This window comes from Elaeis guineensis, chromosome 2, assembly GCF_000442705.2.
Source record: "Elaeis guineensis isolate ETL-2024a chromosome 2, EG11, whole genome shotgun sequence".
NCBI classification, from domain to species: domain Eukaryota; kingdom Viridiplantae; phylum Streptophyta; class Magnoliopsida; order Arecales; family Arecaceae; genus Elaeis; species Elaeis guineensis.
In genome coordinates this window covers 1,733,736-1,805,824 of record NC_025994.2, presented here as the reverse complement: position 1 = coordinate 1,805,824, position 72,089 = coordinate 1,733,736, and the positions used below count along the sequence as shown (strand labels likewise).

General features: G+C 37.0%; 3 protein-coding genes across 6 annotated transcripts in view; 1 reads left to right on the top strand and 2 right to left on the bottom strand.

Annotated features, from left to right (window-relative positions):
• The window catches only part of LOC105033209 (DEK domain-containing chromatin-associated protein 1), an 11,238-nt gene extending 1,989 nt beyond the window's left edge, over window positions 1-9,249 (bottom strand). Inside the window, 10 exon segments of the mRNA XM_010907906.3 lie at window positions 625-855; window positions 858-1,077; window positions 1,338-1,424; window positions 1,648-1,728; window positions 1,844-1,954; window positions 2,084-2,143; window positions 4,367-4,443; window positions 7,373-7,406; window positions 7,512-8,232; window positions 9,087-9,249. Coding sequence (XP_010906208.2) covers window positions 625-855; window positions 858-1,077; window positions 1,338-1,424; window positions 1,648-1,728; window positions 1,844-1,954; window positions 2,084-2,143; window positions 4,367-4,443; window positions 7,373-7,406; window positions 7,512-8,231 — 1,621 coding nt within the window. The 5' untranslated portion in view covers window position 8,232; window positions 9,087-9,249.
• A 12,894-nt stretch (window positions 9,250-22,143) lies between these two features.
• LOC105033210 (acyl carrier protein 3, mitochondrial) lies at window positions 22,144-32,822 on the bottom strand. 4 transcript variants are annotated; one of them, XM_029261258.2, is made up of 3 exons: window positions 32,684-32,822; window positions 31,161-31,393; window positions 22,144-22,786 (listed from the first exon to the last, which is right to left on the bottom strand). In XM_029261258.2, exons 2-3 carry the CDS (start codon window positions 31,380-31,382, stop codon window positions 22,595-22,597), a joined length of 414 nt encoding a protein of 137 aa, XP_029117091.2. In that variant the 5' UTR covers window positions 31,383-31,393; window positions 32,684-32,822; the 3' UTR covers window positions 22,144-22,594. The 4 variants fall into 4 exon arrangements, with proteins under 4 accessions (XP_029117091.2, XP_010906214.2, XP_029117092.2 ...); XM_010907912.4 differs by having other exon boundaries at window positions 31,182-31,393; XM_029261259.2 differs by lacking the exon at window positions 32,684-32,822 and adding an exon at window positions 31,732-32,668.
• A 13,039-nt stretch (window positions 32,823-45,861) lies between these two features.
• On the top strand, window positions 45,862-50,088 carry LOC105033211 (two pore potassium channel a). Its single transcript, XM_010907913.4, has 3 exons — window positions 45,862-46,000; window positions 48,655-49,595; window positions 49,750-50,088. Exons 2-3 carry the CDS (start codon window positions 48,694-48,696, stop codon window positions 49,901-49,903), a joined length of 1,056 nt encoding a protein of 351 aa, XP_010906215.1. The 5' UTR covers window positions 45,862-46,000; window positions 48,655-48,693; the 3' UTR covers window positions 49,904-50,088.
• Window positions 50,089-72,089: the final 22,001 nt, after the last annotated feature.

The window sequence follows — 72,089 nt, the reverse complement described above, 5'->3', positions numbered from 1 at the left end:
GCTCGTCTCTCTAATTTCTACATACCAACTAATACAAAGAGAACTTCATGCATGCACACATGGACATGCATGCATGTTCACACACATACACATACAGATGGGCTGGGTTACACTCCTCTCCAAAGGAGAGGCATCTATTCCTAAGTCCAAAATTAATAATCTGCACCGAAATCGAAGATCCACAGCATTGATCATGACCTATATCACTAAAAATACCTAGGTACTGGTGGTTTCTAACCTATGCATCAACTTGATGCAAAAATGGATGGTGTCCATTGTACTTGTGTGCCCAAATACATTATAAAATGCCTAAAGTAAAATCCACCTTATTGATCATTATCTACATACGTCAAAACATGCAAGGATTGGAAATCAGTAAATCTTAATGCTTAGATAATAGCAAAACATGGTTTTATATCATTTTAGCTGTACATTTTTTCTATCCACTTAATACATAGATTAGAAACCATAAAAACATATGATCTTTGGTCTCTAGGCATTCTTATATATGTATGAATGGGTGCATGCGTACATGTATCCATAACAATATCAACACTAAGAGATACTCTAGATTCTACCCTCCTATATCTACACATCAGCAAAGTTCACAGATCAAAGGCATACCAGTAGCTTTCTCCTTCTTATCTGATTTAAGAGTTGATTTTTTCCTAGCCGCATCAACATTTCTCTTTTTCCTGGTAAAAACTTTTGCACCTACATCCTTATCATCTTCCACCTTGGGACGTTTGGGAGATGATATTTTAGTAGGGCTCTTGGTGGTTGTTGGGAAAGAGGACTTTCTAGAGCTGGTCTCCACCTTTGACTTTGCTTTACCAACAGAACCTTGTTGTTTCAAGATCTCTTCTTATCCTCTTTGGTTTTTCCTGAGTCTTCATTATCATCTTCATCTTCATCAGCAGCTTCTTCAGATTCACTTTCTTTTGCCTCACACTCAGACTGTTTAAGTGCTTCATCCTCATCAGAAATACCATTCTCATTATCCTCTTCATCTTCTTCTTCATTTTCTTGTACACTCTTCTCTTTGCTATTTAAGCTGTCTTCTCTTTTGGTCTGCTTCTGCAAAAATGCAGTTGTCTCAAACAAACATCAGGATTCAGCACTATTTTGACAAAGACAACTCTTAAATCTAATTGAACAACGCAAATGCACATAGCACAGATAATTAATGGAAATGACTAACACAAATAAGATGAAAGAGGTGGCTTTGTCACAAATAAAAGTTAAAATTGTATAAATCAAGTATGATTCAAGAACAAAATATCATTAAGAAATAATAACATAAAATAACTTATATTTGCCCTGTTCCATCAACAAACCTTCCTAGACCGCTTAGTGGGTGCTCCAGCCACACTTTTAGAAGCACTTCCTTTAGTCACCCTCTTACGTTTTCGAGATTTCAATGACTGCTGAAAAAGGGGAACAAAAGCAACAGTTAGATTTAACCCATAAAATACACATTGTACCTGTAAAATTTACCACAGGTAAAGATTCACAGTATCTAATATTGCTATGTCCCACGTGCATAAATTCTAGCCAGAAAATCCTATCCCATCTAAATGAACATCTAATACCAGTACCAAGCACCACAAGAGAAGAACATAGCATTTTTTAGCATCAAAGGCATACCTGCTGCTTGTCAGCAAGTATCACATCAGTAAGAGCATGAGGTGCAACCATAAAATCCAATAACTTTGCTACAAGGTCTTCCTGTGGGAACATTGAAAGCATGAATGTTAATCAGTCTGATCAGCAACAAGTGTCACAAACTCAGTTTTGACCTGAACAATCATACGTGAAGACTTTCGAACAACAGACCACCAACCTTTCTCATGGTTGCTTTCGAAACAGGTATATCAAACAAATCACATATATCCAATAATGTATCCTTTACATATTTGTCAAGTTTCTCCTTCATTTTAGCTCTCTGTTTTTCCTATAAGAAAGGTTATTCAAAAAGGAAATCAAAATGTTTGGAATAATATCTTAAAGGTATAGAAAACAAGCAAATATGATTATACAGGAGTCAAACGGAGTATATCTCAAGTATGAAATGACTGCTTACATCGCTCTCGTGCCAGACAAATCCAGAAAATTGGAGAATATGATTTTTAAAATTTACAGCCTGCAATCAGAAATGCAACAATGATCCTTCATGAAAGAGAAGCCCCAGAAAAAAATAAATTATTAAAACCAAAAGAATATCAAATAAAACTTCTGTCATAGTAATTATTATTTAGATAACCTCATCAATGGGAGTTATTTACAGTATGCACAAAGTGATGAGACCCTTACCTTACTAGTTACTCGGAAAAACAAGAGTTCAATTAATAAAGGAAACAAGGTAAAAAAAAAAAAAGGAGGAAAATATGAGGGAAAGAACAAAGAGCAAAAATTCAGTGGAAACAACACCTTTATCTCAGCACAAAAATTAGGGGTGCATCTTAACAAGTGCAATGATCAAATCAAACAAAAAGAGATGCTGTCATGATAACAAAGTCAAATATCATTTACAACTCAACCCAACTAAGCCTTGATCCCAAACTAGTCTAAATGTTCCAGAAAACCTAGCCAGGTGTGTATACTAAACCTTAAAACTTTCACGCTCATATGGTCAAATTAGTTCATAGAGCTTATCTCAACTCTTGCTTTGAGATGGTTCATTTCACAACCTTCAGTCTAATGAGTCTAGTGATATTTTGACACTTTGATGATTTGATCTTCCTCGAGTTAGTAACTCAAATCTCTACAAATACCCTATATTATTGCAACTGCTCCCATTACTTAATTATAAACAATATCTGCTTTAGTTTGCTCTCAGGGAGATGTAAGCTAATATGCATACATCAACTGAAATAAATGTGGATATTCATCTGAGGATGGGGACATAATGGTCCAAAATGCCAAGTGCATATGCAGGAAAACAACATGACCTTTCTCTATATATGGAAACATTGTGTATTTATTCCGCAAATCCCCTAATATATAATGCAGCATACATTTCGGTAAAGCTTGGATGCTTCAAGTAAGTTGAGGCCCAAGCTAGGTCAACGGGCTGGAATGCATGTCCAGGGCACCCAATCAACTGGGCTAGATCCAGCAAACCAAGTTATTTTGGCAGCCCATGCCTAAGTGTACAGGAAGGTGCAATATCTGAGATAAAACATTCCAACTACTAAGGATTACCAAGAATATTTAAACAAATGCAGAGATTAGGGGAAAATTATATTCATAAAAACACAGAGATGTGGAATGTATCACCCAAACAAGAGAATCTTGATTTTCACCTGCAAATAATCAATATAGTTTCCACAACCCATAATGGACCATTTTTCAAGGCAAACCTAAAACAGTGACTCAATACAATGTGCATTTTTCTAAATGTAACTTAATCCATTAAAAAACAGACTTATCGCTCACAGAATCTCATCACACATAGAAATAAAGAAATGGGTATGGATATAATATACATGGGGTGTAAGAAAGGGCCTTACACTAACCACCAAATTCAACACCAATGGTCAAAAAATGAAAATGTCAGCCATTAGATGTGATTTAGAAGGCCTAAAATATCCATATACAAAAAATCATATGATTTGGAGACCTCAAGTCTATACATCAAGTCACCAAAATATATAATTGTAATGGAATGTTATAGCGCACTGATTGCAGGGTGACTTGATGCACAATCTAGGATTCTAGAAAACATAGGGTGTTTAGTATATAAATATTTTACGCCTCCTAGATCACATTCAATGGCTCACTGTATCATTTGCCCACCAACACCGAATTTGGTAGTGGGCATAAAATTCTTTCTTTACAATTATATCTGCAGTTAAAAATATAACCTGAGACTTCTAACAGGAAAATAAATTGCAATTGGCCAGTTATTGGACTTTCTGGCATTTACACTAAAAAAATGGTAAAAAGAACATAATGTAGATAAAACTCTAGCCAACAAGAAACCTTCTCTGGTTGTATGACACTATTGGTACTACAACACATACAAATGTGATCAACTTTCAAGAAGTACATGAAAGAAATTAAAACCTACTACGTAAAATACACATCAATTTAAACACCAATATCAACAAACCGAAGTCGCATCTGAAGACATTACTTCAGATAGATAGTAGATTCTTCTCTCAATGTCAAGATTACCATGAATCTACACTTAAGCAATTGCTAGCTCCAGAGCAACTACACAAACACCAATACATATGCACGCCAGAACCAGCAGCGGCAGCAGCATAAAATATAAAAGCAAATGTATGATAACCAACAAGGATCTTAAAGACCCAAATGTAATAACATTAAAAAAGCAATTAAATATAACATCTTTAACTACCTTTCCTTTCCTTCCAAAAAGAGTCTGATGAAGCAATTTAAGATCCGTAGGCTTCTTTCTCGCTAATTTGTAAGCCACTGAGAGCAAGATTTAGGACATAAGTCATTAAAGGAATTTATTACCAAACATAGACTTAAACGTAGAACATAAACAAACAAAAAATGGGAAGTATAAAAAGCACATCAAAAATTAGTAAACTGCAATAAATCAAGAAGGCATGCTAATATTAGAAATCCATATAGCAGATCTCGACTTTACATTAAAGTCAGCATTCAACATGTAAAGAGAAGATTACTCCTTTACTCCATGATTTAAAAGGTGATTCAGACAGCACGCAGAGTTCAGATAAGGACTACCATCTTATAAGTATCGATATCAGTTATTTGTTATCCTATGGCCAAGATTCAAAATACCAAGGCTTGATATTGTATCAACAGAGGGTGGATAAGGCATGCGCCATATCATAGATCGTATCAGCAAAGTATACTTATTGGTATTCATAAATACACTGCAAACACCCCTTATACAGCCTTTATTGGCTGCAAACTTTTGGTTACAGAACTCTTTTTCAGTCATGTTTTCTTATCCAAAAGCTCGATATTTGGAAGAAATAAGATAGCACGATCAAGTCAAATTCCCTGTTCAAGGTTTTCTGCATGCTAAATCATAAACATGCATAAACATTACATAGTATCACATAGTTTGAATTATAAAATACATTTAAATGATATATACTAAATCAGCAATTGAAATGCAAGTAAACAAAGAAAATAATATATTTATAATATTATTTAACAATAACAGCTCCATTACTATTGTCAGTGATCACATACTAAGCACTAGTATACTTATCCACATATTCTTATCAATTATTTAATTTTTCAAAACTTTTATAGCATGACCATGCCGAACCAGTAAGGTACCAAAAAGATACCCGCACCTAGATTGCAGACCTTGATCTGAAATAAATTCTTGGCAGAACTCCTAAGGATATGGCCCTTCCATAAACCCACACATGCCTAAAAGACATGCATCAACATATACAACATCTAATTCCTCAATAAAACAGAGGCATGCTATCATTTATCTATCCAATTATTTGCGTGATTTAAATAATTCATGTGCAGCAATGCACTAACGCAGTGTTTGGTTGCAGAATAAGTGGGTGAAAGAATATCATTTGCACCATTGAAAGAATCAGCCTATTCTATGGAATAAGCATGTTTTGGTGTTTGGCTGAGGAATAAGTGCAATGAATAGGCAGGGGGAATAAGCTACATTATATTCACATTGAACTTTGACCTTTTTTGGATTTTACAGCAAAGACCAAATTTCCCTCTCACTTTTTTTAGTGTTTATAGAGTAAATAAGGGTAAAAATGATAATTGAAGGAAACAGGGACAAGCCTATTCCACAATATAAGTCAATTCCAGCATGTTGGTGGAATAGACTTATACCGCATCCACAGTATAAGCCCCAATGCTTTGGTGTTTGGCAAGAATATGACAGGATCCCCCCACTTATTCTACAACCAAACAACACCTAGATAAACAATTATGGCAAGCCTGTTTCATGCATGAAGGAATACCAATTATGCATTCCTGGGGGGATATTTCCCCGCTTATTGTGCAACAAAACAACACCTAAATAATAAACATTTATGGCAAGCACACGTTATGCATGAAGGAATTTCGACTATGTATTCCACCCACGAAACGTAAAGACATACATAATCATTTAATCAATATATAGATCCAAAAGTCCATACACACATGTATACAAATACATACATAAACACATTATACCCTCTCAAACACCATTCTTTAATTTGTGAAAACACTTATGAACCAATCTAGTTCACAGCAACTCATGAACATCAAAAATGGTCTCTGATTCAATAAAAAAATAACAATTATCACCTTGAGAACAAAAAAGATAGATATGATCTAATTTTGTTAACAAACATTCCAAATACTGCCCTGCAATATAATCATGCACTCCATAATAAATTACGGTTACCATGATCAAAATGAAGCAGATCATTGTAAACAAAGATAGATGTGAAAAGAAGATAATGGCCAATGTGCTTTAATTGTATCCACTACAATATTGCCATACATATAAATGATTCTATTACTTGTGCAAGCATGGGAACACCAAGCGGCTCTATACCAAAAATTGATCATTTAAATGGTCTATGGGTTTGCTTGGTTTCATTTTACTCCACCATAACCCAGCACTTTTTTGGAGAAAGCAAGAACTCAAAGCAGAGATGGCCTTGGCATAACCAAAGTTGAATAAAGATGACCAAGCATACACAAAAATCATCACAATGTGCAAGAAAGTAGGGACTAAAACAGAATGACTGACTTAAGTGTCAAAAGGGTAAAGAATTATCATACTATAAGTATTTATGGAGCCTGCTGATGCATAGGGAACAAGAAGTGTATCTGTGTTAGAATGTGACAAGGATGAGAATACACAATATAAACTTGAAGCAAGTTATTAACACCATATTTGAAATATATCGGTTTGAAAGAGAAGGTAGACCCCAATAGGAAGGAATGATAAATAAGGATTCACGAGGCAACTCCCAATTACTTTGTACCAAGATAGTTTAGCAACAATTCAACAACTAATGTAAATAAGGGTTTATCAACTCATCCTCATCTAATTTGTATGAGGCTTGATGGCTATGACTAAACAGTTCAAAACTAGGAAAAAAAAAGTATCATATTGTGATTGGAAGGATTTAAACCCAAACCACAATCTCAAAACATAAGAAAGTAAAATCAATCAAGAACAAGGACAGCATGAGTAACTCCACGAGCTTTGAAAATTATATAGAGAGGAAAACAAGAAGTGCTACTGGCTAAGAGATCTATGTCCATAGCTTGGAATTCACGAAAAAGGAATTTCCACTGAAGACAACAAAATTCATGGTAATGCAGCATAAAATGCAAGTAGCGAGCTATCATCAAAATTTGCAACAGTTCAAAACCTTACCATTTGGTATGTCTTTCAGCGGAGTGCCACGGCCCTGCAAAACAAATGTTGAACAGAAAAAGGAATATTTCAGTAACAACAATGGAGATGCTGGAACCCACTAAAGATATAAGGAAAAATTGAGCATGAAAGTCTGCACCTTTTCAACTAGGAATTCCTTATTTGGCTCTTTCGCAATAACTTCAACGAGTCTTTCCACAGTTTTTCTCTCACGCACAGGGCGATCAATAGAAGATGGTGTAGGAGTAGTCAACAAATCCTTTGACTTTATACCTCTTTCTTTCTTCTCCTTTGCTTCCCCTTTATTGCTGACCTTCTGACGGCTTGCCCTTTTCTTCTTTAACCCTTGCACCTTATTGTCATCAACCTTCTTCTCCACATTTTCATTATCTTTTTTCACATCATCCACTTCCTTCAGCTTTGAATCTGCTCCTCCCTCTTCTTCTCCAACTTCTTTGACCCCGTCTTCCTCATCTCTTGTGTCCTCTGCATCCACCATTTTCACATCCTCAGTTTCCACTGTTTTCAAATCCTCAGCATCTACCATTTTCACCTCTTCAGCTTCTCCTGTATTCACATCCTCAGTTTTCTTTTCCTCTTTTCCTTCTTCTTTATCTTCTATTTTTTTCATGCCATTTTCTTCACTTTCCTTATTTTCTACCGTATCTTTCTTATCTTCACCATCCTTATTCCAGTCTCCACCCTTATTCTCAGCTCCATCCTTTTTTTCATCTCCATTATTCTTTTCCTCACTGTCCTTGTCAAAAATAGCTCTCGCACTCATATCCTCAGGCAGGGGTCCAGACCCATTGGCCATCTTAGCAGCTTCCACTTCAGATGCTGGCTCTGGTCCAGACATCCTGATTGTTGCCAAAGTTATAATGTCAACAGAGTAACTATCAGATCTGAAATTCTAACTTATCAAGATTCTGATAACATAATGGCTGAAATCATGCACAAGGGAAACTCATTAATAAACACAAACTGAAAAAAAAGAAAAAAAAATACATGATATCAACGAATATACCTTTTATAATACAAAATATGAAATCACCAATTGCAGAAGCTCATTAGCTATCAAACCGAAGCAAAGTCCGAATAGAAAAATAACCATTCAAATATATTGCACATCGTATTGGAGAAAGAAGGTATGTACAAGCAAATTGAATAACAAATCAATATGCTGAAGGAATAACAAGTAGAATCACAAAGACCACACAGGCAAAAAGATAGGCTGACAAATCCTAATCAAAATAAATTACATATTTTTTCAAGAAACCAACTTTTATTAATCTAAAGACCAGGGAAACAACATAGAAACCTTAAAACATGAAACAACGATAAAAGACATGTCCAAGGTTAGTGCAGGAACAAACGCTCAAGTAAAGAGCATAAAGTTGAGCCTTTGAGAGCCCGGAGACCAGAAAAACGGAGGAAAGCTGCAGACCCGGCAATCTGGCCCCAGCACAAACGGCAAGAAATGCTTCAGATTAGAAAACCTACTCTAATCTAATAGAATCAGAAAAAAACCGTTAAAAGAATCCTTAAAACACAAAGGAACGCGATATAAAAGCAAGAAAATATCACCTTCGTGCCGAATTTCGAAACCCTAGCTCGATAGAACGAGCTTTTCCCATGCAATCACCTCAAAAAAACTAGAAAATTCCAAGAAAATGCTCCCTATCTCACTACAAATGAGTAAGTAGACACTTACAGAAGAACTCAGAGAAGTCGAATCGACGAAAATTAACAGCGGATCTTCCACTCCTCTCCCTCGAGAGAGCAAGAGATCGAACGAAAAAAGAACTTAATTTTTCCCTCCTCAAAGCGCTCTCATATTTCTTCTCCTCATTATTTATACTCCGGACTCCAAGCTGAAGTCCATTAGGGATTTATTGACGTGTCCGGTCCAAGTGTTGCCGACGGGCTGAGAGGCGCACCACGTCGAATCCCTCGCCGCAAAATCTGAGCGAGTTTCTTGGGGGTCTCCTATTGGGTGTGTTTGGTCTTGCTTTCTCTTTTTTTATTTTTGATAAAGAAATGCTTGTCGATCGTACAGTCGAGATCTGTTTGTTACTTGTAGCTAAGAGATCTGTTGGTTCCGGGTGCCCGGGCCACGTGCAATTACTTTAGGACAGCCACGAGGCAGATCGGACGGTCCTGTCCCTTGCAACCGTTTGATTGAAAAGTTGCTCTGGTGTTATATGGGTATTTTTATCTTTTGTCATTCATCAAAGTTACAAGCTGTTTTTTTTTTTTTTTTTTTTGGTAAGAAAAGTTACAAGCTGTTTTAGAAGCTGAAGCGCCCATATTAACACTTGATTTACCCAAAATAGCTCAATGCCATCTCGTCGCACGGTGCAAGATGATAAAGATTTTCTGAACACAGAGATAAGTTAATATTGACTCAAGAACACAAATAAAATTGGTATGTTTGATTACAATCAAAAAAATAGAGAAAAAGTTATCCGTTCTAATAAATAAAAAGAATTTGACGAAAACAATGGTGCATGGGAGGTTGCCGGTTGTTCATGCACGAACAAGTTAGAACTTGCTTACAACTTTACTGAAATGCTATAAACAACTCCATTACATACCACCATGAACTCCATTATTATAACGCGCATACTATCAGAAATTTATCTTGCAATGTCACACGAATGCTGCAAATATATATATATATATATTTATTATTTATTATTTATTTTTTTTATTTTATTTTATTATCTTCCTTATTTGAAAGCAGAACTTGTGAGTGCAAGTCATGTTGGAAAAGTTGATAGAGATTCGGGAACATATAGAAATGCAGCTTAAAAAATCAGCTTAGTAATGAATATAAAGTTGAAGGGTCCATTTAATCCTTCGACATCTCTCTCTATTCTTTTTATATTCCATCACTTGGTCCACTGCTGACTCCATTCTTGACCCTTACAACTTCCATCCTAACCATCTTTATTCCTTTGAAGCTTCTAAAAGGATATTAATTCATCTTTCAACTATTTCTCTATACATTCAAAAACATTGATTGAAACAACCCAGAACCATCCAATTAGTCGGAGGATATTTAGATTATTTAGCTCTATATATAAGTATCCAAGATTTTTCTAGTGAATAACCATTCTGCAACTAAATATATGTATGCACAAGTCTTCGGATACTCTCCCAATCTTAGTATCCTGATCAAACTAAGGATCTAAATCCATACATCTATTCATAAACACCACGATCAATTCATGATTAGTTCAATAAACCCATGTTGTAGTATTCTCTAGTCCACATAAACTATGGACTAGATTGGCTCTAATATCATTTGTATAACAACCTAGGATCCCATCCAAAAAAGCTATCCAGAAAATGATATTTGGATTCCTTTGTTCTATACAAATATTCAAGATCTTTCTAGCGAATAACTGATATGGGGCTAAATACATACCCACACGGATCCTCACATTACTATAAATGAGAAAAGCGATAGAAGCGAAGATATCAACAAGGTGGAGGAAGAAAAGATGGGCAAAAAAGATTGAAATGCCATAGCTCAAAAGACTCAATTTAGATGGAATCATAGGCATTGATTCTGAATTTGGGATCAGATAGTAGTAGTTAGCTATTGATTGGGATAAGAGACATGATTGAAGATAGAAAGAGCCATGACAGGAGCTCATGAAGGTTGGTTGTGATGGAAGCAAGAAGGGTTAGGAACAAAGGTAGAACTTGAAATAAAGCCATTGACAGTTGAGGCAATGGAATCACTACTTTGGTCGGAGTGCAAAAAAAGGAAACAAGAAGGGCCTTCACTAGCTATTATAGTTTTCTTTGATCATTTGGACATGTGGATAGCTTAAATGGACCTTTCAAATTTATATTGTTAGCGAGCCAAAACTTGACCATTTTCCTTCTACACATAGTTTTCTATCTTTTTTCCTTGCAGAGCATGAGGCCTATAGATGAAGAACTTTAAAAATTTATTTATGTTAACTTTATAAAGTGCCCATGGGATGTCATTCTTTGTCAACATCTCTCAATATTTATTTGTTTATTTACTTCTATCTTTTTTATATAAAAATGAGACCCACAACTAAAATTTGCTAAAAATATTAATTTAGATTTGAAAATATATATACCACATCAAATATAATCTATTCTTACATGTATTATTGTGATATTTACAAAAACCATCATCGTAAATATTTATTACTACATTCATCCATAAATATTATTTTGGATAAATTTTTGTAATTTCTAGCATGAATTTTTTTTAACTAAATATTTTATAAATATAGCAATATACCTACTATAGTAAATATCATAATAGATTTATTAAAAATGATAAAAAGAAAAAAAATACCGCTTATGTTACCCCCACATGCATCTAACTTTTTAAGAAATATGACTTTTCATTTATTGATGGAAGAAATAATCTAGACTTTCTAAATATAGTTATTTTTCTTTTTGTCATGATTTTTTCATAAGCACTACATCCCCATCGTGCCATCGCAAATTTGGACTCCTGTTCTTCTCTTCCCTCCATTTTGGCATTGCTTGTTTATCACTACTAATCATAATAGAATCAACTAACCAAGATTCAACTACAGTAGATAATCTCCATTCTAAATAATCTGATTGTCCTTTTTTTTTTTATGATAGTGATTGATTAAAAATCCTAGATTCTATTGAACCGTAATTCTCAAAAATAAAGAGTCCCAAATAATATTAAGAGTAGACAACTACTGAAATCATATTAAGCATAGATTACCGCATAAGAGAAGCTGAGCAATGAAGGATGGAGGCATAGGAGGCCAAGGGATCGATAATGTGGCCATATAGGATGAAGGTAGATTTTTCTGATGAAGTGAGAGGCCCATTATGTTTGAAGAGGATGAACTTAAGAGGACAGAGAGTAGGAGGTGGCAAAAAATCAAGTATCTCAAGCCAAGGAGGCTAAGACAAGGAGCATGATAGGTAAGGTGGCAATAGTTTAAGATAGCGATTGATAAGAGAGATGAAAGTATAGTCTCTAATAATAGCCATTGGAGTAGAGAAAAAATAGCACCGGGCCTTCAAAAATTTTTGGAGGAGATAAAAGATCGCATCAATTGTAATATAGATTAGTGGGATATCCCATATAAAGATTATGGATATCCAATATATAGACCATACTAACGACAATAAAAGTTAGATAGGAATAATTCACTCTTTAATGGATTTTTTTCAGAAGAAAACTTATTAAAATCAAGATTTACAAGAAATCTAGAATAAATTTGGTAATTTAGATCATGATAATGATAATGCATGATACTTGAAAGAAAAATTGATAATATTCAACTAAGATAAATTAAATATACTAATTGATTTAAGTTAGAATTTGATATATTATGACTAGACAAATCTGCTTATTATTTTAGTATATTGAATATCTTAGAATTTAGAAGACATCAACCATCTAGATGAGATAATAATATGTAAAAATTGCCTCCTAAGATAGGCACATTTGAGTCATTTTAGAACATTCTTCATTAATAATAACTACTTTGCTTTTGCTTGTTATTATTAATTATTATTTTTATATGTAGGGAGCATATTTATTATTTTTTCAAAAGACATATCATTAGCTATTTAGGTATAATGTCTTGCCAAATTATTTTAAATTTTTATTGAAACTTATCAAAAATTGTTTAGAATATTCAAGTGACTATTGGTAAAAAAAAGTCTAGATATAATTTTACTGTATTAAATGATCATTGTTGGGGTAGTTTTCTTTTTGGTCATCTATTTATATTCTAAGTTGCTTCTATTTTCGATGTATATAAAGGAGGGTTAAAGAAATATAATTGATGAATAAAAGTTAGATATATGAGCCGAATAGAGCTAGTGCAAGATAGTTTTGGAAGGTCTTGTTAATCTCTTAAAATTTGTATCATCTTCTAAAGATGGACATATTACTGTCATTGAATAAAGTATGCCAATAGGCTTCATTATACTCAAAATATGGTCATAGAATAAGTCAATAGATAGCTATAAGAATGATTGTGCTTAAGGCATCCAATCGATGCTCATGCATCGAAAAAATTTGATGCATAATACACATATTTCTCAAATGATTTGTAGAATATCTATCTTAGATATAGCATATGGCTTGTTGTTTTGATTTCATATAACTTACTGCAATGGATGTGCATGAAGCAATCATCTTTCATTTTGTCGTTGCTCATTCTAAACCAAAGTCATCATAAAATAATATTAATATCTATTTACAGCCTTTAATTGAAGAGTTGAAGGAGATATGGGATAGTGAAATAAAAATATATGATATCACTAAAAAATAAAATTTTTAGATCATAATGATTGATGTGGACTATTAATGATTTTCTGACTTACGGCAACTTATCAGGCTAGAGTACTAAAAGTAAACTTTCGTGCCTCATATATTATGTGATCCTTGCTTAATGTGGTTATAACATGTTAGAGAGTATTATTACATGGGCCATCACCGATTATTGCCTATCACTTTTTTGAAGTGATAGCTATATATTTATTGGAAACACAAAATGGTACATGGCACTAATTTTCCCCTTAGATCTTGTTTTGGAAGCCCTAGAATAACTAACAAGATAAGGGCTAGTTGAGTTGGCATAAGTAGAAAAGAGGCATAGAAGAAGAAAAGATAATTTTGACATTGCCCTATTGGGAGTATAATTTGCTTTAACGTAATCTTGATGTCATGCATATCATATAGAATGTACGTAACAATTTATTAGGAATATTGCTAAACATGGATGAAAAAATAAAGGATAATTTTAAGTCGTCTTAATCTTAGAGAAATAGTACAAAGAGCTTCCAAATGAAAAAATATTTTTCTCATAGTTTGCTACACTCTATCTTCAATGAAGATAGTACTCATGCTTGGAGTGTTGAAAAGATTGAAAGTGTTACATAGCTATTCATCAAATATCTAAAAATAAAATAATATAAAAATTATGGGACTTAAAAGTTAAGATTGTCAAATCTAGATGCAAGACTTCCTTCCAATAGTTATAAAATAATTTTACAAGCCAAGTAGATAAAGTAATAATTTTATTCTAAAGTAAAAATAAGCCCTCTTAAAGAATTAGAGGCACAAATAAGAAAAATACTTTCTTACATGGAAATAATTTTTCCTTCAACTTTTTTCACCATAATGGTGCACTTGATCACTTTTAGCTTCTAACATGAAGCTTGCTGGACCAGTGCATTATCAATAGACATTCACAATTGAGAGGCATATTTTAAAAACTTATCTCTTTTTGATTTCAGATACTTATTATCTCTTGCATTGTGATATAGTTTAATTAACTTTAGGTTCTTGTTAATTCTTAAATCCTATATTTGAAACTAAGTCCTTCATGAAGGTTCAATTTCAAAGAGATATTTAGTAGATGAGTCGATATAACTTTGTTCAAGATACTTTGAAGATAGTGAGATAAGATTCAATCAACCTATAAGGAATAAGAATGATCTTGATCTTGAAGTGGTGCAAGATGCATCTTTGCTTATTATACCTGACCGTCCCATTAAAAAAATGGTAAATATTATTTTTGATGAAAAAACAGCATATCTATATATGCTATGCAACTATGACTCAATCATCACATTCCTTAAATGTACTTTGGATTCTTAGTTAAATTAATTTTATTGCTCTTATCTAGTAACCATACCAACCGGATCAACCACTTATTATTAAGCATTGGAGAGAGGTGAGATTTAATATCACAACCATCAATCATTACAAATAGAGATAGAAAATAATATGCATGGCTAGCTTAAGGTCCAAACGATGTGGCAAGAAGATCCAAAGAATATTTATCTCATTAGAGGTCAAGATTTAACATCACAAGCATCATCCATCACAAATAAAGATAGAAAATGAATATGCATGGCTAGCTTGAGGTCCAAACAATGTGGCAAGAAGATCCAAAGAATATTTATCTCATTAGAGGTAGAAGATTTTGCACAAAGAAATATCAAAAAATTAGAAAAACAAAATAATCGAGTAGTCATCACAACAAAAAATTGGACTCACTAGATATTGTTATTTTTTTCTTTGATAGAAAGTTAATGGATATAATCGAATTAAATTTTTGTAAGATTTTAAGGTTGTCTTATTTAAGTGGGATTGGACTGATGTAGAGCAAGGAAAAGGATTGAAGAAAGATATATTTGGATTCACATTTGTGAATTTCTCAAAGTTGGCACATATAAGTGCAAATTTGGTTGATGAGCCTTTTGGTCTAGCATCACAATCTAGCAAATCTTTTATGTTGAATATCCATTTGATCCTGAATTATGTGTTGTTGAGATAAACTCCATGATTTATATGATATGGGTGATAAGTCATCCATCACGATAAGCAATGAGCATTTGTATGACAATGATAGGTTGAAAAAGAAATCTACACAAGCTTCACAAGGAAAAGAAAAATAGATTGGGAATGATATCAATGGCATAACCATTGATTTAGGAAATGGAGTCAAGATGAACCTATATTGGATGAAGATATTTAGTGCTTTTTATTTTAGTTTATAAGCTATAAAAAAAATATAATAGTTGAATGATTTTCATGAACTTATACTATATTGATACTAATTTGATAAACCACATTTGGTTAATTTGATATGGTTCTATTTCAATTTTTTCCACTTATTTAATTTTGGTCTATCAATCATTGTTATAAATATGATACATTTATCATCTTACCAAAGTTCTATCGGTACTTTAGTTTTGCTACTCACTAATTACTTATAGTATAAACCATCAGATGAAGAAAATACTAAAGAAGATACAAAAATAGAAAGCAAATGTTGCTTTTCTATCATAGCCAAGACAAAAATAAATTTGGCCAAGTCCTCCAAACTCACAAAATAATTTTTACCTCAACCCAAGAAGTGTTCCACCATATGAAACTCTATCATCCATTCAGCTTCTTATCTAAGCACTTGATGCATGAGCTAATATTAATGATGTTAGTGCTATAGAAGATGATTGATTTAAATATTTAATAATTAATTTTTTCATATCTCTTTTATTTTTTATTCATTGCATTCTAGTTTTAGACATGCATTTTATTATGTAATGTATCTAATTTCTTATATATTAAAATTTTTAGAAATATGATTTATTTCATACTAGGCTCTTCTCATTGAAAGACTCATGGTGATATGATGCTCATAAACATTTGGAGCATAAAAGCAGGAGAAAACTTTCTGAACAATTCAACAAACTTGGTAAGTATGTAGATAATGATCAACTTGAATATTTTAAGCATAGTAGCAAGGAAAAAGATTTGGTGCCACTTGAGTGTGATTGATGAACACTTAAATTAGATCACTAAAGATATTAAATTTTATAATAATTGATATTATTTATTAAGAATTTGATGCTCTGTAGTCTATTTTGTAGGTAATTAGATGTTTGGATTCATATACTTCAAATTTCATCCAAATCAGATTAGATTTGAGTGAACCAGACAATCAGCTCTTATTACAGTATGAACACGACTTAAATCTTAAGGATCTAGATTAAAAGATCACTCTTCATAAAAATTTAATGGGAACGTGACTTATTGATCAACGGAGGAGAAGCAATATGAAGATCTAAGGATCCTTATTCATCCTCCACCTTTCATAAAACCCAAAAATCTCTCTTAAATCAGTCGCCCCCTATTCACGTTAAACCTCTTCCTCTCATGCCTTAAATCCCACAACACACGCCCCTCCCTTCTTTCCCTCTTTCCACCATGTGGTCCCATCCTTCTTGATTCTTTCCTTATTTTAAATCTCATATCTTATAGCATCTTTATCTCTTAAAAACTTCCTCAAATTAATTTTCAATACCATCTAAAAAGTTATCCCATGCCCCAACGTGGTTTCATGCTAAAACTCTCTCGTCCTAACCCTTAACTTTCTCACGTATGCCCTAAACCTTTCTCTCCATGCCATTTAAGAATTCCACACCCTTCTCCTTAGCCCTTTTAAATCCCATGGTCCACATATTTCACATCTCACAAATTCCAATGCCCACTTATTTCAACACCCCAACTCAAATACAAAAACCCTAGGATGCCTCATATTCCCTCATGCACACATTCATCTAATGCCCACAATTTCTCTCCCTTCTCTTTCCTTTCTTACCATAGAAATCCTAGCCCTAGCTCTATTTAAAGGACCAGGCCTTCTCCTAAAAATCATTAGAAAGGGTGCGGCACAAAGAAAGAGAGGGTGGGTGGTAAGCTTAGGGTGAAGGCTGCTTCGAGGCAAGAGGTGCTGAGAAGAAGAGTTCTATCTCCTACGCCATCTCCACGCCAACACCAATCTGAGATCAAGATCCAAAAAGGAAGAAGAAAGAGGAAACCAGCATGCTCCAAGGAGTTTGAAGGAAGAAGGAGGACATCGACCATCTTTCCGATGAGGCTACGGAATCTACTTCAAGAATCCTTGTTTACAAGCTTCCTGTTTATTTTTTGTTCTTTGCTTTTATGTTCTTTTAATTTTTTTTGTAATTAAATTCTGATTTTAATTCATGAAAAGTTAATTTTATATTCTTTAATTTTTTTCTTTTAATTGCATACTTTATTTTTATTACACGTAGATGCCAAGATATAGTTAGTAGATCTTAGTAACAAACTTTTTTTTATACACTTTTAATTTTTGCTTTTGATTGCTGTATTTTTTTTTTAATTCTTGCAATAGGATTTAGATTTTAATTAATGTAAGATTTAAATTTTTAAAATTTATTTTTATTGCAAATAGATGCTAAGATCTAAATAGTAGATCTTAGTATTAAGTTTATTATCTGCATGTTTAATTCTTGTCTTCTATTTATAATTTTATTTTTATTTTTTTTAAAATCAAATTATAAAATCAAAGTACTATCTTTTTCATGGACTGACCCGACTTGCTACTCTCCACATATTTTTATTTTTTTTGTGAGAAGTCAGATATTTAAACTAATAAACATGATGTCTTAATGACAACAACGTGATCTATCAATAATAATTGGAGGAAGGTACAAAAAGAAGTAAACAATGATATATGGGAAGTTGTAATGGTAAAGAATTTAAGTTAACTTCTACTATATAAATTAATATTCACTTTGTGTAGATCTACTTACTACACTATTATAGTTTCCACTATACAAGTATGTTAATTTTTTGGTTTTGATTAAAATACTTTATTTGGTTTTAATCTAAATTTTGGTTTAGGACTAAAGAGAAAATATTATGTTCTACCAAGAGTTAGAGATGCATTGGAGAAATTCAAACATAATATATATTAGACTCACTTCTCTATAGAGACATCAAAAGCTAAAATAAGGGCAAATTGAGATCTTAGGTGCATTAATGACTAGTGGTAGAAGTTTATAAATAAATTTTTTGATCTAGTGGTAGATATAACTTGACTCAATTACATAAATCCCTTTAAAATGATTGCCTTTATATTTTTTGTAACATGTGACTTTAGAAAAAATCTCCAAAAAAATAAGGAGAGTCACAAAAATATGAAGATGCCACACACTTCTAGCACGATATCTCTTTATTGAGAGTAGGAATGTAGGTCAGTTTTATTTGTATTTTCTATAATACTAATTTGTTGCAATTCTAGTATAAAGTATAATATTTCTAATATATTTGTAATAGGATAATAGTTTAGAAGACTAGAAAACATCCAAGTATGGCAAAAATGTTCCTAGACTAGTATAAGCACAAAAATGGGGAACTGGTGTTCTGAACCATTAGGACTCTTTATCACAGTTGCCTCATGAGACATGATATATTTATTAAAGAAACACCAGTATATTTCTCCAAAATTGAATAGAAACACCATGGCAAAGAGTCCTGATTGACATATAGAGTAAAGAGGACTCTATATGTCACTCCCTGTATATATTTCCTTAAACTTGAATAGAAATGTCAGTATCTTTATCAAAAAAATTATCATTTTAAGTTCATGTTAGATTTTATCAATTAATTTTGTGCAGGCAAAACTAAGGTGCCATGAGCCACATAGGAGACTGAATAATATCATAAAATTTTCATTCAAAAGCCCTGCAAACTCCTCGTATATTTTCAACTATATATTGTTTCTTAACTTATTAAAGAGTAAGGACACAGTCTAACATGAGGGCACCAACTCATTGAGTGGTTGAGTTGATAAATTTATTTGTTGGATACTTGCCAACAATATTTGAACCCTACCATTAAGAGTAATTCTCTGTGCACCATGTGCGGTACAGTAAAATTGATGTGGAGCACACCATCCAATCATATTGGACCACGTAGCATAATTAATAATAGGATAGACATTTAATGCGGCTCACCTTTTTTCGTAAGATTTTTTTTTGATGAAAATATATTTTTTCTTCGTAGAAAAAGAAAGAACAATATTATTATTTCCTAATGCCTTATATGACTTCTTGTGAGTATATATGATATCTTGAATAATATATATAACTTCTCTATCTTAATATGATATCCTATTGATTATTATGATTTCTATATCATTATATGACATCCTGAAAATATATATGATTTTCTGATATCTTATATAATTTTTTGTAAATATATATAACATTCTGAATAATATATATATTTTTTTGAATATATAATGACATCTTGAACCATATATATGACTTTTTATGTCTTTATATGATATCCTGAATAATATGTATGACTTTCTGATGCTTTATATGACTTCTTGTGAATATATATATGATATCTTAAATAATATATATGACTTCTTATATTTTTATATGATATCCTGAATAAGATATATGGCTTCGTGATACCTTACATGATATTCTGAACTATATATATGACTTTCTGTAAATATATATGACATACGGAATAATATATATAATTTTTAATATCTTATATGAATTTCTGGCAATATATATGACATCTTGAATAATATATATGACATTATGAATAATACATATGATTTTTGTATCTTTATATGATACCATGTTAGTTATTATATCTTTCTGATGCTTTATATGACTTTCTGTTAGTTATTATAACTAACAGAATATCATATAAAAATTTATATATATTGTTCAGCATGTCATATATATTCACAAGAGGTCATATATATTATTCAAGATCTCATATATATTAATAAGAAGTCATACAATATTAAATATTTATCCCATTATTAATTGCACTATATGGTCTAATATGATTAAATGGTGTGCTCCAAATCAATTTTATTGCACCGCACATGGTGCACAAAAAATTTCTCTTATCATTAATACCGATTGGGCCAAGCTTCGTTAAAACAAAGATAAGTCAGGCAAACATGTGACAAAGATGCTAAAAGAATGGTGAATGCTACACATAATAAAAATACAAAATTTAGATGGTGCAAATGCATCGTGTTAATCACATTAACCTTATTGTCGTGAAATCAACATATTCACATGACTGTCTTAAAATGCAACTATCAACTCTACATTAGATTACAGAGGCAAAGTCATGGAAACTTAATTAATCAAATAATATAAACTATAGATGTTATGCATGCAAAATTGGGCATAAATTAGATTGGATACTAGGATATCCATATTTATTTTATTTAAAAAATATAGATATGGATACAAATATTAATCAGATACAAAAATTCATATTCATATTTATTTTAAATAAATACAAATATAAATTAGATGTAAAAAATATATAGATATAGATATGGATACAAGTCAAATAATTAAATTTTATGACCATCAATTCAAAAATAGTGTTAAGTGGATGATAAATCACATTAATAATATGTTAATGTGGCCATTTATTTTTTTTAAAAATTCAAGAGTGTTATATAAAATTAAATAGGATCGGATAATTATCTACCTATATTTATATCCAATTTTCTTTTAAAGATATAGATCCAAATATAAATATTAATCGGATGCTCATATTTCTTTCCATAAACAGATAGATTCAAATATGAAAATACATTCAAACAGGTATTTCCGTGTCCATTTCCACCCCTAGTGTGAAAACTCTATTTATAGTATTTGAAATCTCCATGGCATTTATTGTATTCTTCTCCTATGTCATCCAGGACGAAAAAGGTTCAGTGTTAAAACTTCATACAGGATATTTATGTAATTGACTAAATAATATGGCGTCCATATCATGTCTAGACAGTCTCAAAATTTATAAAGTCTTCAGCCTCGAGATTGCACATCAACAGACAAGATTCTATATTCAAAGTTCTAAGCTTGTGTTCCATGCAAAGAGTCCCGGACCATCTGAAAAAAAGTCATATCAGTGTGCTCAATACTTTTGAGATCACTCTTCAGATTACAATTGCATAACTACACATTACTGCTTCCACACAAAGGATAAAATGAATTTTCACATTAAGTTTGTGTGCATAGGTCACATACCACACATCAACTGATCCCCAGACTAGGACTCTTGACTGCTGTCTCTTAATTAGAGTAACATTCTGTGTCAAAATCTCTGAAGTTAGCGACGTAAATATCTCAATCCACACATTCACAACTTGATACCACCTTTGAACATGAGCTGGAAAACATAAAGTCCTTTTCATCACGTCTGCCAAATTCAACCCAACTTGACCTGATCATCAACTTGAACATGCTTCATCCACAAAAAGAGTGGGACACATTTGGCTCCATAATGCGGTTAGAGATCTGCATAAGCATATGCGGCCTCATGCACCATTTCTATATCATTTCCATTGATCTAATAAGATAGCATGATCAACTAGAAAACAGGAAAGGAAATGGGCAAAAATTAATATTGTTCAGGATAAGCAGCTATTACAGGCTTCCAAATATTTTACATACCAAATTAAAACAAAACATAGAACAATCACGTCCTTCGTGCAATACTAGTCACACGATTACGTATTACAAATGTGCCCAACAAATGTTGTTTCCCAATAACAACACAATGATGCGATAGTTTCAACAATCTGTCATTTCTATATTGCAACCGAATCCATCTTACTCAATGTAAACAAGAAGCCTTCTCGCAACAAGAAATACTAATTGAAGAATACAAATGATTATAGTAATTCATATCATGATGCCCATGACAAATGATTTCAAATCTTTAAGAAATCAGACAGAAACAACACAAAAAGGAAGGGTTAAAACAAAAATGATGTGCCACAAGGAAACCCTAATGATTCTTTCTGCCATATCAAAGGACTAGCTATCCAATCAGGAGCTCCCCACATTACTGGGCTGAGCTTCAGATAATATGTATTTCACCACATCAGCACAACAAGAAAGTTTATCTGCCTTCTCATCAGGAATTTCAACAGAAAACTCCTGCTCAAAAGCCATAACCAGCTCCACTCGATCCAAGCTATCCAAACATAGGTCCTTTTGGAAATCAGCTGTCTCTGTGACCTGTAACAAGTTCCAATTTGACAGTAGTCAGATATTTTTCATAGAAAAAACATCCATAATAACATCTGGATTGAGAGAAAAATGAAGGAAGCAAACAAAGGAGTTAAGAAAGATTTAAGTTAAATGCGATAATAGGTCACCTACTTGTTACTACACTCTTGCAAACAAAATAAAAAAAAGTCTAAGGGTGCGTATGGCAGCACCCATAAATTCAGGAGATACAAGAGCATCATGATATGTTTGGTTTCTTTAATAAGGATAGATACTGGAATTCCATATTATTATCATACAAATGATGAGGATATTCCAAACAAATTACATTATTCCACAAGTATCCAGAATCCTCTCACCATCTTCTTCTCCATCCTTCAAACTAAAAAAAGTAGGGAGCAAATGCAGATAAAGCACCCAGGGAATGGTATCCATCTGAATGTTCCAGGAAGTTTGATAGGGGTCTCACACGAAGCCTGCTTGGACCAACTGACGTGAAGGTAGCCATATAGAGAGAACTATTACAGAACTGCCATTCAGGTTACTGCTAATCTCTTGAGAAAGGAGAGGGATCACTGTGTGATTATGTAAGTTAATTACGTGAGTAAAGAGGTTTCAATGAAGGTGAGCAAATGATGGAACCATCTCTTCAACAAGATAAAGAGGTCTGGGAAACGACAAGAGGAATTAAAAAATTTTTAAAATCACAAAATAAACTTTACTCACCGAACTCTTACTAGAAGCAGAAAGAAATTGTAGAAAAAGTAAACATCTCATAAAAGCAGGAGGTGCTTGGATTTTGTAGGAGGGAAATTTGGGAAGTGACAGAAGGTAGAATAGGTAAATGACGTGGTGTTTCCCTTGTGATGGAGTTTTGCTTCACAACTGACCGATGAAGTGGGATGCAACGATAAAAATCCTGGAAAAAGAACAAGAATGAAATAAAGAGAGTAGGGAGATTGGAAAGTTGTGGGGCACAGAAAGTGCGTAGATAATAATAATATTTCTGATATAAAACAGTGGCAAGAAATTGCGCTTTACAATCAAGAAATCCAAACCCTGTATGAAAATAAAGCTTGTGTTGAACCCATGAACTAAACTATTGCAGATACCTCAAGAAGGCAATATGTTAGGTGAAATGTACCCGATATCCATTTAACCATTTCACAATTTCATTTACAAAAATTCCATTTTATATGAACTTCAACAAAAGGTAAGACAGGTTCTAATGTTTTTTTGGTTTAAACAAACATCAAAACTGCAAGAGCATTTTATCAAGAAGTAATCACTTGCATTCAAAACATGGAAGGTACCAAAAGGTCTCTAGCAATTACTGGAAACAGTACAAGTCAAAAAGAAGTCATCAGATTCATATATCTTTTTTATGATACTTCAAATGACATGCCATGTCCACATTGTACTCGTATCAAATATTGATACTCATCAGATACTTCTCAGATATGTGTCGTGTTAAGCATCATATTTTCACAATTTAAAAAACATCTCAGATACTTCTTGGATACACTTTAGATGCTTCCCCAATACATTCAAAATAAAAGGAGGGTCAATTTTGTAGTCTATTGATATTAATATTGAATATAAAGTATGGATTATAATTTATGGAGGAATGACTATTATGAGATAGTAAAAATTCTAGTGTATAAAGTGTTGACTGTTATTCTGATAGGCTAATATGGCTTATCAATGTTTCTTTTATATTTACACATATGCATTTGTGTATACATATGTATATGCATGTGTAAAATAAATAGTAAGTACATACATATTACATAGGTATGCATATATACATATATGTAGAAATGCAAGTCCATATATATCCTGACACACCTAGTCGTATTATATACTACTTTTTCAAGATTTGCCTTATCAGTGTATTTGTATCATGTTGTATCCTATATTCACGTCTGTGCTCTGATAGGTACTCATTATATGGTTAACTTTGCTGAACATTTTTGATGCAGGAAAACTACCTGAAAGGAAGACAGAGGACAAGCATAGAATAACATCCACATAGAATGAGATTTGGTGGTTTGGAAGCCATAGATTGCACACAGACAAGAAAAATTGATGTATTTCATATATATATATATATATAATATATATATATATATATATCTGTGTGTGTGTGTCTATATATATGTATGTATTCATATATATATTTTTTTTTAATAGTATTTTTTAATATAAAAAAAAAATATTATATATATATATATATATATATATATATATATATATATTATTATGTATATATTATGTTGTGTGTGTGTGTTGTATATATATGTATGTATACATACTATATACATACAGGGAAGGATTTGGGCAAACCAACCAAAAATCTCCTGCAGTGAAGCCTGCAGTAGATTGGTTTTGTAGAAGAAAAGGTTTTCAGCAAACTGATGGGATTCAGATCTAATAGCAGTTCACTGGATCTGATCGGATCTGGTGCTGTTGGCTGCATTAGGAAAATACAGCCATTGGAAAGGAAAAAGAAAAAAAAAATCTGAAGTTATGAATAAAACATATAAAGATATAAGAAAGACTCAAGGGAGAGGAAAAGCATGATACTGGACTCCAGCCCCAAAAAATGACACCTAGGGTTGAAGGCCTCACACCTTCATTATGGAATCACAGTGCACTGGAAAACAAAAATGAAAACTTGCTTCATTCATATTTTGCATAAAAACTTGACTGCATAACATCCATGTATAGAAAAGGAAAACCCAAACTAGACTTATGTTTTTCCTGAAATACTCTTCACAAAGCGCTGGTTACTAGTTCATGATTGTTATACCATGAATAATGTCATGTGAACATACCATTATAATAACTAAACCTATTACGTTGTCAAATAAAATCAAAGATCTTTAAATCCAGCCCTTAATTCAATAAACCAACTCACCCGAAACAAATATGAACGAAAGGCAAAACAATAAATGCAGAGGTAAAATTGAATCTAACAAATGTCTATAAGCCATGCAGCCTTCCAATGCATCATGACATCATCAAGGGTCTCCATCATTGGTTTCTCCTATGAAGGAAGCATCTCAAGTTCTTTGAAGTTAAAACTACATTGATTGATCATCTGGTTGATGATTAACTTCTGATTGATGATTGACAGATGATATGTGCCTAACACTGGATGTCATGTTATGCTCCAAGGCCTTGGAACCCTGCAGCTCAATCCCCTGCAGGTTTAGCTGTGGGTTAGATCCAACTCACTGTTTGAAGGTTGCATTTCAAATAATGAGGCAATTTGACCAGAGGGCTGGTTACAGCTTAAACTCAAATTGCAGCAGGTCAACTCAGGGCAAAAATGACCACATGTCAAGCTGTAATAGCTCTCAGCCTGGGATCAAGAAAGTTCGAGTCATTGCTTGATCAAGGAATTCCCATCCTCCCCTAACTCTCCCCCTCTCTTGATGACTTCCAACCCTCTGACCAACACCTCACTACTATCTCCACAAAGATCTCAGACTCCTTGGCCAATGACTCCTTACCCCTTTGGCTAGATTTGCATCCATCTCCACAATGCATACCACCCCAAAAAATAGCAAGCACTTCTTAAGGGTCTGAGATCAGCATTCTCACTAGCAATGAGGAGTATTCTCATTAGCAATGAGAAGGTCCACCCAATCAACCTTCTTTCCTATCTCACAGCAACTCCAATTAGGATTAGAAGTTGAGATCCTCTTTAGTGAGGATAAGACCTAATCTACCTTGGCATCTTTATTCCTATCCATCTTCAAATGATTTGAACTCATCATGGATCTCAGCTAGCTTCATGAAACTCATGGTGAAGAAAAGGGGAAGCGTAGATTCATTTCCACTTTGATTGGATGGTGTCTTCAGTGAATAAGCTACTAGCACCAAAGAGGGTTATGAGTAGATCACAGTGGGCATGATTGGGAATGAGACTCCTCTAAAGTCTTCCTTTTCCCTATTCCCCTGCCCCCATTCCCTTTCTTTCTATTTTTTTTTCTTTTTCATAATCAAAAGTTGTCTTTCGAAAATCCATGATAATATATCAATTTAAGAATATTAGAAATATTAAAAAGCATCCATTTCATCAACAAGTGTCAATTTGAATGTAGTAAAAAATCTGAAACATGTGTTTAATTGGATTTATAACAGTTGCTATAATATCATGACAGTAATTATATGGTTCAAATGCCTTCTATTATGTATGCTTATCAAGAATATTTTTGGCCATTATTTTCCTATAACAATAATTAGATAACACAACTAATACTTGTTATTTTAGTAATGACGTATGGTCAGTAATTTAAGCAAGTAATGCAGCCATTTTTTTTATTATTTTTATTTTTAGTGACAAATAATAATCATTATAACAATTAAAATTTTACTCTCAAATATTCCTGTTTTAACAGATTTAAAAAATACTGACCATACTTTTGATTACGACAGTGAATAATTGTCAGGGAGGAGTTTGTTAAATAAGGATATCGGTATTTTTAAACCTTGATTATGATAGGAAAAATAAATGTTTATAACTTGAGATGTGAGGGGTAAGTTCACCATCCCTTTGAAAGGTGATCTTATATTTTGTGTCACACCCAACCAAATAGAAAATCCATAGTTATTGTAGTTCAAGTTGCATCCAACCAAAAAGGATCAAGAACAGTTGCATGGAACTGAATTGCTGCAAGTTCAGCTACATGCAACTTTATTTGCAGTGCATTTTGAGTCACCAGGAGCCAGAGAACACCATGACTGAACTTGAACCCCAGCCGATGAACAATCCCATGCAATAAGAATGTACTTGACTAAAATAACTCATGAATGGCTTTGAATAAGGCCAAATTTTATTAGTTACCAAGCTAGTATTGCCCATGTGATATTATCTTGATAGGCATAAACATGATCGGCATTTGTTCCATCTGAGTTGACAACATATTTGAAATTCAGGGGATCATGCAGGTCATCTTGTTCTTTAAATTTTGCAAATTCTTGTGAAGCAAGTTTTCCAACTTCTTTGGCTTCTTCCTGTCAAATTCAACATCCAAATAGCCTTTTATTGATAAATAAGCATCAGGTTATGATTCTTTTTTTTTCCTAGCATTGTTGCAGAATCACTGAATTCATTGCTTAGCCATCATTTACTTCATTGAGATTTTCAGTATTATGTGATATTGTTCTTTACTTCCACAATGTCTTTAAGCTCTTGTATATCTTCCAATTTTAGGGGAAGCTCCTTTACCTCTTTTTTCACTTCCATAGTCAACAAAGGCATATTTGATGCTCACTTTATTGCCCTATGCCCTAGTCAGATGCAACTTGAGAAGTTCTTGAGTTCTATAGGATCATTCACTTCTACAATACCTCAAGTTGTCAAGTTCATGTGTTCTTCATACACCTTGCTTTTCAACAACCCTTCCATCATTAAACCAAGATAGTCTGTTAGGTAGAGGCTCGAAAATTGAGAAATTTCTCCCCCTTCTGCAAATTTCTTTCTTGCTCCTTGGAAATAGGTTCATCATATCTATTGCCATGCTAAAGGTTAAAGGGATTTTCGATGGCAGCAAATATCTCCATTTGAGCAACTTCTTCATCTCTTCATAATTAACAATGGGAACTCGCCACGGTAAATCATCTGATTTTCTATGCTCTCCACCATATGTAAGCTTGGATTGTAGTTTTGGCTTGGTGAAGTTTATGCACACTTGGTTAGGCATATCATACCAATCAAAGTCATCTTTTAGACCAGGGATCTAGTCCAGAAATTCATATGGTTCAAGTTCCCTTGTGAAATCTCCATCGGGATGCTCATAAATAAGATTAGTAACCTCGGTACCAAGTATCTTATAGGTACATTACCAATTTGGTACTGCATGATCGGATATGATATGGTATGCATCTTGTATCGAGATCCCTTTTTCTATTTTTTATCATAATAGTGCTCAAAAACAGGTGGTACGGGTTAGCACAAGTTCGTACAGTGCAAAAAGCATCCTGGTTTGGAATAAGACCGGGGCATACGGATTGGTATGGTTCGCATCGATACGAGATCTATACCAACTTGATTAGGGCATGTTTGGATGGTTGGGCCCAAATCCTATGGAATTCATGGCCAACCATAAAAAATAATAGACTATAAGCAGGCCAAGTCTTTTGTTTACAAGTATCCAGAACCACTTTTTGAGTCGGCTAGCCCAAATCCCATTGGGAGAAAAAAATGACCTCAGCTCTTTGTTTACAAATATCCAAAATCACTTTTTGAGTCGGCTGGCCTGAATCCCATAGGGATAAAAAATGACCGAGGTCTTTTTTTCTCCCTATGGGATTCGGACAGCAAGTCATTTTTTCTCCCTATAAGATTCGGGCCAGCCCACTCAGAAATGGTCCTAGATACCTATAAATAAGGGACTGGCCTGTTTATATTCCATTATTTTTTATGGTTGGGCCATGAATTCCATAGGATTTTAGGCGCAACCATCCAACCAGGCCCTTAATATTTTTTGAATACCGGTTTCGATCCGATACGGTATGGACACCTTAAACCAAGTAGTTCAGGGTAGTATGGCAAACATTGCTCATAAAGGTATTGTTGATAACCAGATATACTCCATGAATTGGATCTGCCATTGTGACACAACATTATGGCATAACAAAGGCTTTGATACCAAATTGATGTACGGAAGCCTACTTTAGATCAACAAATTAGGTTTTTTGGAAGGAAGATAGAAGACAAATATGGAATAATGTTGACTTAGAAGCCATGGGTTGGACACAGATCAGAAAATAATTGATGTGCTTCAGATATGTTAATCATAGTCATTCATGTACATGAAATATCTGATGCATGTAATGGTTCACAAGCAGGCTATATAGGATATTAGTTGGGAAGGATTTCTGCAAATCAAAGAAAAATTTGCTAGCATAAAATCTGCAGAAAATTATCTTTGTCACAAAAGGTTTCCAAGCAAATTGATAGGTTCAGATCTAATAGCAGTTCACTAGATCTAATCAGATCTCATTGTTGCTGTTGGCTGCTGAGGAAAATATGGTAAAATGAAAGGGGTAAATTGATCTAAAAAAATAAAGAAAAATGTGAAAAAAGGGAATGATGTAAGAAAAACTCAACTCAAGGGATAGAAAAGGATGATATAAGACTCCATGACATAGGAATCACAGCAAGTTTGAAGGCCTCATACCACCATTGTCGAGTCACATCACAATGGAAGAAAAATGAAAGATTTCATTCATTCATCCCCTGGATAAAGCTTTGGTCATCCAAAATCCATCTTTAAAGAAAAAGGAAAAACCCTAACTAGATTTTTGGTTTTTTGACAATACATTTCATAAGCCCCAATTGCAGTTTACAATTAGTGAAGCATGAATAATACTGAATGAGCAGTACTGCTACAGTACTGGAGCTATGCAGTTACCAAATAAAATCTGAGAACTTTTAATCTCATCCTGTAATTCCATACAACAGACTAAAACTAAAAATAAATATAAATAAATAAGGAAAAAACAACAAATAGACTGCTAAAATTAAATCTACCAAAAGCCTGTAACTCATGCTGCCCTCCAACATATTGTGATACAATCTTGGGGTCTCCGTCAATTTTACCAAGGAAATCGTGAAATAAAAATGAGATAAGGTCATATTGAACATATTAGTACAAAACCAGGGTGCAGGTGCTAAGCTTCCTTCTTAAAATTGCCAATTTTTTTCATAAAATCTTAAGAGAATCTTAAGAAAAATTAACCAAGTAGTAATATAACCAAACTGTTGGGTTTTCTTGGTAAAGCATCTAGAGCACTACTTTGACATAAGCAGACCTTGTTCATGACACACAATTACCTTGCTTGCATCTATCTGATCGAATTTCTTAGCCAATTCAATGACATGAGCCATGAGACGCTCACAACTAGTGCAGTTTGATGAAACATATGTATGAATGGGCATGAACAGCTACAAAAGAATCTCATCAAAAGGAATCACTTACATCCAAAGAACAAACGGTACAAAGAGCTCTCTGGTAATCACAATACTAACAACAGGTCAATATCAATATCCTTCTTCAAAAGTTGTTGAATTTGCATGAAAATAGAAAAAAGAAGGATGTAAATCATCTACTTGTCTGATATGGTTGACTTCATGTGGAGTATTTTACAGAGGAAGTGAATGAACTTGGTCTAATTGAATATATTCATATAATAACAGGATGCAGGTGGCATGCTTCTTTATTGAACTACACACTCTTAGTAGGCATTTTCCTTTTAAAAGAACTAGAGACTATCTAACCAAGTAATATTCCTGATCTCTTTTCTTCAGCTTCTAGAATTATATTGGCAGATGAACTAATGCACTACTTTTATGTAAGACAGAAGAGACCTGTTTGTGATAAAGAATCACCTTGCTAGCATCTATCTTATCAAACTTTTTAACCAGCTCAATTACACGAGTCATGATATGTTCTGAACCAGAATTGTTTGATGCCAATGACATGTATCTGCTTGGCCAAAAGAGTGACTTTTCACATGTGTTAAGCCCATGTAGCTGTGTGGAGCAGCTCAATCGCACATGCTTCAGTACAGAATTTCGCAAGCGTTGCATGTTACCAAAAGCTGAATCAAATAAACACCTAGTCAGGACACAAGAAAACCAAACCAATAATAAATTGAGCATCAATGTGTGGAATGACCAATTTATCTGCTGATTAATAATAACATACACAAGAATCTAAAACATAGTTCAAAAAATTCAAACAAAAAGTCCAACTCCCTGCAAATTACTGTGTAACAGAAGTTTTGCCTACAATGAGCCAGTCACTGATTATAAAACATGTTTGACAGTGAACCAATAGCTGATACAGGTGTGAAAGTTCCTCAGACACCACATGGCATATTACAAGCATGGAGAAGAAACATGCAGGCAAGAAAACATGTTGCAAAAGGGCGAGTACCTTATCGTCCAGTTAGCTTAACAAGCAAGACTCAATCTCTCAATGCACATGGTGGCTTGCCTAAAATTGCCAGCTAAAGCTCAGGAATCGGCAGTCAAATTTCTACACTGCAGACTTAGATGTGACTTCATATATTAATAGGTCTGTCCCAACTATTTGTCATCAGCTGAAGAGCCAGATCATTCCTCTTGCTTTCCTTCTTTTCGTGTTTCTTAACAGTCATATAGGTGCAAATTACTCAAGAAAGAACGAAGAAATGAATATAGTTACAGAAGTAAAGAAAAAGTTTTAAACTTTCAAACATGTCGAGTGTAACTCAGTAACGACCCCACTGAAATGACTTTAATGAAAAAGATTCTACAGTTCTCTGTGTAGAGCACTCCCATGATTGCACAGAGAATGCACCATCAATACAATTCCCCAGGAATGATAACCATGTTATATATGCATAGAACAACATATCCGATTCATGGAATAATATTTTGAAGTCAAAAAGATCGAGAACATTGGGAGGCAATCCACCAGCCAAAAAAATCCTTGCAACCAATAGAAGAATAAGCCAGTGCGAGCGATTCCAAACCAAGCAACCAGACCGAGAACGTCAACTAAATGATCCTTGTTCTTTTTGAACGAAACAATAAGAATCCCAATCCCCACTTCCAGTCACCACGACTGAAAAGAATCTAACAAAAGATAAGAAGAACTGATTGACGATATTGTTTAGAAGTGGTGACAATTATTAACTTCAACTTCAACTTCAACTTCAACTTCGATAGCCTTCAAAGAATTCAAGCTTAAAATATGCAAGGAATACTCAAAAAACAAGGTTAAAACCCTAATCGCCGATCTGTAATCTATCCATGAAGTGAAGAACAAAGAGACACCGATCCCCATGGGAAATCGAAATCTTGATCTCGAAATGAGGGGAAGAGAGGGTTGAAAACGAAAGAACCTGACCGCCACGCCACTCTAGCTGGGCTTATCGCGCACGGGGATGCAGAGGACAGGGGCAGACGCAGAGAAAACGGAGCGTTTACTTAATTCTACCTTGCGTTATTAGTATTAGGTCCAGGGTCGTCGGTGGAGCTGTCAATTTGAATTGCATCCGTCGGATTGACCCATCCTCTCACGAAAATGAGATAGATTGGATTTATATTTTAATAATTTATTTAAAAATAGATCAAATAACCTGTGTCATTTGAACCGAGCTGAGCGGATCGAAATAAACTGATCCATTTTATTTATATAAATATATATATATATATTAAAAAAATTAATATTTTTGAAAAGATAATTAATGAAAAAAAAAATGAAGAATTGAATGATGAGGATCACAATAATATTTTGGAGGATAATTTTTTTAGATTTTGATTTATCTCTAAATTAATTTGAAAATTAAAACTTAAAATCTTTTAAGTTTGGGTTGTATTAAGTATTTAGTTTAAGTTTGACAAGTTTATTTTATGATTCTGAGAATTGAGATATGAGATTTTGATAGGTTGATTTGAACACAAATTGAATATGAAATTCAGTTTATATTACTGTTTATAATTTTTTTTTTTAATTTTGACGGATTGGTCCGTTTAACCCGCAGTCTATGGCAGGACGGGCCGGGTTGAAATTTTTCCAACCCGTCAGTTAAACGGACCAGTCCGTCCCGACCCGTTTAGAGACGGGTCAAATGGGTTGGGGCAGATCGAGGTGGGCCAACCCATCTTGACAGCTCTAGTTGTCGAGTCTAATCTGGGTACATGATGGTACGTATCTCATTCATATTTAAAATAAATTATATCAATAAATCCAAATTTTATCAAAATAATGTTAGTCCGGAATGGATTGGGTATTATTTTTCAGACAATCTTCAACAAAAAAGCAAGTCAAGCACCGTAAATAAGACCTTAGTATTTGGCATAAAAAGAAAATAAAAGAGATAGTAAAATAAATAATATGTTTCATACATATTTTATTGAAAGAGATAAAACAAATACCGTCAAGGTTTTAGTATTTTTTTCCATCTCAGATTATCAAATGAAGATAATCTGAAATTATTATTATTTGATGGAAATAAGCACTCCCACCTTTTTTTTATTGAAATCCATAAATAACTCCTTTTAATAGTGTTGGTCTCGAAATAGTTCCAACTAAACATAAATAATTTAATCTTTTATGAATTAATCAATTAACAATATGGTTTCATTTAAATATATTTATTTAATAAGAAATTGAAAACACTAAAATTTATTTATAATAAAAAAAATATTTTTAATAAGTAATTAATTTAAAAATATAACTCATATAAATATATTTCAATATTTGAAATAACCCATCCATATCATGTAAGTGGGCCGAAAATGGCTAACAAATGAACTAGATAAAAAAATTAACTAGAATTATTTATTCAAAGGTATTATTGAAAATTTAGTAATATTTTCATGTAAGATTATTTCTAATGAAATATAGTAATCTTTTTTCATTATTATTTTTTTGAAGTAATTTTTCCACAAATCAAACTTAGTAATATTTATTTTTCACTATAAATTTTTTCAATAAATGATTTTAAGAAATCATCATATTATCTCGTAGTATAATATACCTAACTGAATGAATCCTTAGGGAATGAATTAGAGGTTCTTTCAATGGTCATCTTGGTTAAGCAACCAAAAGTTTTAAATATGAGTCTTGAATGATATATCTCTAATAATTTGTATTTAGATAATTAATTAGAGATAATTATATTTTTTTTAAAAAAATAAAGTTTTAGAGTCATTTTTTTAAAAAACTATAGTTCTTGTCATTTTTCTTTTTAAAAACTTTAGAAGTAGGAATTCTATTTTTTTTTACAGATTTTTGATAATAAAAAATATGTTTGGTTCACTCTCTTTTTTTTTAATTGATGTGGCTAGTGAGAAGAGAGAGTCAGGGTGGTGTTTAAGTCATCATAAACTCTAAAACATATAGATTATTTTACCAAGAGAGAGCGAGGGGGATGTTTGATATTTCGATCATAATGGCTGACTTTACCAATGTCAATATGGCTGCTTTTGTTACAATCATTTATCTCCTTAAGTTGGCCAACACTAATTATCTAAGATGGAAGTCTATTATCAAAGCATATCTAATGGGATAAGATTTGTGAGATATTTTGGAACCGTCAAAGATGATGCCAATAGATATTCTCAACAATAAAATTACGAGAAGTGAAATATGAAAGCTAAGATGCTGATTATGGATTCTTCAATCTGCAGTAGATAGAGAGAATTATCTTTCTATTAAGATAAAAATAAATTGAAGAAAGCATAGAATACTCTTGCAACTATCCATTCAAGATCTACTATAATGAGAAATCTCAAAGATGTTAGCTCCAAGTTTCTCCAAAAATTTAATAGAATAACATAAGTGGTTTGAATATTAAGATTTGAAGCAGAAAGAACTTCAATCAATTACAGACTTGATCAAGTTCTAAAAACTTATAGTAGGAAAAAGTTGATCAGCTCAAGAATCAATCAAGTATAGAAGAAAATTTGGAGCAAAAAGAGCTCAATTAGATGAATACTGTACCAAATTCTAAAGAGATCATTATTGAAGAATTGGTTGATTTTAAAATTGACTAGGAAGATTAAAGATGCTATAATTGATCTAGTCATAGAAATTCATATTGAAAAGTCAAATCATGCAAAAGGATCTTGTACCAAAGCCATCTGGAGGTAGATGTTTTTTTTGAAGATTTAGAAAGCCATGAGGATAAAGAGCTGACTAATTTTGAAGTAGTTTCAAATATCAAGCAACAAGAAGATGTGTATGGTATAGATGCTTCATATTATGCCTAGTGTTCAACAAGAGTTTTGGTACAAGAATTAATTTTGAAGCTACTATTTTTTGATGAAAAAGGAGGTAGGAACTGTCACCTATCATTGTTGATAGGAAAAGAGTATTTACATAGGCTAATTATAGGAGGAATTAGCTAAGAGAAGCCCAGAAAACTAAGAATGTAGCAAGTTGGGAGTAGAAAAGATGAAACGGGGGAGTAATGACCCAATTAGCAAGAGATATACAAAAGTCAAACTTCAGTAGATAATCGAGAATAAATTTCTTGCTTTGTGTCGTTCATTTTAAACCTCTTGGAGATCATGAAAATCAATTTTTAAACAGGACCCTAGTGAATGAGAGACCGATAAATCTTTCTCCTTACAGAGCTACAGCCACCATGATAAAATTAATTGCATCAGATGCACTATCTGGATGAGACGTTGCTGTATCTAACTATGACCTCCCACTGCTAGTCACTTAACTATCTAGCTTGTCTAGTAAGCTTTGCAGTTGGGACAACCTACAAATGAGATTTGTTGGAATCCTACTTTCCAACCTGACAATGCATCATAGCTTCAGTAAAGGGGTGTTCTTAGTTTCAAAATAGAAAATGCATTGATTTCTTTCTTTCCAGAGACACTAGCAGGTCGAGGAGATGAAGCTGTTCCATATGAAGGGGGAGTACAGCTTTGGGAGTTTGAGCTGCCAATTTCTCCAGAGAAGATCAAAAGATGGAGGAAGCTGTGGTAATTTTAATTTATCGATGAAATAATTTCAAAGTCTAATAGAGAAGAAACAAGTTAGGAGTAGGCATTGCATTGTCTCCTCGTCTTCCCCACATAATAGTCAGTTGAAGACCTTTATTTTTTCAAATAGAGGGAGCTTCCAATTGAGCTGAGTGAATTCTAAAATAACTCCTCCATGGATGAAGAAGAGATATGTATCTCTAATCATATAAGTGTCTTTGGGACTCCAAGACCGTTCAATCTTATCATTGTCAATAGATAGGCTTACCTGGGAGGTAACAGAAAGGAGCATTTCAAGTTCCTCCTCACTTCTAGGCACCATATTATTCTTAAACAGAGATCTTTGATTAGTGCAATTTAAGAAATCAGCGATCAAAATGTTAAGTCTCATAGTCCGAAAGAAGAGGGAGGGGAAGATGTCCTTGAGAGCTAAGTTGATATACCAATTGTCGAACCAAAATGTAATGTGTCGGCTATTTTCTAACTTGAATGAAGTAGCTACCAGGAAATGATCCAATGTTTTGATCGTATTGCACCAAGATTTAGATACTTTTTTGAGATGACTAAAAGGGGTGGTAGATAGTAGAGTAGCAGAGTAATGCAGGTGTTGGATTAATCTTCTCCAAGGATGATTGACGTCTTTGAAGAAATTTCAGTCACTTCATCAATAGATATTTGTTAAAGATTCTGAGATTAATTATTTCTCGACCACCATATTGCTTTGGCTGGCACATCTGGTTTCAGTTCATAAGGCAAAGATCATCTTTACATGGTTTCTTACCTCTCTACAGAAATGCATGCCTCTTATTGTCAATTTTGTTGATGACAGTCAAAAGAAGGGCAAAGGACAACATCCAACATGTAGGGGTGGTGCTAATAAAAAATATCTAATTGCTATGAATGTCAAGATCAACGAAGCTAGTTGGATTTGGTATGGTAGACTAAAATATGCAAGCATGAACTCTATTGCTAGGTTAATCAAAAATGATTTGGTTAGAGGTTTATCAAAACTTGATTTTGAAAAGAATAAAGTTTGCCATGCATGTCAATTAGATTAGCAAACTAGGTCATCATTTAAATTCAAAAATATTAATTCAACTATTAAGCCTTTGAAATTTCTAGATATAGATTTGTTTAGGCCAATTAAGACTATTCGCCTTAGTGGTAAATACTTTGGTTTTGTTATTATTGATGTTTTTTTTTGATATATTTGGTTTCTATTTCTTGCACACAAAAATGAAGTATTTAAAATTTTTGCAAAATTGTTTAATAGAATCACTAGTGAAAAGAATTACAATATTTTAAAAGCTAGAAGTGATCATTATACAGAATTTAAAAATCAAATTTTTAAAAAATTTTGCTCTGAAAATAGAATTGATCATAATTTTTTAGCACCTAGGATACCTCAGCAAAATAGAGTGATAGAAAAAAAAAAAAAACTTCATAAGAGATAGCATGGACCATGCTTTGTGAAAATAATTTATCAAAGTATTTTTGAGCAGAAGCTATAAATACTATATTCCATATGCTTAATTGAGCATTGATTATATCAATTTTAAAAAAAAACTTCTTATGAGCTTTACAAAAGAAAGAAATCAAATATTTCTTACTTCAAGATTTTTGATTATTACTATTTTATTTTAATAAATGATAAGGATAAATTAGATAAATTTGATACTAAATCAGATGAAAGTATTTTTCTTAGTTATTTATCATCTCGCAAATCTTATAGAATATTTAATAGAAGAACTCTAGTTGTAGAAGAATCAATTTATGTTATATTTGATAAAACTAATATTTTCAAATTAAGAGAAGTATAAGTAAATGATGATGTAGACACTTTTGAAAAGGAGATGAAAGAAATATTACTAAAAGACCCTTCTTCTCAAGATCAAGAAAAAGAAAAAGAGCAAGAATAAGAAGAAGAGAATGAAGAAATGCTTAAGTTTCCATCTTCCACTCAAGAAGGTATATATAATCTACCAAAAAAATGGAGGTAATGCTAATAGTCATCCTAAAAAACTTATCATAGGTGATCCATCTCAAGGTATTAAAACCAGAGCATCAATAAGCGAAGTATTAAATCATTTTATATTTATTTCATATATTGAATTGAAAATTATTCTTGAAGCCGAAAAGGATGCTAGTTGGATTATGGTCATGCAAGAAGAACTAAAGCAGTTTGAAAGAAATGATGTTTAGAATTTAATTGAAAGACCTAAAAACTATCCTGTAATAGGTACAAAATAGATGTTTTGAAATAAATTAGATGAGTAAGATGATGTAGTTAGAAACAAAGCTAGATTGATTGCATAAGGTTATAATCAAGAAGAAAAAATTGATTTTAATAAAATTTTTGCATCAATTGCTAGACTTAAAGCTATTAGATTGCACTTGGTCTTTGCATATTTTATAAACTTTAATCTTTTTTAAATAGATGTCAACAGTATATTCTTGAATGGATACATTATGGAGGAAGTTTATATAGAATAATCTCTAAAATTTGAAAATCATGAATTTTTTAATTCTATTTTTAAATTAAACAAAACTTTATATAGTTTAAAACAAGCTCCAAGAGCATGGTATGATTATTTTAAGTAAATTTTTACTTAAAAATAATTTTAAAAAATAAAATATAGGTACAATACTTTTTATTAAAAAAAATCAAAAGAACTATTAATTATTCAAATTTATATCGATGATATAATATTTGGTGCTACTAATGAGTATTTATATAAAAATTTGCTATGCAAATATAAGGAGAGTTCAAGATGAGTATGATGGATAAATTAACTTTCTTTTTTGGACTCTAAACCAACCAATTAAATGAGGAGATCTTCATAAAGCAAAGTAAATATATAAAAAAAATTTAGCAAAATTTGGTGTGGAGAATGTCAAACATATTGGCATCCCTATGAGCACAAATTGTAAGCTTGATCAAGATGTAAAAGGTAAAGCAATGGATTAAAAGCTATATAGAGATATGATTAGATCACTACTTTACTTAATATCAAATAGATCCAATACTATGTTTAGTATTTATATGTATACTCATTATCAATCTAATCCTAATGAATTATATATAACTATGGTTAAAAAAAATTTTAGATACTTGATTGACACTCAAAATATTGATTTATGATTTTTAAAATATTTTTTTGAATTTAATTATTTATTTTGATGCTGATTTTGTTGAATGTAGATTGGATAGAAAAAGCACAAGCGATACTTATCAATATTTAGAAGTTAATTTGATCTAATGATTTAGCAAGAAACAAAATTTAGTAGCATTATCTATGGTAAAAATCAAATATATTACAGCTGATAGTTATCATGTTCAACTTTTATGAGTCAAACAACAACTAAAAAATTATAGTCTAACTTATAGCAAAATTTTTATATAATATAATAATACTAGTGCTATTAATCTAATTAAAAATCTATTTCAGCATTCAAGATCAAAGCATATAGAAATTAAGCATCATTTCATTAAAAATCATGTATAAAATAATGATGTTATGCTTGAATTTATATCAACTGAAAATCAAATTATAGATATTTTTACTAAATTCTTTAATGAAGAAAGATTCTATATGATTAGAAAAGAATTAGGGCTCTATGATTTATATGATTGATTTGTTTCAAGCTAATTTCATGAATATCTATGTTATTTTAAATTAATTTTATGAATGATTGATTCATCAAACTTCTGCTTGGCGGAATATATATTGGAATGTGTATTAAATTAATTTTTAATGTGTATTAAGTGTGGCTTGATTGATTGTATCATTCTTTAGAAAGTAGTTTATTTTCTGAAATCCGTTCTGTGCCAAACTAAGCTAGCTAATCTAAAATTTTAGTCAACCCATTGATAACTGACTAACCTAAAATCTTAGTCGACTCATGATTAAGCCAACTATCCTATGGACTGAGTCAACTTAGATGTTGGGATCCAGCCTTATAATAGAAAATCTTAGAGACCACACTTAACTTTTTCACTCTCATCTCCTCAGCCATCCCTTTCAAAAAATGGTACCCCACAAAATAGTTTCTCTTTTGTCTTCTTTTTGTGGATTTATGGTATGTTTTGAAAAATCAAATAGCTCTTAAAAAGCAACTTACATATCAAATGAAGCACTCTTGTTAACTTCTTCTATCGGGAAGGCATACTCATGGGTATCAAGTAGAAAAAAGGACTAAATTTTGAATGGATCTGAGGGTGGCATCATCTAATTGAAGGGATACTTCTCAAGTTTCTCGATCAAAAGCATCAACTCAACCTCTACCCTATCTGCGGATGCCATCACCACCTCTACCATAGCCCATGAATCATTTTTCTCCTCCTCCCTCATCAAGTCAAGTTGTTCCTTTCTTATCAAGATCAGTATGTACTAGAGGAATTATAGATTTTAATTTTCTAGAGAGAGGGCTTTGATATTGGAAAAAAAAAATAAAGCTCAAGATTGAAAATAATATGTACCCTAGATTTGTTCATATTTTTCAATCTTATTAAAAAATTTTATAGAACTGCTAAAGTTAAATATAATTATATTGAGACTAAAGTGAAAATGATCAAGATAACCTTCACTGTATGAAGGCTTGGACTATTTCTCAAGATACCGACTGTAGGATCAGATTGATTGGATGATAAGTACAATAGTTTGAGAACTATTTTGGAAAAAGAAGATGTGGTGGAATTAAAAAAAAAAATTGGCTAAAAGACTCTAAATAGAAATAAGGTTTCTCTACCACATGATTGCTTGAATCTTTCTTCCTGGAATTGGTCGTTTTGACTTTGTTACAAAGAGAGATGTCACCATCATGCATTACATCATACAAAAAATTTCTTTCAAATTTGCCAGCAATAATGATCGAAGCTATACAAGATGCAGCCTTAAGAGCAAAGCCAGCACTTTCTTATAGTTTGTTCCTCATGCTGGTCTTTAAAGATTTTGAAATCAGCTTGAAAGAGAAATCATTGAGAAAGATACAATATTTTGATATATACAATGACAAATCTTTGAGATAGATGGGCTACATTAAGGCTGATAGTCTTTGATTAAGAAGGAAAAGAAAAGGAGGAAGAAGAAAAAGAAAGAGAGAGAAGCAAGCCAATAGAACAATCAGATCATTGCACTTCTTTGGCTTAGCATACTCAGACTACAAAATTGACTCCTCAAATATTTCAGTTATCAAAAATTAAATAGAAGAGTTAGCTTAGAGGGTTTATGATAAGCTGCTGCGGTCGATCAGATCTATTATCAGAAAAATCTTGGATGAGCATGCTCGTGCTTCTAAATCATTGGACTCTCAAAATCTGTTATCCAGCTTTGACCCTGAACCTTCTATTGAGTGAACCTTAGGATGTTTCATGCATTGCATAATTTTTATACTTGTCTATCTTTTTCTTTGCCTGATCCTTTTATGTGCTTCTTTTTATAAAAGAACGGATCATTTTGATTATTCTATATACATCTTTTCTCTATCTATGCAATGCTATAATTACTTTCTTTTTATAGATACTTATCTCCTTATTTGAATGATTACCTCCTAATTATTATAACATTGATACAATATTTGGACATTAAAAAAAATTGATCCTTTTTTATTATGACAAAAAGGGGAAGAGAAAAGTAATGATTACAAAATTGAATGAATGAGGAGAAAAATAATGATTACAAAATTGAATGAATGAGAAGAAAAGTAATGATTATAAAATTAAATGAATGAGGAAAAAAATAGTGATTGCAAAATTAAATGACTAAAGAGAAAAATAAAAGAATTTACAAAAATTAAATAAAGAAATGAGCAAATTTTAAAATTTTACTTATCTTTATAAAGTAAGGAGAGTTTTAGTTGAGAAAATTGTTTAAAGTTTGCTTAAAATTTGATGTAATCTAAATATTGCCTTTTCTATATAAGAAAGGGAGAGCTTAATTGAAAATCTAATAAATACTAAAGTCATTATATCAAAATTTTAAAATATTTTAGAAGTTAAGTAGTACTCAAAAGATTTTATCATCATCAAAAATGAAAAGATTGTTAGTCCTAGAATTGATTTTAATGATGTAAAAAGTATTTGAGTATAAATCATGATTACCAATGATACTTTTGAGAGTGATTATAGAATTTTTCATAATTCTCATTGGTTGATTTTATCCAAGAAAAAGTCCTTTCAAATTTAAGTGAATTCATATTTTTAAGTTAAAGACTCATATTTGAAAGCAAAAAATTGGATCTGGTATAAAAAGATTTGGATAAATAAAAAATCTAGTTTAGAAGGACCTCTCAACAAGTTCAATTATACAAAAATTAAGTTTGAGAAAGTAAATCTAGTCTAAAATATATGTGAATAATGAAAACTATCTAAAATCAATTTTGATATGCCTGACATGCCTTTGAGTCAACAAAATAAGGAGCTTAGCCTATCCAATCTTAGATCAAGTGAAAGACCGAAAGGCTTGAAATTTAGAAAACCTCCTTTAACTGACAAGCTTTTATGTTAGGCGATCAAGATAGGATCTTAGATGACTCAAGTATTTAGATAGTCAACTCAAACTCGACTCAGGATGAAGATAGAAGAGTAAAGATTTTAGAAATTCTTTTAAGTCGATTCAGAAAATAATATAGTCAACTAAGACTGGAGCTTAGCCAACTCATAGAAAAATATAGCTCATTCAGTCTTAGAGGTAGAAGAATATAGAAAGCAGCATAAATTCGTAAGTTTTCTGAGTCGATCCAGAAAGTCGGTTAATTGACTAAGTCACAAAGTTAGCCAACTAAAAAGATATTTGAGCAGATTGATAGAATAGACAAAAGGTTAAAAAATCTGTATCTATTTCTGAGCCATTTTAGAAATTTACTTAATTGACTCAAAATTTTCGATTAACCAACTAAGAGCCTAGATGAGCTGACTCACAAAATTTTAATAGAATAACAGCTAGTTTTTTAAATTTTTGTAAATGACCAAAACTTATTTCTAATTGCTATTTGCAAACTTCCTACACTATAGAATTAATTGTAGATATTTTTGAAGGCATAAATGAAGAGATTTCAAATGAAAACAAAAGGGATTAAATTTTGCAGAGTTTTATTGTCCTTATTCTTAAAGTTATTAAGTAGAACTCAAGAGAGAAAGTAAAAGAAATTTAAAAGTTTTTTTAATTCAGTCCTTCCAATATTTGTTCAACTCTCAAGAGAGGAAGAGTGCATTGATTTGAACCAACTACTTCTGAGCAAAAGCATCGACGCCTTCATCAATCCTCTCTCAAATATTCAAAGAAGAAGTCAAAGCAATCACGAGCTCAACTACTTCTTAAAAATTTAAAGAGTTTTATTGTTCTAAACTTTAAATTTTTTTATATCTTTTTTTGTTTATTATGATAAGTTTTTTGAGGAAAAAAATTTGGAGTTGGTCTAAACCTTAAGTTGGATATTATAAGATTTTGGTTGGTGATCCGAAAAAAACTTACTAGATTAATTATGATCCTGAAAAATAATCGATTGTAAGATTTTGGTTAATTAGCCAGAAAAAATCAACTAAATTGGATTATGAACCCGCAAAAAATAATCAGACTATAATCTTAAAAGATTATAGTTAGAATTTTCAAGTGACTTGACTTGAGGAGTGGACATAGATATTGAGTTGAACACCAAATCACTATAAATCTTATGTGTTTGTGATTATATATTTGTGTTCATCTTTTATTTTCTATTGTATATTTATTTTTTGCTAAGCACTCTGCAAATACTCTTAGATTTATTTTTAGATATAAATTTTAAAATTAATTTTTTAGAAACTCAATTCACCCCCTCTTGGATTGTCTCCTCTAGAAAATATTATGCATTATCTTCGATTGTAATCAAAAAGTGATTGTAGTTTAAATTTTCAAGCGGGAGGTCTTGGGGAATAGATATAGATGAGGAGTTTAACATTAAACCACTATAAATTTATTATATTTATGATTGTATAGTTATTTTGCATTTATTATCTGCTGCTACATTTATTTTTCTCAAAGCACTTTATAAGCACACTCAAAGTACATATGTACTTTAAATTTTTAAAGAGCTCAATTTGCTCCCTCCTTTTGGGTTGCTATCTTTGGATAACATATTGCCCGATAGAGTTCAACCCTTGAAGTGCTAGATCAAATTATATAATGACTATTTTTTATGATTCTCTGTCTTTTGCTTAAGATTATTGAGGAGTCAACTCGGTTGAACTTAGGGTTGTTTTTTAGAATATGTCAGTCTGCTCAGTATGTTAGGGTCAACTCATGCTTCCTTAGGTTAAACTCCTAAAATCTTTTAAAAATTTGTTCTGTTTGACAATGTGGTATCCAAGGGTCGACTCCTAACCGTTCGAGGTCAGCTCTCTAAGTCAAAAATCTTAAGAAATAGACTTAAACACATTTTGATTTGAGTATTTTGAGTGATTTTTTTTCTTCAAATAATTAGTCCATTTTAAACTCATTTTAGCCTTCTATCGATCTCAAACACATAATTATTATCTTTATACTCAAATATTTTGCATCATCGAAATCAAACCTTTGGATCAATAATTAACTAGTAACTCACTTCAAATATAAAAATTAATTTTTATAATTTTAATTAATTTTTTATTTAAATAAATATGATTTTGGCTAATGATGTCAATTAAATCATTTGTTAAGGTATTCATGCAAAAATAGTATTTTGCGAAGATATATATATATATATATAATTTTAATTAATTTTTTAATTTAAATAAATATGATTTTGGCTAATGATGTCAATTAAATCGCTTTGTTAAGGTATTCATGCAAAAATAGTATTTTGCGAGAATATATATATATATATATATATATATATATATATATATATATATTTTTTTTTTTTTTTTTTTTTTTTTTTTTTTTTTTTTTTTTTTTTTTATATATATATATATATATATATATATATATATATATGATCTTGGGAGGGCATTTATAAAAATTGTAATATTTAGAAGGGTATTCATGTCAAAAAAAAATTAAGAATTTTTTTTTGTATATATATCCTTTGAATATATGAAATTATAGGACTATCTCCATAAATTGCTACTTGTATATATATACACTTATATATATATTTTTTATATTTTTATCCATTAAAATATTTTAGTCATTTTAATTTTTAATTATTAATTTTTTACTGGGGTTAAATAATGTGATATATATACAAAATAAAGAAGAAAAAAATATACATACAAAATAAGTATTTTATAAGGATATATATATTAATATCAGATTAGGAGGATATTTATATAAATTCAAATATTAAGAAGGATATAAATGGAAAAAAATTTAATAGCTTAGGTGCTGGATAAGATTAATTTATTTAGCTAAAATTTGGGCTGAGTTGGTAGGCTATTATTGGTTGGATCCATACTTGAACTGGGGCTAGAATCAATCTCACTCCATAGTGCATAAACCATGCGCTACAGAGGAGAGGATTCCGTTAGGCAAATTAGGAAAGCAGAAGGGGCGTGGAGTCAATGTGCTTGGCCATCATGATCCATCCAAATCATGCATTGTTCCAGAATTTTGTTTCCCCATCACCATCTCACGGTTGTGTTCATTAACTAATTCTCCACTCCCTTTGTTCGGCAGCGTCAAATGCTGTGCACACCCACGGATCTCGGACGCACCTCCGAAACCCCAAATTTCCATTCAAAGAGAACGCCTGTTTTTTCAGAGGTGAATCATCCAAGCCTTCCCCTTTCTGAATTCAATATTTTCTTAATTTTAGTCTCCTTTCCTTGATCGGTTTCTTCATTTGTGCTTCATTTGTTTACTCGTTCTTCAAGATCCAACCGGTGATTCCGATGTGGAGATCCGATTCCGTGAGAAAAACTTTGTCGGCAGAAAAATTCGATATTTTTCCTAATTGCCTGAAAAAGTCTAATTCATAGAGTTTTCAAGGAGGGCTGGGTTTCATTGAATTGCCTATATCCTTTCTAAATCCTGAAGACCCAGTTCATGATTTCTCCCTCCCTTTTTTATGAGTGGGACGAGTTTTTAAACCTTACCTTTCTGAACCAAGTACGTCTGCATGCTTTAGTTTCTAAACTACTATTTAATTTTTTTAGGAAATAGGAGGGAAAAGACATCCTCTTATTAAAAAAAAAAAATCTTTCACCATTTTTTAAATATATAGTTAATGACATATATCTTTATTCAGGCATCATGTAGAGAATGTTCAATAATTTTTTGCTTCTTATTTTTATTGTTACCTTTTTTTTTTTTTTTTTCAGATAATCTGTTCTTACATAGTCTGTTCTAACTGTTATTCCTGTCTTCTCCCATTTTTGAGTGTGTTTTTGTGCTGGCAAACAGTTGTAAGAATTGGGTGGGGAGTGAAGAATATCTCCGAATGGTTCGATAATGATTTTTATTGTTTCATATAGAATCAAATATAAGAATTTATCTTTGTTGTTTCTATAACATCAGAAGAAAAAAGAATAACAAATTACTAGGATTCCTTTTCCTCGACAATAAAAAGAATCTAAACCTCACCCTGTTCACAAATTAATGTGACCCAAAATACTCTAGGATTCTGTTGAATGTCCAATGCCGGAAGTTCCTGTTTATAACATCTTATCTATTAATTGGTATGCCGTTATATTATATGCATTTTGATAAAGGGGGAAATATACTTTGACCATGTTTAGAGAAAAGTCAATAATGGCCTTATAAAGGACAAGCATTAAATTTGAATAAAGTGAAGGTGTAGTTGTTCCTGATATGTTGGACTAACACCTTAGGATTTTTTGGCATGGAGTTTCTACTTTGATTAGATAATCATGACAATATTGTTCTAGCTTTAACATGTTGTGCAGATGCTTGAGACTTGACCAATGAGAAACTTGACGTTGGTTATTTTGTCATGTTCATACCTCTAGCTAAGCACATATGTATTCGTCATACAATTAAAGCCAAGGTACTTTTTTTGAAGGAAAAATAAAAGTCATTATAAGTACTTAGGGGCTGTTTGGATGCTTTGCATCCACTGTTCATGGGACATCTCAACATCCTCCTGAAAGTAAGAAAGAATGCAGGAAGGTTGGGAGAGAAAATCATTGATGAATGGCATGCTAACATCCTGCAACTCTCAAATTTCACTATAACATAACAAACTCCTTCTAGGTCGTGATTTCATTTATCCCTAAATTCTGGCAACCTCCTCCTTTCTCACCTACCCACCTACTTGCCTCTCTCCCATCGCCCCCACTTTCAATCAGATGTTCACTTATCAGTGAAGTTAAGATGCAAAGCATCCAAACAGGCCCTTAAAGTTTGGATGCCTATAACTTGAACTTCAATGTTGCATTAAACATATTTGGTCAATTGTGATATATACAATGTATGGTAGAAATAGTGCAGTTCACTTGTTGTGAAATTATTGATCCTCTGTCCTTATTGATATAGAATGTGAGGATTTCTTCAAGAAAATTGGACTTTATGCGTCTTAACCCATCTACAACGGTGTTAATTTTGTAATTTTAGTCAATTATGATTTGCATGATTCAACTGATCAATATTTTCTAGTTCATGAATTTTGTTGTCAATTATTTGTGAGCTATGTTGCCTTCTGATTGGGAAAATGCTGAATTGGTAAAAAAAAAAAAATCTTTGTATAAACTCAAGCTTTTCATAATTTCTGATAGTGGCAGTTATTTAATGAGAGCAATTCAAAGCCGGTGAGTTTTGTATTGGGGGTTGCATTCTGTGTTACCACCTACTGCTACTATCATGGAAGTTCAAATTTGTCCTAGCCTTATGGACAAAGGGATTCTTAATGGTGCTAACCTTATACTAAACTTTATGTGGTTAGCAAGCATGCCGGTCATATTATGGACATGGACTGTTGTATATAGAGCTTAATATTGCGTAATGTTTTCTCATGGATTGGATGTTTAGCTTAATAAAACAATTTCTTTCATTCTGGCACACCTCTGTCAAATTGGTTACAGGAAACAGAAACTACCTTTTTTTTACCAACTGCAAGAGAAGAAACAGGGAGGGGGGGTTGAAAACATGCATTAAGTGTTTTTCATGAAATATACGAATGGACTTTGTTCTTAAAGGTGACAAGTGCTGGAAAAAAACATAATATTTAATAGTTAAAATAGTTACTTTACATTGTTAAAGTTTTGGTTTCCTTTTCCCCTTTTCCTTCTTCCTTATTGAGAGAGATGTGCATGAAAATTTTGAATTTTTGATTTGAGTGCACATTGCATGATGCCTAGAGCTTTCATTTGGTAGTAAATAAATAGTCTCCTTGATGTATATTCTTCATATAGATTCATAATACATAACCTCACTTCTCTTGACATTTTTCTATCTTGTAGGTTTCTGGATGCGACTGATCACATCCTAGGCACTAACTAATGGCAAATGATTTTGCAAAGCAGCCCTTGCTCCCAGCGTTAGTGGATCCCCCCCATCAACCGCTGAAAAATGTGACAGCAAAGAAGAAAAGATTCCGCCGTTGTAGAACTACTCCTCCTGAAGACTTCACACCAGAGTCAATCAAACATGGTGCCTCGTTTCCAGATTTGAAGTTCATTTTCAGTAATTTCCGTCCAAACTTTAAACAGGTATCTTTATTCTTAGTCGTCTACTTGGGAGCAGGTTGTGTCTGCTTCTATCTTGTGAAGGATCAGATCAAGGGTGAGAAAACCAATGGCATTCTTGATGCCTTATATTTCTGTATTGTGACTATGACCACAGTTGGCTATGGGGACCTGGTTCCTAACAGTGTCACTACTAAACTTCTTGCTTGTGCTTTTGTGTTTACTGGCATGGCAATTGGTGCACTCTTCTTAAGTAGAGCGGCTGATTACCTTGTTGAGAAGCAAGAAGTATTGATAATTAAAGCACTACACATGCGTTGTAAGCATGGTCAGGCGCATACACTAAAGGAGATTGAGACAAAAAGAGTGAAGTACAAGTTTTACACAACTACGTTGCTTCTTGCAGTTATCATGCTTATTGGTACTATCTTTCTGTTGAAGGTTGAGAAGCTAAACCTTGTTGATGCCTTCTATTGTGTCTGTTCCACTATCACAACATTGGGTTATGGGGATAAGAGTTTCTCAACTAAGGGGGGTCGTGTTTTTGCTGTGTTCTGGATAATAACTGGTACAATTTGTTTAGCTCAGTTCTTTCTCTACCTTGCTGAGTTAAACACAGAGAATAGACAGAAACTGCTGGCAAAATGGGTGCTTACACGCAGAATGACATTCATGGATCTTGAAGCAGCAGATCTGGATGATGATGGGGCGGTGGGGTAAGTGTATCCTCTACTAGTTTCTTTTTAGATTTTGAATGTTTTGTCACTTCAAAAAAAAAGAGAATGTTTTATCCATTCACAACATGTTCTATGAAGTACCATGTTTAATATTCACAAATCAAGCAATGGTTGTTGTGTTGGATATCTACAGTGCTGCTGAGTTTATAATATATAAGCTCAAAGAGATGGGGAAGATAACTCAAGAGGATATAGCACTCGTGATGGAGGAGTTTGAGGAGCTTGATGTTGATCAATCAGGTACAATATCAAACTCCGATCTGATTATCGCTCAATCCACTCGATGAAAAGTTGCCATGAATGTCTCTGACTGATAATACTATTTCTGCTATTTGGAGTATAACTGCTTCATGGTTGCACCCGAAGCTGTATCACAACTGATTTTGTGAATTTTGCCATCCCTGTGGATGTAACTTGAGTTTCTTTTGTAGTTTATGAATCTTATAATTAATCTGGCCGGTTACAAGTGCTAGTTTTTCTGCCTTTTCCTTCTTTATCCATGTGCACGCTGAATTTTGTGAGTTTTGCCATCCTTGTAATGCATCTTGAGTTTTCTTGTGTAATTTACATATCTCATGACCAGGCTGACTGGTTACAAGTTCAGTTACATGAGGATTTTAGTTTCAAAAATCTCTCTCTTTCTCTCTGTCTCTTTATGTGTGGGTGTGCGCGTGTGTGTGCGCGTGCGTGTGTGTGTGCTTGGATAGAAGAGGTTTGCAGACAATGGGCTACACAATGAGAGGTAGCACTTTTCCAAATACACTTCCCAAAATTGTGGTTAAGGCTGGATCTGGACTCAGGTTTCTTGGTACAACTATCAGGGGCTTTACCAGCTTGCATGCTGACACCTTCCATATTAGCTATTCATGTTATTTATGTAAATGGAACGTGCAAATAACAAAAAAATATTTAGATATAAGAATTCCTAATTATTAGGATGCAACAAAGGGGCATATGGGAGTTTTGGTTGTATTTAGTTATCCAAAGATGTTAAAGTGAAGTTAGATAAGTTATATTGCTGGCCCGGAAAACAAAGTGCTTCAGATTGTATAGACATATGTTATGTTATTCAAAGCTAAATTAAGAACTTCAAAGTCTCAAATGATCTGCAGTGAATTGTTCTATCACTTAGTTATAGAGTATTTTTTTTCTTGAGAAAGAGTATGAGAGCACCTTGGCAAATTTTCGCTTCAATCAGCAGAATTGTTTAGACAGGCTAGCAACTTGTACACTGGAAATAATTGATCTTGATATGGGAGGCGTGTAAAATTGTATAGGGCTAAGCATGAATTGCCTCTAAGATAATTGAGCCTGGAGGTAACCTGCTTGCAGCCATAAATGGCGCCCTTGCCCTTCAAAACCAAAAACTTAAACAACAAATCTGGATAAACAAACTTACTGCTCTTAATGAGTCAATATTTCCTTTGCTCCTACATAAGCAACTTTTTCTCTCATGTGCATGAACTACACACACACACACACACAGATTACAACTTGGTTGATCCTACATTGAAGACGAAACCAATCAGTATCCCATTTCACAAGCAAGAACGAGACCCTGGATCTTTATGATTCTCCCAATCAAGCAGGAATTATGAATTTGATTGCCACGTTGCAGTTCAACCGATAAATATTCACACCTTTGGTTGCCATCCAGATGGTCTTTTATCTGTTTAGAGAGTGAAACATTATCGTCAAAAAAAAAAAAGAAAAAAAGAAGGGGGGTTTGAACCGAGTGAAACATTATGGTGCAGTTCCAGGGTTTACCTAGCCATCTCTATGCGAAGCAAAGATGTAGTCAAATGAAGGCTAAGGACAAGGAAAGTGGGAGAGAAATGAAACGAACTTCAACTTAGTGGCAGCCCACTTATTCAGATTAACAGTGGATGAGTAGGTACTAAAGAAATTTATCTTTTTTAATTAATTCAGCCAATAGCTACATAGGATTCCCAAATATCGAAATAATACAGATCTATGATCTCCACAATTATGTCCATTGAGGAAGTATCCCTGCCAGAGCAAATGCTGCTTTTCCTGCAAGCCAATTTACTAAATCATTTGGTTCTCTTGGTCCCCATGTAATAAAATATTTTTGAGACTGGGTGAATGTTTCATAAGCATCCTGAAGTAGGACGCATCAATGGGCTGGCCAACTTATCTTTCTGTTGCGGCCAATCCCCTCGTCGCATGATCGTCGGGAAACGAGCGCCTGCAAAAAGAGAAGTCCACACTGACCGGAGGCGGCTCCGGTGGGGACCCTCCGACGGTCAAGTCAGAGAGGTGACTGGGCAACAGTGAAATGAAGATAGAGAGCTCAATCGAGAGAGAGAGAAGAGCAAGCCTGTGGTTTCGAAGTCGAAATGGAGGTCCCCTGTACTGTTGCCTTCCCCGATATTTATAGTGGAGCGTGGTATGGCGCCGTCATTAATGGCGCGGACAATTGAGGAATTGTCAACTCACTGTAGACTGTCAGAGTCGCCGTAATAGTGTCATATCACCGTGGGGCTGTCCAATCACTAGGGTTGACAATGCCCTAGGCGGGATAATGCCCTTAGGTGGCAGTGCCGCATGTTACTGTCAGGACTGACAAGCTCTGGCGGCTATACGGCGATTGGAGGAGTCGACCGACCCTAGGTCGGTGGCCAGCTGTGTGGCGTCGGATGGAGATTCGGGCCTCTTTGTTGGTCAGCGAATCTTACGTGAGTCGGCCATCAGACTCCCCGGTTCAGTCGGTCGGGAGAACAGGAAAAGTATGCCCGACCGACACATCCTCAGTCGGTTATGGGCCGTTAATTGGCCGGTGATGGCGCCCGTCGATCGATCGGCTGGACGACGGTCGGTCGGTCCCTCCGGCGGTCGGTCGGTCGGTCGGTCCCTCCGGCCGTCGGTCGGTCGGTCGGTCCCTCCGGCCGTCGGTCGGTCGGTCGGTGGGTATTCCCCAACAGTTGCCCCCCTCCACTCCTGAGTCGGACGGTGAGCTGGCCGATGTCATTGCTCGGACAGTGACGCCGGGCGAAAAGGAGTGGATTCGTCGTATGCCAAATTCCGACCGTACCGCGGGTTGATACGATGTCAGGCGTCTCATAAATACCGAGCGATTCGCTGGCGTCAGACGTCTAGTTGGTGTCAGATGTCGCTCGATGTCAGGTGTCGGCGTCAGGTGTCACGTCGGCGTCAGGTGTCAGATGTCGCATCGGGTGTCAGACGATCGGATGTCCGGCGCCTTCTGGGGAACGCAAACCGTCACCCAGCGCCGATTCTGGGAGCGCGGGGCGCTGTCAGGCATCCCATTGGGAACGCGAATCGCCGTGGGCGTTTTAACTCGGAACCGTGGCCTCTTTCGCCACGTGTCGGAGGTGGTTGGGCCGGCGCCCCTCGCATTAAATGAAGGCGGTGCGGCCGTCCCGAGATGGGCGCGCCGAATCATCGGGCCGAAGGGAGGGCCCGGAGACCGCCACGTGTCGCACATCCGTGAGGCCTCGGTCGGCGTGGGGGCATCTCGGCCGTCGGACGGCCCTATATATATAGGACCATCCGCACCCAAGACCCCATTCTTGACGTTTTTGCTGCAGAGACTCTGTCCGGGCGATTTCTCCGTCGTCGTCGGCAGTCGTCTCTCCTCCCGCTCCCCAAAGGGTCCATTTTCGGTTGGTGATCTCCTCTTCTTCCTTCCTCTTCTTCTTTGCTTCCTCTTTTTCTTTGCTTTTTCTTCGGTTCTGGTGCGATGGCCGGAAATCCGTCTCGGGGAGCTCGGTCGGAAAATCCGACTGATGACTCCCGGTCGACTCCGGAAGTTGAGGTTTCCTCACTTTCGGGGCCGAACGTTGATCGGCTTCGGGAGCAGTATCGCATCCCGGAGCAGTTTCAACTCTCTGCCCCAGGGGCCGGCGGTCGGGTTAACAACCCTCCGTCGGGCCAACTGGCGCTGTATGTCGAAGATCTCCACGCGGGTCTTCGGCTTCCGATTTCGGAGTTCGTCCGGAATCTGCTAGATTATTATGGACTCTGTCCGGCGCAGCTAGCGCCGAACTCCGTTCGACTGATAATCAGCTTCGCGCTGTTGTTCAGCTTCTGCCGATCAACCCTCGCATCTCGCTCTTCCGGGCATTCTTTGTGCTCCGACCCCACCCTAAGGCCTGAGGGTGGTGGCTCTTCAACCCCGAAAGGGTCTTTCCTTTATCACTGGTCTTCCATCGTCCATCCATGGGTGGAAGAACCAATTTTTCTTCATCTCATCTCCTTCTCCTTAGGGCTTCCCTTCCCACTGGGGCGTGCCCCGAACCGAAGCAAACGACAACAGCCGGGTGGGGCGGACGACGGGAGGACTTCCACCGACTCAAAGACATGTCGGTTCCGAAGCAGAGGGAGCTTGTTACCGAACAAGCTCTCTATGACGCCGGCCTGAGCTTGGTCCCCCGACTAGGTATCGCCCGATCCCTCGGTCTTCTTCTCATTCGGCCCTTTGTCCGGTTCTTAGATTAACATTCTGTCGGTATCGCAGGGACACCTCCAAGGATGCGGCCGACCGACGCCGAGATCCGGCAGTACGCAGCAAGGAAGAGGCCGGCATCGGGGGCAGGACCTTCGCGTCCTCCGAAGAAGCCCACTCCAGCGGCGCTGACCGTCGAAGCATCGGCGACCGATCAATCGGAGCCGGTGATAGCGCTCGCGGCTCTGGCAGCGCATTCGGAGGAGAGGCCGGTGGAAGAAGCGGCCGAAGGAACATCGGCGGCCTCGCCGGCGGGGGTGGCGTCGGATGACGTTCGGGAAGCCGAACACCATCCGGCGGCGTCTGTGGCCGCAACGGGGGGTGCCGGTTCAAACTCGAGCATCCCCTCCCTGCCGGTTCCGTCGGTCGGGGCGGCCGATCGAGGGAAGGCCCCAATGGACCCCGCGGACGACACAAGGTCGGGGAGTCGCACCGTGCCGCCCAGCGCACAGTTCTCCGAAGGGGCGTCGGCGTTGGCCGACCACAACCTGGCCAGGAGGCTGTGCCAGGGAATCCTCCTCCCGGCCGACGTGGAGGCGTTAAGGTCTCGGCAAGTGACCGAGATGTTGTCTTCATTCTACCCGACCATGGTCGAGGTAAGTCCTGTTTCGCGTCCTTTTTTCTTAGTATTTTTGTTACTTTGTTTTCCTGACGAAACGCTTGCGTCGGCAGCTGATCTACACCATGTCGGAGCTTGAAGCCGGATACCGGAGGTTCGGGAACGTCCGGGCGGCTTGGAAAGAAAGGTCGGCGGTGGCCGAAGCCGACCGGGCAATGTTGGTCGACCACCTAAAGCAGTCGGCCGATCGGGAGGCCAAGTTGGTGGACGAAGTCTCCCGCCTCGGGTCCGAGCTAAGGTCGGCCAAAAAAGAAGCCAAACGCAAGGATCGAACCGTGCATCGTCTGCGGTGCGAGCGCGACGGTGTTGCCGTCGAACTCGAGGGTGAGCGCGAGCAGCTTCGAGTCAGCCTGAAAAAACTTGCCAAGGCTGAGGAGGATCTGTCAATCGCCCAGGCCGACGCCGATATATCGAAGGCAGAGGCAGAGTCGGCAAGGGACTCGCTCGGCGGGCGGAAGCGGAAGTGAGGTCGGCGAAGGAGTCGGCCAGTCGGGCGGTGGAGGACTTTCGCGCCACCGACCAGTACCGGGAGGAAATGCTGGAGTCCGGCTTCGCGTCGTACCGGGTGGGGTACGAGGACGGTCGGGATGCGGTCCATGCCTTGTACCCGGAGCTGGACCTCAGCAGTATCGTCCCGCCGGGGGTCGAGGAGCAAGCCACTGAGGAGATGGCCGACCAGCCATCGGGAGGCGTCGTCGTGGCGGGGGAGGCCGTCTAGGAACAAGTGGCCGAAGGAGAGACGGCTGCGACTCGTGTCCCGACGCCGACTGCCAGCTCCCCACCGACCGACGATCCTGCTTCGGCCGTCGACCCAGCGTCGATCATGGTGGATACGCCGGTCATCCCCGATCTTTCGTCGATCGAGGAGATCGACTCGGAAGGATGACCGCGGTCTCGTCGGCTTTTATCTTTTTTCGTTTTACTTCTTAGAACTATTGTAACTGGGCTTCGGTCCGATTTTGTAAACTCCTTTTGACCTTGAATGAAATCAGTCCTTTACTTTTTTCTCTGCTTGTTCTTCTTTTTCTTGTGTGTTGTTGAATGCCTTCGTAAGTCGCTAACTCATATAGGTCGGTTAGGACGTTCGGCAACTCGTGCCACCACGTAGGTAGGACAAGTTCCGACTTTTGATCGGCCTTTGATAGTCAAGGTCGTCAGTCGGGTGTCCTTTCCCCGGCGTGAGTCGGGCGCGTCTGTTGAGTCGGAAGCCGACCGACCGTGATAAAGGTTCGGTAGTCGGGTCTCTTCCGACTCGTTCAGTCGAAGGTCGTTCGACGCATTCGTCGAGGGAGCACCGATAAGTCGGACCCCGATACCCTTGTGTCGGGTATCCGTGCTGCGCCTCACGATATACGGTGGTAAGCCGAATATCTTTCGGTCGGCCGTAGCCCGATCGGTGAATCATGAATGCGACTGAGGTCGCATTGTGCGATAGACGGTGGCAAGCCGAATATCCTTCGACCGACCGCAGCTTGGTCGGGAATCGCGACGGCGGTCGCGCAGGCATTCCGTCTTTCTTTGGTTGGGGCCCGATCGGCGTGTTAGCCGATGGTTTGGCCGAAAGTTCGACTGTCGAAGGAGTGTCAACTCCCGTCAATAAATATATCGGTCCTCGTAAGAGTCTGATGTATCGTCGACTGTCGAAGGAGTGTCAACTCCCGTCAATAAATATATCGGTCCTCGTAAGAGTCCGATGTATCGTCGACTATGGAGCCGTCGGTTTTGCACGGATACCAAGTCCGAGTTGGCGCGTCGGGGCTCGACCTTGGCGAGCGCCGATCGTCAGTCGAAGAGTTAAAACTCCGAGATCTCAAACTGGGTTCGTATTTCGACGGACAAGTACAAAATTCATTGGTGATACAACTTCAGGTTATCGGCGTTCCACGTTCGGGGAATGGGTTTCCCTTCCAGAGTCTCCAGTCGGTAGGCTCTCGGACCATAGGTTTCTGCTACCGCGTAGGGCCCTTCCCAGTTTGGAGCCAACTTCCCTTGGTCCAGGGGTTTCGAGACCTCTGCCTTTCTCAGGACCAAGTCACCAGGCCTGAAGAGCTTTGGTCTGACTTTGGCATTGTAGTACCGAGCTACCTTCTGTCAGTACGAAGCCATGCGAATTTGAGTCTCGTTTCGCAGTTCGGGGAGGAGGTCTAGGTCGGCCCTCCGACAGTCGGAGTTGTCCGGCTCTTGATACCGCTCGACCCTTGAAGACGGCAGTCCAACCTCGAGTGGGATCATCGCCTCCGTCCCGTAGGCCAAGCTGAAAGGCGACTCCCCAGTCGGAATGCGGGGGGTCGTTCGGTAAGCCCACAGGACGGAGCCTAGCTCGTCGACCCAGAGGCCTTTGGCTTCATTTAGTCGGGTTTTGAGTCCGTGGAGTAAGGTCCGGTTGGTCACCTCGACTTCGCCGTTGGACTGTGGGTGCTCGACTGAAGTCAGTCAGTGCGTGATGTGAAACCTTGCGCAGAAATCCCTGAAGTCTTGGTTGTCGAATTGCCGTCCATTGTCGGTGATGATAGTATGCGGCAACCCGAACCTGAAGATGATAGATTTTTGGACAAAGTCCTCCATCTTCCGCTCGGTGATCTGCGCCAAGGGTTCGGCCTCCACCCATTTGGTGAAGTAGTCGATGGCGACAACTATGAACTTTCTTTGACCCGATGCGGAGGAAAAGGACTAAGAATGTCGACCCCCCACTGAGTGAAGGGCCATGGAGCAACAATAGGAGCATTTGGCTGGCCGGTCGGTGTTGCACGTTGGCGTACTTCTGGCAAGGTTCGCACCTCCGGACCAACTCGGCCGCGTCCTTCCTCATGGTAGGCCAGTAGTAACCCTGTCGCAGGACTTTGTAGGCTAGAGACTTGCCCCCCAAGTGATTCCCGCAAATTCCTTCGTGCACTTCTCGGAGAGCATAATCTGCGTCGGTCGGTCCCAAGCACCTAAGCAATGGAAGGGAGAACGACCTTTTGTAGAGTCGGCCATCCATGATTACATATTGGGAGGCCGACCATCGGAGCCGCTTGGTCTCCGTGGGATCCTCGGGGCCGATCCCGTCAGTTAGGAACCGGACGATCGGATCCATCCAGCTTGGTTCAGCCGCCAGCTATTGTACTTCTTCGACCCGGTCGATGCTCGCTGCTCGAGGTTTTCCATGAACGTCCGGCCCAAAGAGTCGAAGGCCGAAGTCGCCAGTCTGGAGAGTGCGTCGGCACGGGCGTTCTCTGACCTAGGGATGTGAGAAATTTCAAAATATCTGAGGCGCACCACGAGGTCCTTCACTTTCTGAAGATATTTAATCATGGTCGGATCTCGTGCCTCGAATTTGCCTTTGACCTGCCCCACGATCAGCTGAGAGTCGGAAAATGCCCGGAGGCTGTCGACGCCCAGCTCCCTTGCATCCTCAAGCCGGCGAGGAGTGCCTCGTACTCGGCTTGGTTATTGGAGGCCTTGAAGTCGAATCGGAGGGCGTACTCGGCGATTACCCCATCTGAATTTGTGAGCAGGAGCCCTGCCCCACTCCCCTGAGCATTTGAAGCTCCGTCGATGTGCAGTACCCAGGTAGAGACCGGGTCGGGCTCGGAGATCGCGTCTCGTCCCGGGTCCGCAGCTCCTGACCCTAGGTCGGTGGTCGGGCATTCGGCGATGAAGTCGGCCAGGACCTGAGCCTTCAGGGCAGGCCGCGACCGGTACTGAATGTCGAACTCGCTGAGCTTCATCGCCCACTTTGTCAGTCATCCCGATGTGTCCGGTCGGCGCAATATCGCCCTCAGGGGCTGGTTGGTGAGAACCACTATGGCATGAGCCTGGAAGTATGGACGGAGTCGCTGTGCGGAGACGGTCAGGGCGAAAATCATCTTTTTCGTCTCCGAATATCGGGCTTCGGCACCGTGGAGTACCTTGCTGGTATAGTAGATAGGCTGATGGGTTCGGCTCTCATTTTTTCGGACGAGCACCGAACTGACCGCCTCAGAGGATGTGGCCAAGTAGAGATACAAGGTCTCCCCGACCTGCGGCTTTACGAGCAGCGGCGGGGAAGCCAAGTACTTCTTCAAATCTTCAAAGGCCCGTTGGCACTCATCCGACCAAAAAAAACATTTGCCTGCCGTAAAGTTTTGAAAAATGGAAGGCACCTTTCAGCTGATCGAGAAATGAACCGGCTGAGAGCGACGATTTTTTCGTTCAGCTGTTGGACCTCCTTCTTGGTGTTCGGATGACGCATGTCGATGATCGCCTTAATTTTCTCGGGATTTGCCTCGATCCCCCTCTGAGAAATGAGGAATCCGAGGAACTTCTCCGAGGTTACTCCAAAAGCGCACTTGGTCGGATTAAGCTTCATTCGATGTCGTCGTAGAGTGTGGAAGGTCTCCTCGAGATCTCGAACATGATCCGGGATCTGCGCACTTTTCACCAGCATGTCGTCCACGTATACCTCCATATTGTGCCCGATCTGGTCTTTAAAGATCTTATTGACAAGTCGTGGTAGGTGGCGCCGGCGTTCTTCAGTCCGAAGGGCATCACCCGATAACAGTAGAGGCCCTTGGGGGTCACGAAGGCAGTGTGCTCCTCGTCTTCAGGCGCCATCCGGATCTGGTTGTATCGACGAAGGCGTCCATGAAGCTGAGCAGTCGAAATCCGGACGTCGCGTCCACCAGCTGGTCGATCTTTGGAAGTGGAAAGCTATCTTTTGGGCAGGCTCGGTTCAGGTCGGTATAGTCGATGCAAATCCTCCACTTCCCGTTGGCTTTTTTAACCATGACAACATTGGCGAGCCAATCGGGATACGTGGATTCTCTGATGAAGCCCGTCTCGAGCAGCTTGTCCACTTCTTCGTCGATGGCCCTCTGTCTCTCTGGAGCGAAGGACCTCTTCTTCTGCCTCACCGGCCTCATCGTCGGGTCGACGTTGAGTCGGTGGGTTATTGTCTCCGGGGGGATGCCCGACATATCTGCTGCCGACCAAGCAAATATGTCGGCATTGGCTGTCAGCAGCTCCGTCAATAGTCATCGTTCGGGGTCGGACAATTGAGACCCGACCCATACCTTCCGGTCAGGATTTTTCGCTATCGGGATCGACACGAGCTGCTCGACCGGCGAACCCCATTCTTCCTTCTCCCGTTGGTCCAGTTTGTCGATCGTCAGGGGCCCCTCAACTCGTCGTTTTGAGCGGAGATCTGGAAGCATCGTCGGGCGAGCTGTTGGTCTCCGCGCATCTCCCCGACCCCGTTTTTGGTCGGGAACCGAACGAGGAGATGGTACGTCGAGACGATTGCCTTGAGGGCGTTTAGTCCGGTCGTCCAAGTATGGCGTTGTAGGCCGAAGGCACTTGGACGACCGCAAAAGTTAAGGTGACCGTGCTTTGTCGCGGTTCGGTGCCGGCCGTCACAGGCAGGGTAATTTTCCCTTCCGTCGCGACAGCGTCCCCGGCAAAGCCGATCAAGGGCATAGAGACCCTCTTAAGTCGGTCGGTTGACAGTTGCATCCGGGAGAAGGTCGAGTAAAACAAAATATTTGTCGAACTTCCATTATCAACAAAATTTTTTTTTACATCATAGTTTGCTATTGTTGCCGAAACAACAACAGCGTCTCGTGGGGAGTTTGGATGCCCCGAACGTCTTCCTCCGTAAAGGTGATTACGTCGTCCGGGCGCAGTTTTTTCGTCGGCTCCCCTCCCGCAGATGTCCCCGAGCCCAGTCGCTTGGAGATCATATTGATGACCCCGACCGTCGGCTGATTAGTCGTCGCTTCTTCAGTCGGCTGGGGTCGTCGGTCGGCAACTGGTTGGGTCGGCGGGTTCTTCCGAAATTTATCGAGATACCCCCGGCGAATGAGGGCTTCGATCTCATCCTTAAGCTGGATGCATTGCTCGGTGTTGTGGCCGTGGCCTCGATGGAATCGACAGTACTTCCGACGGTCGAGGCCTTTTGCCTTCAGAGGCGGAGGCCGTCGCAGGTATTCTTTCCCCTCGATCTCCATTAGAATCTGCGCACGGGGAGCGGAGAGAGGAGTGTAGGAATCATACCTGGGGCGTGTCGGCCTTGGAGTCTGCCGCTGGGGTGACTTTTGGTTCTGTCGCGGTGTCGAGACCCGACTATCAGTCGGGGGCCTGCTTGGTGCAGCGGGTTCCCGACCCTTCCTCCGCTTCTCCTTCGGGCCTCTGGGTTCGGCCAAGCGTCGGTCGGAAGCTCCTTCATCCGCGCGCATGTACTTGTATGCGCGCTCCAGCAGCTCGGCGTACGTCCGGGGGAGGGTCTTGTCCAGAGAGTAGGTAAATCAGGACGCCCTCAACCCCCGTTTCATGGCTGAGATAGCCATGTCTTCGTTGAGGTCCCGGACCTCAAGCGTGGCCGTGTTGAATCGCACCACGAAGTGTCGGAGCATTTCATTCTCCCCCTGTTTGAGGGAGAAAAGGTTGTCCGACGTTCGCGGCGGCTTCCGACTGGTGCTGAAGTGAGCCACGAAAGAGTGCTCGAGCTGCCCGAAGGAGTGGATACTTTCCGATCGAAGATCGGAGTACCAGGCCCTGGCAGCCTTGCGGAGTGTGGCGGGGAAGCCGATGTAAAAGAGAGCGTCGGTTGCCCCTTGGATCGTCATGAGAGCTTTGTAGCTCTCAAGGTGGTCGATTGGGTCGGTGGAGCCATCATATGGCTCCACGTGCGGCATCTTGAACCGACTGGGGATCGGTTCGTCGAGGATGAGTCGGAAGAGAGGTTGGGCGGTCTGGAAGTCGACGTCGTTCGAAGACTTCTGGCCGTCCACCTGCAACTGCGCAAGCCGACGGTCGATTTTCTCGAACCTGCGCTCGTAGTCGTCCGTCCGTCGGTGCTGGAGACCCCAGGAGTGGAGTCTCCGGAAGATTCCGAGAGGGAGGCGGACGGCGTTCGCGGTCGCTTCTCCTTCCTCGCCCGTTCCAGCAGGGAAGGAGAGAGCTGCTGGGACTGTCGGTCATCGCGCCATGGCCGTCCCTCCTCCTCTCCGTGGGAGCGCTGTTGCGGGCGCTCGCGCGGAGGCGACGGGATCGGCGCGGGCGTCGGCGGCTGCTCCTGGAGGGCATCGGACGGGCCGCCGGTTGTTGCTGGAGGCTCTTGACCGCGTCCGTCAGTACGGTCATCTGCCGTACGATGGCCGCGATCTGTGCCTCCGTGGTCACCGTGGGGTGTGGAGAGCTGGGCTCCGTCGCTGAGGGTAGCGGGGAGGCCTCTTCCCGGCGGGAAGAGCGCCTCACCGATCCGGTGATCCTCGATCGCTGGGCTCTTGTCTTCGTCATCAGTATCTCCTGCTTGGGGAGGCTTGGTGCCGTATAGCTTGCTTCCCCCTACCTGGCGCGCAATCTGTTGCGGCCAATCCCCTCGTCGCCTGATCGTCGGGAAACGAGCGCCTGCAAAAAGAGAAGTCCATACTGACCGGAGGCGGCTCCGATGGGGACCCTCCGACGGTCAAGTCAGAGAGGTGATTGGGCAACAGTGAAATGAAGACAGAGAGCTCAATCGAGAGAGAGAGAGAGGAGCAAGCCTGTGGTTTCGAAGTCGAAATGGAGGTCCCCTGCACTGTTGCCTTCCCCGATATTTATAGTGGAGCGTGGTATGGCGCCGTCATTAATGGCGCGGACAATTGAGGAATTGTCAACTCACTGTAGACTGTCAGAGTCGCCGTAATAGTGTCATATCGCCGTGGGACTGTCCAATCACTAGGGTTGACAATGCCCTAGGCGGGATAATGCCCTTAGGTGGCAGTGCCGCATGTTGCTGTCAGGACTGACAAGCTCTGGCGGCTGTACGGCGATTGGAGGAGTCGACCGACCCTAGGTCGGTGGCCAGCTGTGTGGCATCGGGTGGAGATTCGGGCCCTTTGTTGGTCAGCGAGTCTTACGTGAGTCGGCCATCAGACTCCCGGTTCAGTCGGTCGGGAGAACAGGAAAAGTATGCCCGACCGACACATCCTCAGTCGTTAAGGGCCGTTAATTGGCCGTGATGGGCCCGTCGATCGATCGTCGGCTGGACGGCGGTCGTCGGTCGGTCCCGACCGATCGGTCGGTCGCCTCCGCGTCGGTCGGTCGGTCGGTCGGTCCCTCCGGCCGTCGGTCGATCGGGTGGGTGGGTATTCCCCAATACTTACTATAAAAAAAATAGACTTATTCAAGCCTTTTTCAAGCTTTCATGAAAGTAAGAAGAGGAATCCTTGCTTTCAATTTTTTTCTCAGTAAAATCCTTTATGCTGTCTTTTTTTCTGATTAATTGCTAGATACTTGATTACAAAAGTATTGGAGAAAGAAATCCTATCTCCACTAAGTTCATGAGTTTGCTTCTGCAGTATTGTGTTTCAATTTGGCTGTGCCTTATTATTTGTGCCTCAAAAATTGCTCTTTCCAATATCAAACCTTAACTTTTTCTCTGTCTGCCAGTGTCTTACCACATCTAAGGGATCCATAGTCCTAGTACTGGTTCATCATCAACACAATATGGTATGGCCAGAGCAGACTGATAGGCATGGTACTTAAAATCCTTGTAAGGATAATTCATTTATTGAAGTGTCAGTGAGTGTTGTGTTAAGTAGTTCGCATCCAAATGTGCAGAAGTGTCAGCACTTGTGAAGTCTTTATCAAAGTAAACTTCTTTAGTCACAATGGGCATTTAGAGACATTGATTTGCAGAAAATGTCATATGGGATCAAGCTACAAAAAGCTTTCAAAAATTAATTTGACATAATTTCATACAATGACCCAAAAAGTCGAACCACATAGATGGGATAAGGCTTGCTAATTGAGATTATCATTTATGTTTCCAACCATCCACAACTATGTCAATGTGGGAGGCGAAGGATGTATAAGATGGGTAACATCAACTCTTGCTTGTCTCATGGAGTAAAATTGCTCATCACCTAACAAGATGATGGATCCCATCCTGCTCTCATCTAGAAGAAGGTTTGAGAAACCTGATCAAATTCGTACCATGGTGGGACCTGACTTGTCCCAACTGAGACAATCACTTAACGTCAGTAGATTGTAGTTATCTTCTTTTTCTTTCTTTTTTCTTTCTTTCTTTCTTTCTTTCTTTTTTGATGTAATGGGAAGCAATGACGCCACCCAGATTTTATTAGAGGATAGAAACAGTAAAATGTACACTAGATTGTACCCTAAAAAGGTGACACCTTTAATTGGTGGTTTCCCAGTAGATCAGAGCAAGGAGGAGGACATGGTCAAAAGAAATCCAGAGAATCCAAAGGACAGTTGATGACAGGCTGACAGCAGATGCTAAGACCTTTTGAACAAATCTAAAATCAACATTATCTGCACAAACAACACTTCAGCTACTCTAAAATGTGGTCGGTCTTCCATTTCAAAACATATTTGAGAGGTTGAAGTAGGATTTTTTTTTCTCTATCAAAACCATCTAGCCTAATGTACAAATTGGACGATCCATTTCCTTCGTAGTCATCTCTTCCACTGCTTACTGTCTAAAGCTTGATTCCATCCGATATTTAAAACTTTTGCATAGATTTTGTTTTTGAAGCCGGCTCGCCTAATTGGTATTGCCTGGCCAGACATTGATTAGAGTTTAGCATGAGTTCAGCTTCCTGGGCCACTTGAGGTCCGAGCTGTGCTGAAGACATTGGCAGGAGCATATGTTGGATTGTTGGAGTGAGCTTGGGTGAAGCTTTGAACAAGGCTGGTAATAGCCAGTTTTGGTCGGGGAACTCTTTCTACGCTGTCTTTAAGGAAAAATTATGAGTCAGAGCGGTTATACCACATGTATTTTAGACCATTTAATATACACTATCCAAAAAATGAATTTTTCCCATTCGAAACAGCAAAATTATCAGTTGGCTAATTCATAGTTAACAATGATTTTTTTTATTTAAACTTTTCAATCAAGCTTGCATATTGGTGCATTTTTTTTTTTTCCAATAATAGATGATATGCCGGTTTGTTATTGGATGATCCAAATTATACATAGTCGAACTATTCTAAATAATAATTTCTCATCTTTAAGTCTTTAACTACATTCTCTATTCTCCTCCTTGCTTCTGTTTGGTTCTTCTTGTTGAGATCTAAAAGACCCAAGAGCATCTTGCTTTAAATCCAGGCCATATGTTTTCTAAAATTTGGACAGAATTAATAATTAGAAAATTCCAAATTCAAGTGAAATTTTGGTTGGGTCTCTGTTACTTTCCAACACATGAACGTCCATGAACTGATATCACACAAGTCTTATGGAAGAGTAATACTCCAGCAGCTCCTATTTCATTTACATGATAGGTTCTGCAACATGAGATGAGATAATTGATTGCAGTTTTTGAGGACTTGATATGATACATGGGGATGGTTGATTATTAAATTACCAAACCAGTATTACTGAATCTAATAAACCTTTTGTGTGCAAGCAGTGAGAGCCCTGAAACATTGTTCACTAATAGAACCATATACAATAGTTTATGCTTTACATGTTTTTGTGACAATACACGCATACTCCTTGAAGGGGGAAATATAGTTGTTCTACCCCCCTCATGCAAAATGCTGCTTGAATAATTCCCAATCAACAAACGACCAAGAATTAAAGAAATTCATATTTTGTAAACAAAAGTTCTAACAAATTTATGCAGTGAAACATTATTAGGTACCAAATTAGCTAGTTAACCACAGTGGACAAGGAATATGATGCTCCGGAACTTGGGGATTGTTACGCCAAGTACTCATTCGCAAGATATTTAATTTCATTCATCAAATACGTCGACCATCAAGGAATAACAATCCTATATTGGATAGGTTAAGGATACTTGTGATGCTTATATATATTGGGTCCATCTCTATCTAAATATCGGATTTTTGGATAGAATCGTGACATGGTATCAGAGTCCACCAATCCTTCTTGCTGATAAGTTAAGGATTCTTGTAATGCTTATGTACTCTGGGATCTATCTATCTAACTACTTGTGTTTTTAAGATAAGGTCTTAACGTTGATTATATATTCTGGTGATAATATACCTAATGATTTTTGTTGATGGATTTTGATTAATCCGAGTACCCAACCCTTGATAGGAGGTGGAAGGAGGCCAAACAAGAGCCAAGCCTAGCCTGGCTCTAGCTATGCTTAGTTAATAATCAAACCAAGCCGACCTAGGTCATTCGATTTCAAGCCAAGCTTGAGCTATAGAATGACTTGTTTAATGTTATGTTTACAAGTCGAGTAAGAGAAAGTAAAACTCATTTAATCTAGTTATTTATATTGTTCACACCAAACACTCGTAGGAGCACTTGGATTAATCACTTCTAGAATGTTAAAATAAGTATTTTTGAATAGTTAACAACTTTTTTTCCTTCCAAATCATCTATCCTACTTAATCTAGGAATAATTACTCTGCCATCTAAGGTATAGTAATTTATTATGAACAAAGAGGAGTAGGGTAAATTACTAATTAATGTGAATTTAGAGTTATTTAAAATTTTCATTTATAGAATTTGGAATAATAATTTTGATTATATTTTTACATCATAATTAGAAATTATTTTATTTTAGATAATCTACTTTTTATTTTTTTAATTTTTATCTCTATGTGATAGGACTACAGTTTTACTTTGACTTGCAGCAATCCTCTTCACTTAGGCCATACATTAACCACAACATATTTTTTGCATGCTGGTGCTATACTACTACATGCTTAAACTCTGAATCTACGTTAGGGCTTCTATAAGTCAACTACAATGGAGTTGGGGTTTCTTATTCTTAGTCTAACCATTATACGGTGGAATGTTAGTAAAACCTTCAACCCCTATGGCTCTTTCTTGCTTTATATGATCTTAGGGTCTCATTTCCTTTTGAAAAGAGAAATTCTTTGCACCATAACGGTATAAAAAATTCATGGAGCACATTGCTTTATGTGATTGATCCACGTAACTACCACTTTCCAACGTATATGTATGCTGGCAATTTATTTTTTCATTTAAAAGTTTTATATGGTGAAAATATTTTGATTTTTTGAAAAAAATTATGACATTCTGTGACATATTATGACTTTTTATACGCAGGATGTCATAATATGATCCAGAAATTATGACATCCTGTGCATATTATGACATCTTGCATTAAATTATGACTTCCTATATATAGGATGTCATAATATGGTTCATGATATCATAATATAGTTCATGATATCATAATATGGAACGAATATTTTTGTCCAATCACTTTCCAATGCACATTTAATTACTGCAGTTTTATTTTTTCGTTTGAAAATTTTGAATGACAAAAATGTCCATATTTTTTAGAAAAAATTATGATATCCTGTGTATATTATGACATTTTACGTTATATTATGATATCCTGTGAACAAATTATGACTTTCTGAATGCAGGATATCATAATATGGATATAGGATATGATAATTTTTTCAAAGAATAAGAATATTCTCATCATTCAAAATTTTAAATAAAAAATAAAATTATAAATATTAAATATATATTAAATAAAATGATATATTTTACGTCAAATTTTCTCTACCGTTCATGATGTACAAAAAATTTCTCCATTTTGAAATATTACCTATCTACATGGGCATCTGAGTATCTGAAATGCTGTCCAGTTTCCTTGATACAGTTTCTGTAGCTGGACAATCCCTCTTAAAGTTATATGTATCCCATTTTCTGTTCTATATTTGGAGTATGTATTAAAGCCCTTGTTTGTCCCTTGCAATGTTGAACTGATCTCGTGAGTGCCAGATTTTGTACTTTCCTTATTATATTTCAATATATAGGCTCTGGTTCCTTTTCATCTAAAAAAAAAAAAATAAATGAATATATTAGTTTTATAATATGTAATTACAATTATAATCTTTATTTAAATAAAATAATAATATATAAATTATTTATATATTAGTATTTCTAGCTAAACTTGGAGAGCTGTGGTTCATTTGATCATTTCTTGAGCAAGTTTAATTCAAGTCAAATTTTAAGTAAAATTTGAGCTGGCTGTCCTCAAGAACTAGGATCAGGGTGAGTAAATAGGAAAGAAAAAGTTGGTTGATCGGCAGGCCTGGATCCGGGGTGGCGGGGCCCTCCATGGCTGCGCCACGAGAACTAGCGCGATGGAGACCTCGAAGGGACGTCGCTAGTGGGCGCCACGTCCCGTCTTTTCCCTGTCTTTAAGCTCACGCAGTTAAACACCCCGACGCTAAAGAAACCAAAGGAAGCGACTGTCCCACTTCTATCCTCTCTCTCTCTCTCTCTCTCTCTCGCTCTTACTATTCTTCGCCTCAAGTACCCTTCAGACAGCTTACACAAATTCGTCCAGTCATTAGTTGAACCAGGTCCAGTGGACCACCACAAATCCCACGGTGGATAATACGCCACATTAACCCTCGCATGTCACCAACTCCCGATTGTTCATTACTTACCGTGCATGTGCTTCGAGAGTTACCGTGATCTACTTGGACCTGGTCCATGCAATAATTCTCCGTAAATACGGCCTCGTGTATGACAGCGTCCTGTGGATCTCCACCACCTCGAGATTACCGTTCCGATCTCTTTTCCAACTGTGTAATCGGAACACATCCATCTAATCCTACACGCGCAACCGTCCCCAACTGCCCTTCAGACCCACTAAAAGGACCCACCAGCTCACCCAGTTCAGCCTCTAATAATATATATATCTTTTTTTGGGTAAAAGCCTCTAATAAATTGAGTTATTTGAGTACTTCAGCTCTTCCACGGCGCTTGAATTATTTTTTTAATCAAATTTATCAGATCAATCTAAAATAAATATATCTCAAAAAACAAAAAATAAAATATCTCCAATTTCAGAAAAAATGTCTGTCAAAATCATCCATAAAATAAATCCGAAGTTGATACTACAAAATTAGTTTTGTTTTTCAACAATCCTTGCACAGTGGATGGATATTGATCCATGACGGTGCTGACGTAGATAGTTACCCGACAACTATCAATAAATCTAAATCAAAAATAAAAAAGATATTGTGACAAAGAAATATATTTATTAAAAGCTGTTGAACCATTCACCCATCGACACAAAAACAACCTCCTTCTCTTCCGCCAGACTTATCAATAAACTAATACATCGCAACTCCATTGGGGAAATAACGTAGCAGACGTGTCAAAGCCAGAGGAAAAGAACGCATGAAGTGGCGCTCGAAAACGGGTAACACCTCTTAAGTATTAATTACTCCACCGCTTAAGCATTAACTCCACCTCTTAAGCGTCAAATTATAAGCCAAAAAAAAACAGAAAAGAAATAAAAATAAGTAAAAAAATGAAAAAGACAAAAGTCCCAAAAAGACGGGAAGAGAGAGAGAGAGAGAGAGCGCTCGAGCGGAGATTTTTTTTTTTTTTTTGAAATGTTCTTTATTCTATTGCTTGGATTTACGGTTGCTATTGGAACTTTAAAAGCTTTCGGTTTTCCCTTCCTTCCCATCGCCGCAAGCTTGTTGGTAGTCGTTGTTAGCTCGCTCTCTCATTCTCTCTCTCTCACGCACACACCGTGGATCTGGGTGGAGATCCCAGCTCGAGCTAGGGTTTCGTGACTGGGGCCCGCCGGTGCGCTCCTTTCCCTTCTCCGGGGCGGTGGCGGCATGCGGGCATTGCGGCAGCGAGCTGAGGGGGATCGGCTTCCGGCCGCCCCTTCGACGAGCTTGGGACCCGCTTCTGGTGATGGTCGTTTCCGAGGGCGGAGAGGAGATGTCTTTTCTTCTGATGGTCCTGTTCGCTCTCCTCCGCTTGGCTACTTCCACTTCTGGTACTATCTTCTCCGGCCCCCTTTTCCCTCCTTTAAGTTTGCGCCATATTTGTGTTTTTAAAATGGTTTTTTGGATGAATTTTCGGTCTTGGATGGTTAATTGCGCACGGCGTTAGCTATCTAGTTCGCATTTTGGTTTTTGCCCAGGAGAACAAGAACGAAAGGGCGTAATGTGATCTAATGCGTGCTTAAATTGCCTCATTTCGTGTTAATTGCGGTAGGCGCTTAAAAATTGCGTTTTGGAAGTGTTTCTGATGACCATTGGAGTGTGTCTGGCTCCGACAGTAATGCTTAGGGGCATAACTTTCATGTTCTTTCTGGGGTTTCTAGTTCATCATGGAATCTTTGATGCTCAGAGTGAAAAACTGGGTGGAGACAAGTTTGTGAATTATTTTATGTGCTACTAAATAAATGGTTGTAGCTGGGAGGGTAACTAGATCGTGCTTACTCTTTATATAGTACCCATTATTCTAAATTAACTTGTACGTAGTTTGTTGCAGTATAGTTCTGTACTGTTTTGAACGAAGTTGCATACCAAACACGGTATCAAATGAAAGCACTATTCTGTTGTCATGATATTCAGCAAGTGATGTAAGATAAAAATAACATAGATGTGGGTAATGTCTAGTTAAAGAAGGTTGCTGTAAAATTGCATATTTTTTTGGCTTGTTTGGTGGTTGCATGCACTGATTCAAAAAGGTATAATACAATAGAACAAAGAAATTCATGATGCTAAGTAGTGTTATGCAATACATTCACGTGCATGCACTTGTTTGTTTGTTTTGTTGTTGTTTTCAACCCTCTGTACATTGGTGGATTTCAAGCCATCATATTCACCTATAGCTTCCTGGAGTGGTATATGTGCAGTATCAAAAGCTTTGTAAATTTATTAGATCTGAAGGACTCAGCTTGCGAAGGACTGAAATATTATGATGGGTGCAGCATACGTATACTAACAACATTTTTTTTTATTTACCCTCTTTCTTCCACCAATATATTTGAAGTTTGTCATGAATCGGTCTTGAATGCAAAGTGGAAATGGAGTTTCATTGTTTATGTTCATCAAGTAGGAGAACCTGGCAATATAAAGTGAAGAGGAATATTGCTACGGTAAAACTATCACAACCAAGATACAGAGTATACTGTCAAGACTGTTACGGCAATTTATTGATTAAAAAGAGCATACAACATTCTCTGAACCTTGACCAAACTTACAGATTGTCTTTCGTTCCATGTTTTGATAAAATATCCATTAGTTAATCTGCATATATGCTTATGCAGTACTAAAACAAGGATTGCAGTTGCTTCTCTCCTAATATTTGTCCCTTATGGTTGTTTCAAGCCTGGAATTCTTAACAATTCACAAATATGCACAAGTCTCATGCTATTAGAAATATGTTTATTCTGATGTGTCCTTTGTCCTTAGCTCATCATCTTCTTCCATGGGGCAGATCATGTATGTTCAATAAGATTTACAAGGTGTAGTGATCCATGGATTCTAAAAATCATCAACATGAATATTGAAAGTGTGGGGCATCAAGGAAGGTGTAAGATTGACCTTCAAGCTGGAAGAGGGTGGGTCATGAACTGGGGCTTGCCCTAGTGGTCACCCCCCCCCCCGGCTTAGCAAACCAATGTTTTCGGAACAGGTACCAGCCGTTGTGTCGATCGGTATGGTATGGTACCAGTTCTGTACCATACCGACACACGGTACGGCCAGGCATGCTGGTCAAACTGGCACGCCAATTTTTTTTATTTTTTTTTGAAAGGAGTATTCAATGATTTTTTTTTGAGAAAGGAGTATTCAAATTTGTTATTTAGTGATATTAATTAATATTTGTATTACTCGAAAGTCTCGGATACAACATTAATCGCATGTGATACGAATCTAAGTGTGACATAATGTTATTTAGCATTCTAATTCTTAAATAAACAAGCAATAGATAAGATATCATTGGATCCTAAAATGCTTAAATCAATTAAAAAATCTAAAAAATACTAAATACATATCGATAATCAGATCTGATCGACCGTCGATGTCCATAGATAACAGTATCATTTATTATTCAGGGGGAATATTACTCCATTTCTCTAGCCACATAGTTCTATAATCCTCTGCATTCATTCCATAAGGTAGGCATGCTGGACCATAACTCACCCTCGAAGTGTCACTGAGGTCCTGGCTCTGAGCGGTATCCTCGAACTGATAGCATGACTATGAAGGGGCCCATCCAAATATACTGACAGCAAATTTTGATCCGTAAGATGCTCCAGACTGCATAGGATAGTTGCTACTCGAAGATGTCTCCGATGCACCATATTCATATCCATATCTATATCCATATCCATATCCGTAAGGATCATAGGGTGGCTGTGGCTGCGGATAGGAGGATCTAGAATACGAAGATGAATCTGATACATTTATAGATCCTACTCAATGTGTGAGGTCATCTGTAGCTGCATCATGTCCTGAACGACTTCGTGGAGCTCGTCTCTGTATGAAATCGTATCATAGCGGACTCTACCAATGCGTACACCGGTCTCTATTTTGCGTGGCATGCGTGAACTGAGACTCATCAGCGAATCGAAGACCACCAATTGGTTGCATCTCCTGTCCTCCGATCCCACCATGA

Coding starts and splice junctions, on each gene's coding strand:
- LOC105033210 (XM_029261258.2), bottom strand. CDS start 31,382: ATGCAACGCTTGCGAAATTCTGTACTGAAGCATGTGCGATTGAGCTGC. Junction 22,787..31,160: donor TGATTCTTTATCACAAACAG/GTCTCTTCTGTC, acceptor AACTTGTTACAG/GTCACAGAGACAGCTGATTT.
- LOC105033211 (XM_010907913.4), top strand. CDS start 48,694: ATGGCAAATGATTTTGCAAAGCAGCCCTTGCTCCCAGCGTTAGTGGAT. Junction 49,596..49,749: donor GATGATGATGGGGCGGTGGG/GTAAGTGTATCC, acceptor GGATATCTACAG/TGCTGCTGAGTTTATAATAT.